The sequence below is a fragment of the Quercus robur genome, chromosome 9, assembly GCF_932294415.1.
Source record: "Quercus robur chromosome 9, dhQueRobu3.1, whole genome shotgun sequence".
NCBI classification, from domain to species: domain Eukaryota; kingdom Viridiplantae; phylum Streptophyta; class Magnoliopsida; order Fagales; family Fagaceae; genus Quercus; species Quercus robur.
In genome coordinates, this window is record NC_065542.1 from 50,377,424 (window position 1) to 50,449,512 (window position 72,089).

Below are 72,089 nucleotides of genomic sequence, written 5' to 3' on the forward strand. Positions count from 1 at the left end.
GTTAAGAACACAAAAAACATGCAATCCAATGGTTACATTTCCAAAGTATATAGCCATATTAGTTTTTTTAGTGGGAGTTGTTGCTATTAGCTACAAACATGTTTGTAGCTAAATTTTGTCCTAATCTTATTAATGCATTTTGTTGTATAAAGATAAAAGTCTAGATAATTCATTTTGATTCCGGTGAAAAATGTTGGGATTTCAATTGAAAAACCCAATTGATACATATGGGAGGTAAGTTTCCTATAGGCCTATAGGGTAGGTATAAATCTATATATTACTAAAAGCTGAAGCGTAACATTTAATGTTGTTGCTCTCATGTTGCGCCACATCAGCTGCTACATCATTTTTTTTTAAATAATAATTTTTCCTTCAATTTTAAAATGGTTTTTACAATTTTCATTCCTATAAATCCCAGCCCTATAAATGCAGCCACTACTTATTTATTTACTTCCACTATCACTTTATAATAAATTTGTATAATTAATCCAACTCACCTCTTATTTATTTAGTTCCACTATCAAGCCCAACCCAAAGCCTTTTTAGTTCAGCTTAAAGGAAAAGAAAAAAAAATGTGGAAGCCTTCAGGGTTTTGCGTGACCAAATAGAAACGTGAGGAGACAGAGAGTTTAAAAATTGTAACGTGGAGGGAAGCTTAAAGGGAGGGGGAAAAAAAAGGTTGAAGCCTTCTTGCGTGAGAAAACAGAGAGTTTGAAAGCTACCCACCTTCTTGATCTACCATTTCGCAGTAACGGCTACCTCTTTGATTTCCTTCCTTCCATTATTCATTTCCACATGATGTATAAATATTGACAGAAGTTTGTTTGCTTTGGTTGACGTATCTCTACATCTCAATTCTTTTTTTGGGGTGCAAAACTTTTATGCTTTGTTTATATTAATATGAGACCCTTTTTTTTTCTTTTGTTTGTGTTTGTGTTTATATTAGACGAGCATCCTTGGCATGCCATTGATGTGTTTGTGAGATTGCCTGAATGTCGTTTCAATAGTACTATAATTTTATAGCCAAAAAAACTATTTTATTTTACCTTGGTTTATTTGGAAATATCTCAAGTCTCATTTTTTTAATGTGTTATGGCTTATTGGAAGAATGTAAGACTCTGAAGTAATGAAGTATAAAGTGTTGGTGACACGTCTCAAATCACCTTCCAACGTATTTCAACATGTAAGACTCCATTTCTTGAATTGACCAGATTGTCCTTATTAATGTGTAGTTTTAGAATCAAAGCAAATTATTTTTGGTGTTTCAATTTTTGCGGTAAGATTTCTGCATAATTCTACATTATTTTACTGCATAATTCTTGGCAGCCAGAAAAACTATTTTATTTTACCATTGTATACTACATCATTTAGATTGATATCCACTTCCCACAATTGATATTAGATCGTACTTCATTTGTATAACATGGATTGGGTTTTAGAATCAAAGCAAATTGTTTTTGGTGTTTCAATTTTTGTGGAAAGTTTTCTGCATAATTCCGCATAATTTTACTGCATAATCCTTGGCATGCCATCAATGTGATTGTGAGATTGTCTGAGTGTCGTTTCAAAAATAGAAGGAGCTGTTTATGTTGCTCATAATTGCTACCGAAGGCCAATCTTCAAAACGTGGTTATATACATAATACTTTTCGAAGGTTGATAGGAACTCTTTTTATTATTAGTTTTTTTCAAAGATGACTACAGAGTAATCTAATGTGCCTGAATTTAACAGAAATATCCCCCTTGAAGATTTAAGGCTAGCGGGTACAGGTTTCTCTGGCATGCTACCAGATTCAATCGGTAACCTCAAATCCTTACATTCCTTCGATGTTGGAGGATGTAATTTCTCTAGACCAATGCCATTCTCATTTGGTAACCTGACGGAGATCACTTTTCTAGACCTTTCAAATACCAATTTCAACAGAAGGGACTCTTTCTTGGGTTGGTAAGCAAACCAAACTCACCTTTTTGAACTTATATGAGACCAATTTATATGGTGACATCCCATTCTCTCTTGGAAACCTAACCTACCTTAAAACTTTTGAGTCTTTCTTCAAATGAATTAACTGGTCCTATCCCATCTTGGTTAGAGCATCCTCATCAGGTCGTTATATTTTCCATCTATTTTACATGGAAAAACCTACTTTTTCTATTTTACACGTCCACTTTTACAAAACACCTACATCAGTTTATCTATTCTACACGTTTATTCAATAAAATATTCATTATTTTACAATTTTTTATTTTTCACTCCCTCACTACCCCTCTCTCTCTATCTCACACAGACCAACAGCTACCATCACCACCATCATCACCACCCAGCCACCGTCACCACCATCATCACTACTCAGCCAAATCATCACCCCCCAATCGGCGGCAAGATCATCAAAACCCACCAATGAACCAGAAAAGCCAAGCCAATCAAGATCAAAACCCACCAACCCACACCCACAATCAACCAAAAAACTAGAAAAAATGAATCAAAACCCACCTCCTCGCGACGGCCGTCGGCCTCAACCAAAGTGCCTCGCAGCACTGCCACCAGAAAAGCCAAGCCAATCAAGATCAAAACCCACCAACCCACACCCTCAATCAACCAAAAAACTAGAAAAAATGGATCAAAACCCACCTCCTCGCGAAGGCCGTCGGCCTCAACCAAAGTACCTCGCAGCACTGTCACCTCCTTGCGACGGCCGTCGGCTTCAAGCTCAACCAAAAATGGATCAAAACCCACGAGATTCTAGGCGACAGACCCGTCGGAGAACTCCGTTCGTGTTGTAGGCGACGGACTCGTCCGGCGACTCGGCTTGCTCGACCTCGTTCTCATCGGCGGCAATGGCGATCGGTGGAAGCTAGAGGAAGAAAAATGGATTAGATGAGAGAAAGTGAGAGCTGTGTTGTGCGGAAGTGAGGGGGAAGTGAGAGTTAGGCAGAGGAGAGAGAAAAAACTACTAAAAAATTATATACACATGCTACAGTACCCGTGTAAATTTACACGGGTACTGTAGCTCATGGCTGTAGCTCATGGAAAATTATAGACGATTTTACAAGATTTTAGATGGACTGATGGAGAAGGTTTTTTGGTGCAAAATGTGTAAAAGTTGTCAAAATGTGTATTTTACACATTTATAAAAGAGCTGGTGTGGATGCTCTTAGCAAACCTCACACAACTTATTGTACTGTGGCTTCAAAAAAATAAATTGCATGGTCCAATTCCAACGTCTGTTTACGAATCTTCAAATTCTAGATCTGTGTTTAAATCGCTTGAGTGGTACAGTGGAATTTGGCTTGTTTCGAGAACTTAGTAGTCTCTTTTACCTCCAACTATCCGATAACAATCTTTCATTGCTTATTGATCCTAGTACTAACATTTCTACTCTTCAAAAATTTAAGGTATTAGGATTGACTTCTTGTCACTTAAGTGAATTCCCAGAGATTCTCCGAAACCAAGATCAATTGCAAGTTTTACTACTTTCCTGGAACAAAATTCATGGCCAAATACCGAAATGGATCTCAAACTTGAGTAAAAACACTCGTGTTTTTAGATATGCCTGAAAACTTCCTTACAGGCTTTGATCAAGCCCCAAATTCTCTCCCTTGGACCAGCCTACTAATTTTGTACCTTTCAAATAACAAGCTTCAAGAGCCACTCCCAATTCCACCACCATCCACTGTCTATTATAAAGTCCATAGCAACATGTTGAGCGGAGAAATCACTCAAATGATTTGTAATCTGAGTTTTCTTTCTTATCTTGATTTGTCATACAACAACCTAAGTGGTTACCTTCCCCAATGTTTAGGCAACTTGAGTAACCTTTCAATTCTTAATCTACGACACAACAACTTTCATGGCCACATTCCTCAAATGTTCATAGAAGGATGCCAATTGAGTATGATCAATTTGAATCAAAATTATTTTCAAGGGGTTTTACCAAGGTCATTGGTTAATTGTACCATGCTGGAAATTCTTGATATTGGAAATAATCATATAAGTGATATTTTTCCCTCTTGGTTGGGCATTCTTCCAGAGCTTGGCGTTCTCATTTTGCGATCAAATGGCTTCCATGGTGCTATTGGAAAACCTGAAACAAATTCTACATTCCCAAAATTACATGTCATTGACCTCTCCAACAATTATATTACTGGTAAGTTGCCACTTGAATACTTCCAAATTTGGAAAGGCATGCAAAGTTATGATGCAAGTGGCTTAACATATATGCAAGCAAGAGTAAAAATCCATATGCCAAGTTGTGGATGGTTATACACCTACACTTACCAAATGACATCGACAAACAAAGGCATAAAGACAAAATATTGGAAAATCCAAGATTAGTTTGTGGCCATTGGTCTCTCAGGCAACAGGTTTGAAGGTGAAATTCCAAAAATTATAAGAAATTTAAAGGCACTTCGTATGCTCAACCTTTCCAATAATGTTCTTACTGGTTCTATTCCATCGTCATTGGTAAACTTAAAAAACCTAGAATCACTTGACCTTTCTCAAAATATGCCTGTTGGAGAGATTCCTCCACAATTGGTAGAGCTTACATTCCTTGCTTTTTTTAATCTATCTCACAATCATCTTACGGGAACTATACCACAAGGGAAACAATTTCTCACATTTGAAAACAGTTCATTCAATGGAAATGTAGGATTATGTGGAAGCCCATTGTCAAAACCATATGCCAATTTGAAGGACCCACCACCTCAACCTTCAATATTTGTAGAAAATCAAGATGCGGTGTCTCTATTTGAGTTTGACTGGAAAGTAGTTGCGATGGGGTACGAATGTGGATTTATATTTGGAGTTTTTGGTGGGAAAATAATTACCAAGAAGAAAAATGATTGGTTTATGAAGACTTTTGCAATTGGCCATCCACCATGAAGAAGGGTGAATTAGAGCGGACATCGAAAGGCAATATATATGTTTCCATAGTAAATAATTAAATCCATGCATATGTTGTCTTTATTTCTTTATTTTCCTTTGCTTTTACTTTTAAGGGTTTGGGAGGGGTTGTTAATAATATTACGGTATTTGATGGACATGTTTGCCTACACCAAATCAATTAATATTTTCTTTTCATTTTTCTTCTCCCACCCTTTTCTTTGGGAGATCTTGGTTTTGCCATGGAATAATGTGATGTAGTGTATGATAGCGTATTATGTTATTTTTAGGCTAAATGGTTGATAGTTTGTTAGTACTAAATGGATACTTATTTGGATTTTTTTTTCTTCTTATACTTCAGCCTCCCTAGTTTGAAATCCTAAGTCCGTCCCTAGATAGAGGTAATGTTGTAGGGAAGGATATTAGGATTTTGGAAAGAGAGTTTAAAGTAAAAGCTGATATTGATGGGAATGGTGATGGGGATGTGCTTGGTGGAAGCATAAATGGGAGATTTCACAGTGGTGGAGGTTGTGGAGATGGTGGTGATGACAATGGGGATGATAAAGAAGAAGATGAGTTTGGGCCAATTTTGAAGTTTGAAGAGGTGATGAAGGAGACAGAAGATAGTTCATTTTTTTTTTTTTTTTTTTACCCACTGCTTGTGTTTTTGGATTTATTACATTTTGGTTGATGGCATAATGCGATTGTTTACATGCCTTCGATTTAGATATTTGGAGTGATGATTGATGATTCCTTTGTGAGGTGCTATGTGGGTGATGAATTGATGATTCCTTGAGGTGCTTCGTTTGGGAGTTCATAAAGAAATGGAACGGAATGATCATAAGGGAATGGAAAGAAATGGAATGGAATGGAATGGAATGTATTTAAGTAAGAGAAAGGAATGAAAAAGAATGGAATGAAATGGAATTAAGTAACCTAAATAAAATGAATGAAATATAAGTAATCTTATTTGGGAATAACATTTGTAAATCACAGTCCAATGTAGCCTTTGTTATGGTTTCAAAAGAAGGAGGTAATAGTGATAGTGGTAGGGACAAACCCACAGGGGGGCCAAAGGGGCCCGGCCCCCCCCCCCCCCCCCCCCCCCCCCGGCACAAAGAAAAAAAAGGGAAAAAAATATTTGGGCCCTCTAGCCCAAAGAAAAAAAAAAAAGGAATTTTTTTAATGATTATATGTATATTTTTATTTCTAGAGTTGTGCCTAGCTCTTCCAAAAACTTAGACTCCCTCTCTTTTAATTAGCTTAGCCCAACTAGCAACTAACCAACTAAAAAACTTAACAAAAACAAAATTTTAAAATAAAAAAGCCTAGTCAACCTAATATTAGAGTACTAGCATTAGGTGTTCTAAATGGTAAATATTTAGTATTTATAACACCAAATACCAAAAACACTACTATTCGAGACATTTCAAATGCTATATTAAAGTAGCAAAAGTAAGTTTTAGTTTATGAAAATATATATTTTTTTTTTTGGCAACAGTTGATGCTCTTAAGAAACAATATTATTTTGTTTTTTTTTTTTTTTTTGGTCTTTGTTGGTAAATGATTGCATCTTAATGTATTAAGAAACAATAATTTTGTGTATTGATCTTGGTTGATAGTTTGTTAGTACCATATGGATACCTATTTGGATTTATTTTTTTCTTCTTATACTTCGCCCTCCCTAACTTGAAATCCTAAGTCTATCCCTGAATAGTGGTAATGTTGTAGGGAAGGATATTAGGATTTTGGAAAGAGAGTTTAAGTAAAAGCTGATATTTGTGGGAATGGAGATGGGGGATGTGCTTGGTGGAAGCGTAAATGGGAGATTTCACAGTGGTGGAGGAGGTGGTGATGACAATGGGGATGATTAAGAAGAAGATGAGTTTGGGCCAATTTTGAAGTTTGTAGAGGTGATGAAGGAGACAAAGGATAGTCCAATTTTTTTTTTTTTTTTTACCTCTTTGCTTATGTTTTTGGAATTATTACATTTTGGTACATGGCGTAATGTGATTGTTTACATGCTTTGGATTTAGGTATTTGGAGTGATGATTGATGATTCCTTCATGAGGTGCTATGTAGGTGATGAATTGATGATTCCTTGTGGTGCTTCATTTGGGAGTTCATAAAGGAAATGAATAGAATGGAATGATTATAAAGGAATAGAAAGAAATGGAATTGAATGGAATGTCTTTAAGTAAGGGAAAGGAATGGAATGGAATGAAATTAAGTAACCTTGATAAAATGAATGGAATGTAAGTAATCTTGTTTGGGAGTAACATAGAGGAAATGGAATGGAATCATTTTATGACAATATTATTATTAGACTCCTATTTTAAAATAAATGGTTGAATATAGGGATATTTTGGGAGTTTGAGTAAAAAATTCATTAAATCTAATTTCATTTCCTCACATTCCTCCCGAAATTGGGAGGAATGAAAATTTGAGGTTTTAAGAGAATATAGAGGAATGAATGCTCCCTCCTACTTATTCCATTCCCTCTCACTTAAACTTTTAAACAATGGAATTGATTTTTCATTCCCTCCATTAAAACTCCCAAACAAGGGAATGGAATAATATTCTAAAATTATTATTTTCATTTCTTTTCATTCCATTCTATTCCTTCCTCCCAAACAAGGGTTTAGGGTTTTGGTTTTGGAGATGCAAATTGGGTAATTTTGTTCCTTTTTTTAATTATAATGTTTTTTTTAAGTTTTTACTTCTAAAATCTAAAATGAAATAATAAAACCTAAATTGTAATAGCTAATGTGTCACTTCAGTTTTTTAATTTAGGCCATATGGCAATCCACATGGCAATTTATATGGCATAAAAATAATTTTTTTTCTTTAGCCTCGTCATCATTTTTCATCTATCACTTAACGGTAGTGGCTATTTTGACACAATACCAAAAGGTTAAGGATCAAATTAAAGCATTTAAAAGATTATGAACCAAATTGACATATTTAAAATATCAGGGACCAAATTGACATATAGTGTAAAGGTTTGGAACCAAATATGTGACTTACCCTAATGAATGTTATGTTAGTTAGTTAGTATTATTGAACAATCATGTCTTTTAGATAAGGCATATATATTCATGAAAGGATGTCTATCACCAAGAGGCATGAGAGAGTTTAAATATAAATTGTATTTATGTCAAGTGGCTCAATTTATGTATCTCTCACGATAGTTAATTTAAAAGTTTTGAGTGACACCACTGCGGATTCTTGGTATGATGACTCCACATGGTATGGACGACTGTGCTCTATTTGGACGATTGAATCTTTTATGGACGACTAGTGGGTCTTTGTTGAATGTTCATGACATGCACTTTACTTTTCCAAAGGGTATACTAGACATTGTTGACACTGGACGATCACTATGGACGAAATACACCTATTGATCACCATTATTTTTATGCATAATTTTAAACTACAAAAACTTGCAAGTTAAATCATTTGTTGATGACATAATTATTGATCTTTAATTTTCTCGAAGTCTTGTAAGTATAGAAGATATAGGAAGAAGATGTAATCTAATGGTGAATTTTTCTAAATTCACCTCCAATATTGAGTAAGGTTGTATTCTTAGACTACAATCAATTTTATAGTTAAACTTTGTCATTCTTTTTATATTTTTTACACACATGTCAAATTTGTGTCAATCAGATGTTATTTACTATTAAATCCATAAATTTATTGTCTAAGCATAATTTTAAACTACAAAAACTTGAAATTTTAAATATTTGATTGATAATATAGTTATTGATCTTTGATTTTCTAGAAATTTTGCAAGCATTAAAGATATAATAAGAAAATATTATCCAATGATGAATTTTTCAAAATTCACATCCATTGAAAAGATATTGAATGGAATTGTAGCCATTAGTTACAACCAAGTTTGTACCCAAACTTTGTCCTTATTTTATTAATCTCTTTTATCATGATTCTAAAAGGGAAAAAAATAATACTAGTTAATCAACTTGATCTTCTTATAACATTATCAATTTTAAATATAATTTATCAATTTTAATTTTTAACAATTTCTTTCTATAAAAACAAGCGTAATAAGTATTGCAAGCAATTATATAAGCTTATAACATTATCAATTTTAAATAGAATTTATTAATTTTAATTTTTAACAATTTATTTCCACAAAAACAACCGTAATAAGCATTGCGAGCAATTATATAAGCAATGGATGCATTTTGGAAAAAAAAATAAAAAATCTTTTTATATAATCCATAATTGCTATATTACTTAGAACATTATTACCCTAATGACCATTGTTATCTTTATGTTGTATCATTTTATTATCTTGTAATTTTTTTTATGAATTTTTTATTTATTTTTGATATTTCCATTTAAATTATGAATTATCTATTACATTTTTTATATTAATAATAAAAAATTAATCAAAAGACACACATATATAATATTTATCTATTACTTATATATGGAATATTTATAATTTTAATTTAATATATGATATTTTCTTACCTAAACAAAATATTTACATCAAATAAGTTTTTACATCTTTGCAAAAGAGAGAGAGAGAGAGTAAGTTTTTATATGTCTAAAAACATACAAGTCAATTTAATAAAAATAAAAATATAATTAAATTACGTATGATATACTTTAAATACAATTTTATTTAATGAATTATGTATGGCATAAGATTAATTAGAACAAATAAAAAATGCATTACACATCTTTTTAGCAAAAATCTAGGAAGGGCCATTATTGAAATTTATGTTTTATTTTATTTTATTTTTTTTTACCAAAAATACCAAAAGGGAGAGGATTTTTGAAAAGTCTACCCCCCCCCCCCCCCCAAAAAAAGAATTTATAACTAGATATTGTATAGTAGAATATTAATTCCTAAATATTGTCAAATAATTTAAAAGAAAAATTGATTGATTCTCATTTTTTAGATTGCCATGTGCAAGCATATTATGATACTTTAAATTACATATGTAGGTGCTTTGAAAATAAAGGCCCAAGTCCACTAAGAACGGTGATGCCTTGTCCTTCAAATCAAGCCCAACAATAAAATTTCTTTAGAGAGTGGGCAAATAATTAAAGTGCAATTCTCCTCTTAGTTTAACTTAGAGACCAAAGAGCCTAGGATAATAGAAAGGCATAACATAAGTTGATAATGAGGAAAAGAGTTCTCCTCGGGAAGGTCTAAGGATTAATTCTTATATATGAAGTTCGAATTATACACCAAATAAAGCACTGTTCATTTTCTCTTTTCTCTATTTTCTCACCCAAAATGTCCATCCCCTTTTTTTGGGAGCCCCCTCCTTTTATATCCCTCTTATTTGCATCCTAACCTTTCACCTGTATGCCTCCAAGCGTTCCTAAGGATACTTGTCCCATCAACACTCTGTTGAAAGTGGTAGAATGGGGCTAGTAGCTGTACCAAGGGAGTCAATTTCGTACTAGTGGTCGTTTCGGTTTGGCTAGTGGAACGAAATATTTCGATACAGGTTGATACCGATGTACCGTTTCAGGATTATCGCAATTTAAAAATTATATTTATATATTGATGAATTCAAATATATATATATATATATATATATATATATTATTTTCATGTAATATATATTATTTAATTCTTTGGTAAAAGTCCATATAATTTGTTACGGATTTTTACTTTTAATAATAATAAAAAAATACTCTTCCAAAAAAAAAATAATAATAATAAAATAAGGAAAAAATTTAATGAGAACATTAAATTTTAGATGGGGACGTGGGATTTTGGTGAAAGCATTAAATGGTTTGGTAAAAACTCCATTAAAGAATTTTAAAGCATTAACAATTTAACTTTTGAAAACTTAATCAGGTGATAAAACCAAAAATAAACCAACCAGTCTTTCACTTTTTTTCATGTGTTCCCAAGTTTCAACATACTTTTCTAGCTGTTCCATTCTCACACATTAAACTTATTTCAGTTATTTGGGTTTCACGCCTCCCTCCATCCTTCCTACGGATTATAGATCTCAGAAAACTCTCTCTCTCTCTCTCTTTTGCAAGCTTTCAGACTCTTCTCAAAATCTCAACAAAGCTCTGGTGCCATCGTTCACTGCATATCAAAAGTCAGAACGTAGGATGATCATGATGAGACAGAGGAAGGTCGACTGTCATAAGGAGGTGTTTTTGGTCACTGGTTAGTACCGGCCCGGTATCCACTAATTGGCCGAAATCCGGTATTTATCCTAGTACGGCTGAAACAACTTCGGTATGGCCAGAATTTAAACTGGTATGAAATCAAAGTGTTTCGCTACTGAACTAGCTACCGGAACGGTAAATTTCGGCAGTATCGGCTGGTATGGTATGAAATCATCTCCCTTGAACTGTATAGTTACTGTTCAGAGGTCACTTCCTCATTAATGCAGTTGATAAGGTTAGTGTAGAGCATTCAATGCGAAGGAGGAAATTGTTCCTTCCGGGAAACTTCCTCTTCTTTTCCTTGATCCGCCACTACCCCCTCTCCTCATCATAGAACATTACAAGAGGCCCATTACTTTGAATACACTTCCATAATCGGATGGGTGAAATCCTTGGAGTGCATTTATGTAAGGTTGAATTTATTCAACCATCTAATTGGCTTTATTCCATGCCAAATTTGCTTGTAATTCAGCATTTAGTAACCCTGTATTTAGGTGGGTTTGTTGTAAGGGTAGTGAGTGAGATAGAGTGAAGATTGCTCAAGAGTGTGCAAGAAAACAGAGATTCGCGGCTGGGACTCGCGGGTGACTCGCGGCTGCAAGCCGCCAGAAGCAGCACACGTGCCAAGCATGCTGGAAGATGAACAGTCATGCTAGCTGGAGCACTACAGGACAAAACAGGACAACTGGCCATACGGTTAACTCGCGACTGGATCTCGCAACTTAGTCAAGCCGCGAGGTCAAGCTGCGAGCCACCCCTGTTTTGTAAAACCTGACGTTTCACATTCCTCTCCCACTCCAGTATAAATACCCCTTTTACCCACGATTGAAAGAGAGCTTCCAGAGAGAATTTTGAGAGAGAAACCCTAAAGAAAAACAAGATTGTTTCACCCACAATCTATACCTTAGAGTCTCTTCAAATTCCTCTACTCTCTTCCTCTCCATTGTCAAATCCTTGAGAGGCATTATACCAAACCTGGTTCTCACCATCATCATCACTGTGAGACAGTTGTTTGGATTTCTGGGAAGCAGTTAGGAAGGAACCAATCTTCATTGGTTGATGCTACGGTCTAGTAGCGGAATCCGGGAAGCTAGAAAAGAAAAAGGTTCGGCGCAACCTCGTTGGAGCAAGAAGCTTGGAGGGCTTAGGTGCACTGGGTAGATTAGGCTTGGAGGGTCTATTGCTGTCCTTGTATCCCAACTGTATTTTCTAGTGGATTGTTTACCGCTTGGAGGGCGGCGGAGAGGTTTTTCGCCGAGGACTTCGGTTTCCTCTTCGATAACACATCGCGTGTTGTCTTTGTGTATACATCTTCCTTCCTCTCTATCTTTGCCTTTTTATTATCTGCTGTGGTTTTATTTTGTTATGGCTTAGATAGTCTTTAACCAATTTCGTATTATAGCATGTGTTAAGTTTCCGCACACTAGTTGTTTGACATATTGCTTGTATTGGTTAAGTTGTAATTTGGGGGTCTAAACGTTCAAAGGTGTTTTGTACACGTTTTTTAACTTTCAATTTATCACCTCGGATGTAGGTTAGGCAATCTAGTCTTTAATCCAATCCTCATCGGGCCTCGGACCCCTCACAACATAAAATAATAATATGTTAACATGTTAGCTATTAATTTTCAAGATGATTTGTAATTTTTTAATAATAAAAAATTTTCATGTCTCACGTTATAAAATGTCATGTCCTTGCTCCATTAACCACATAAACAAGGAAAGTAATGGAAGATGATAGACCCCACTCATTAATTAAACTCCAGTGATTAATAACGTTTTACTTAAAACTTCAAAAACCAGAAATGCTCGTTGTGCAAGCTTTAAACATCAACAATATATTTTTGGCTTTAATTTATATATATATATATATATATATATATTTATATATAATTTAATTTTTATACATATCCTATTTTTGTAATTTTATTATTTATATAAATAATATTATCATATTTCAAAACACTTATTTTCTCACTCTCTTTTATAGAACTCGCATGACTTGCCCTCACTTTTCTCTTGCACATATCTCATTATTATTGATTTGTTGAAACCATCTTATTAGAGATGACAAAATACCCCTAACTTGCTCCAACCCCAATCTACTCTACTCCCGCCTTGAAGAAAGAACAGGACGAGGACATGACTAGAAACCCCTCATCAATGGCAGTGTTAGGATTTTTGTAAGAGGGATAAAGATTAGAAAGAAAATTAATAATATTAATCAACATTTATAAAAAAATAAAAAAAAATTATATTATAATGTGATAGTCATACAAAATGTAAAGAAATTATAAACTATAATTCATATTTCGTATCTAGGTTAATTTACTTAGTTGCCCGTAACGCTTTTTTCATGTTATTATTATTTCTTAAAATAAGAATAACAATCATTTCAAGGGATTAACATAGATACATAAATTTTAAACATGTAATTTAATTATTCAAGAAAATATATATAAAAGTGTTAAAGTATAACAATATACTTAGAAAGTTGTATATTGCCTCATAGCCTTATTGCTATTAAAATAGCTAAAATTCAAATTTATTTTTATATTTTTCTGATTGTTTAAAATTTAAATCTATAGCAAAAAATCATATTTTAAAAGAGTGAAAGTATGAAGAGACTGATGAGAAAAAAAGATTAGTGGTGGAATAGAGGCATAAGAGATTTATTGTTGCGATTAGGTGCTGCTGTTAGTAAAGCAAGTCAGTAGAGCGAGGGACTCGGTTGATTAAAAGAAATTCCCTCTTATGGTACTGCCCTTGCTTTGTGTACAAAATTCCGATCAAGCAAAAGCAAAAGACTTCCTAATGTAATTTGAATGGAGGCTTTATATAATTATTTTAAGTTTAAAATGCAAAAAAGTCTTGTATCTTAACTAGTACTTCTTACTTTTGTTTAAATGAAGATATTTATAGTTCAAATTTTATTCTCAATTGTTTTATGAAATTATCCAAAAAGAAAAAAAGTTTGAAAATAGGAACCACAACGATGAATATACTTTTTTGGGATAAAAATAGCATATTTTATTTAATTGAAAAATATCTGTTACAATTAACCGTACGTATTGTATTCTTAGCCATGTGGCAACCAACTAGCACATGCTAAGTTTAATAAAACTTAGATATTACACTCATAAAATCTTTGACAGACTAGCTCCTAGCTAAAAAAATCTCAGCCATAGATGATAGATGACTTTGGTTATTAGAGCCATGCATGCGGAACACCTTAATTTGAAGGGCAAAATCTGTTACATATATAGTGTGTTACACACGCTGAGTGCAATAATCTGTGCCCCAAGCTAATACATAAGATTTAGAGCACATCTGGATCTTGCAAGCTAGCAGGGTTTCCTACCACTTTGGGCCTGTTTGGTACATGTATTTAAACACATGTTTTTAATTTTTAAATAACATTATATATATTTCTACACATTTTTTTACCCACGCTTACTTCCAAAAAAAACTAAAAACGGTTGTTTAAACACACATACCAAATGACCCTTTTATGTTCAGAGCTTTGGAAAGACTTAAGAATGCCAGCTTGAATGTGCCCCTGTTACAATCCACATGGAGAGAGCATCAGGAATGATTGGTGGGTCACAGAAAGACACCAACGTTGAGTCGCGGAGAGTTGAAAAAAGTGACACAGCTAATTTCTGTTTTCCCTTTTTTTTGGGGTTCTTGGACTAAAATGTTATACTGATGAGTGATGACCACCAAGCAAGCTCGAATTTGGATCATGGATTTGATCTGTTTCGTTATCTTAGCAAAAAACTCGTTAATTGGTAAGATCCCATAACATGCGGGGATGACTTCGACTGATCCCATGACATGCGGAGATGACTACTGCTAGAAGTCGTGATTTCTTGACATTTCGAGACTACTCCACATGTCATGGGATCTACTTACATTATTCACACTTGCACTGTGGCAAATGCCATATGGGACCACATCGTTACATTAACACCAAACTTATGAAACAAAAATACAATTCCAATTTCTTCATTACATAGATAGATGCCAGATTTTCTCCTCACCGGTCTGTCTTTGTTTCTATCTTACTAAGCCAAATTCTCACGCGGAAAAGTGACTGTAGTCTAACCGGCCAAGACTTTCATAGTTGAGAATGATACATTTATCGTTTAGTATGGATGGCAATTTCTTATGGAAAATGTTAGGGAGGACTGAATGGAATAATTGGATAAGAAATGAATGGTGTGTGCGGGTGACGTAGAGATTGGTTTAGAAAATCCCTATTCTCTTCTCTATTTATTTGCTACTCCAGCATACGTTACAGCAATACAAACTCCAATAGAACATTATGGGCTTATCACTTTCTTTCGTGATGTTCATGCAGTTTCTCTTTCTATTGTCACTGCTTTCTCTTGTTTCTGCTGCCTCTTTTTCTTCATTGCAGCCGGTATGTCATGATGAAGAGAGCTTTGCCTTGTTGCAATTCAAAGAAAGCCTTATCATCAATCAATCCACTTCCGCTTATTCAAAGATTTCGTCTTGGATGGCACAAAGTAGTGATTGCTGCACGTGGGATGGTATTCAATGTGATGAAATCACGGGTCATGTGACCAGCATTGACCTCAGTAACAGTGCTCTCTGTGGTTCTATCAACTCCAGTAGCAGCCTCTTTCAGCTTGTTCGCTTTCAAAAGCTAAGGGTCTGTTTAGTTGTTTGGTGAGTAAGTCTAAACTCACATTTTCACATTTTAAACAACATTACTCACATTTCCACCCACTTTTTCACTCACACGTATTTTAAAAAACTCCAAACAACAATTCTCAAACTACTCTATCAAACACCCCCTAATCTCTCCAACAACAACTTCAATCACTCTGAAATCCCCTTTGGAGTAAGGCGGCTTCAAAGCTTACTTACCTTAACCTCACTTATTTTGGATTTTCAAGTGAAATCCCAGCAGAAATTTTGCAACTCTCTAAGTTGGTTTCCCTGATTCTCTATTCAAATCCATTGAAGCTCCACAAGTCTGGTCTCAAAAGTATAGCTGAGAAGTTAACAAACTTGGAAGAACTAGTTTTGAGTGAGGTGGACATATCGTCTACTGTTCCCAGTATCTTGGCAAACTTATCTTCTTTAACAACTATTTTTCTTAAGAGATTGTGGTTTGCATGGAGAGTTTCCTACCGGAATTTTTCAGCTACCAAATCTCAAGTCTCTCAGTGTGCGCTTCAATCCAAAACTCACTGGTCATGTACCAGAATTTAATAGAAGTAGCCCCTTTGAAAATTTGAGACTTGCGGGCGCAAGTTTCTCTGGAAAGCTACCAGATTCAATGGGTAACCTCCAGTCCTTATATTACTTGGATGTTGATAGTTGCAATTTCTCTGGACCAATACCATTGTCATTTGCTAACCTTACGAAGCTCACGTATCTAGACCTTTCAAATAACAATTTCAACCGTGGGACTCTCTCTTGGGTTGGTAAGCAAACCAAACTCACCATGTTACTTCTAGGAAATATCAGTTTATATGGTGATAGCCCATTTTCTATTGGAAACCTGACTAAACTTACATCATTATCACTTGGTTGGAATGAATTAACCGGTCCTATCCCATCGTGGCTAACAAACCTCACCCAACTAAATACTCTGTGGCTGCCAAAAAATAAATTGTTTGGTCCAATTCCAACATCTATTTCCAGCATTTTGAATCTTCAAATTTTAGATTTGTATTCAAATAACTTGAGTGGCACAATAGAATTTGACTTGTTTCGAAAGCTCAATAACCTCTCCCACCTCGATTTATCTTATAACAATCTTTCATTGATTATTGATCCTAGTACCGATTCTACCTTTCAAAAATTTAAGGTATTAGGACTAGGTTCTTGTAACTTAAGTGACTTCCCAAAGTTCTTTTGAAACCAAGATCAGTTGGAAGCTTTGGAACTTTCTCAAAACAAAATTCATGGCCAAATACCAAAATGGATCTCTTAACTTGAGTATAGATACTCTCTTGGTTTTAACCATGTTAGGAAACTCACTAACAAGTTTTGATCAAACCCCAAATGCTTTACCTTGGCGTAGTCTACAAATTTTGTACCTTCCAAACAACAATCTTTTAGGGGCACTTCCAATTCCAGCTCCATCCATCATTTATTATTCTATCTCTAACAACATGCTTACTGGAGACATCTCTCAAATGATTTGTGAACTAAGTTCTCTTTCTTATCTTGATGTTTCACACAACAACTTAAGTGGCTTCCTTCCCCATTGTTTAGGAGACTTGAGAAACCTTTCCGGTCTTAATCTCCAAAACAACAACTTTCACGGCAGCATTCCTCAAATATTCATGGAATGATGCAAATTGGGGATGATCCAATTGAGTCAAAATCGTTTTGAGGGGCCTTTACCAAGGTCATTGGCTAATTGTACAATGCTGGTATTTCTTGATATTGGAAACAATCATATAATTGATATTTTCCCCTCTTGGTTGGGCATTCTTCTAGAGCTAAAGGTTCTCATTTTGCAATCAAATGGATTATATGGTTTTATTGGAAAACTGGAAACAATTCCAAGATTCCCAAAATTACAAGTAATTGATGTCTCAAACAATAATATTAGAGGTAAGTTGCCATATGAATACTTCCAAATTTGGAAATCCATGCAAAGCTTTGACATAGGTCACTTAATGTATATGCAAGCAAATATTCAGATGCAAAAATATCCAAGCAATGATTGGTTAATGCCGTCATATGCATACTCAATGACATTGACAAACAAAGGCATAAAGACAGAATATTCGAGAATCCAAGATTTCTTTGTGGCCATCGATCTATTGGGCAACAAGTTTGAAAGAGAAATTCCAAAAATTTGGAGGAATCTAAAAGCTCTTCACATGCTTAACCTTTCCAACAATATTCTTACTAGTTTTATCTCGTCGTCTTTGGCAACCTTAACAAACCTAGAATCATTGGATCTTTCTCAAAATATGCTAGTTGGAGAGATTCCTCCACAACTAGTGGAGCTCACCTTCCTTACTTTCTTGAATGTGGCTCATAATAATTTTACAGGACCTATACCACAAGGAAAACAATTTCTCACATTTCAAAACAATTCATTTGATGGAAATGTAGAATTGTGTGGAAGCCCATTGTCCAAAAGATGTGACAATTCAGAGCACCCACCAACCCAACTTCTAATTTTGAAGCAAAACAAGGCTCAGAGTTTCCATTTGAGTTTGACTGGAAGGTAGTTGTGATGGGATATGGATGTGGATTTATAGTTGGAGTGTCCGTTGGACAAATTATAATCAAAAGGAAGAGTAGTGTTTGGTTTATAAATTCTTTTGCAATTGGCCATCCAGCAGGAAGGGTGAAGTGGAGGAGACGTCAAAAATAAATGGGTAAGAATTTTCCCTTATAAATAAACCCATGCATATGGTGCTTCCATTACTAGTGTTTCCATTTTATTTCAAGAGTTTGGGAGGGGTATTTGATAATTTATCATACTAGATAATGTTTTTTTTTTTTTTTTTTGGTGAGAAGCTGTGTTTATTGTCTACTCAGTGTAATACGTTTTTGTGGTGCTTTTCTTACTGCAACTTTTCCTTTTGGTGATCTTGGTTTTGTCATAAAGGATAAAATGGTGTTGTATAACGTATTTTAGATTTAAAAACTTGAGGAAAAATATACAATCTTTCTAAATCTTTAAATATAAAGTTTCATGTATGACGGTTTTAGGCCTATTGATGATGAACTAAGCCTATTAATTCCAATCAAAGTAGATTGGGTGGATTGTGTGCCATGTTAATAAAATCAAGGTATTGACCCTGTTAGTGGCAGAACCAGAATTTTGCTTTGAGGGAGGAGGGGGGATGCCTTGACTACAACCAACACTTTTACTTGAGATCAACCACCTCTTTCTATTGCGTGACTTCAAAGCCTTATTAAAAATCTTGAATTTGATTATGCATTGGATATTTAGCTCCATCACATCACATATTTTACATATTCGGGAGTTGGAGTTTGATTTTAATGTGAGTTTGATTTTTTTTTTTTTTTTTTAATTGTAATTTTGTTGAGTTTTATTAATTTTGAGGATACGCTTTTTTGATGTTGTGTATTGTAGGGTGGGAAAAATTGGGTTTGAGAAAGTTTGTTTAAAACTTAGAGAATAATTTCCAAATTTTATATACTTTTTAATGATATTCAAATTGTTATAAATAATTGGGCAAATTACAACTTTACCCACCTTAGGTTTAACCGAAATTTAAGTTGCCTACATGTGGTTTGAAATCTCATGATGCAAGTGTTTCGCTAGATTTTTTTTTTTTTTTTTTTTTTTTTTTTTTTTTTTTATCTTATCCAATCTCGTATTTTTATGTTTTTTGTGTTTTGAAGGAAAGAGACATAAGAGTGGAGCAAAATTACATATCTAATCTTGTTTTTAACAAAGGTGGTTTACAGAAATTTAGCTGAACTAACCTTAGATGGGTACAGTGTCAAATTTCAAACCACAAGTAAGCAACTAAAATTTCGGCCAAATCATATATAGGTAAGTTGTAATTTGCCCTTAGTAATTTTTATTAAAAAATGAATATTTTCACAAACTTACCTTTTGAATTTTTTAGAAAAATTATACTATTTTCATTTTGGTACGATAGAAATTATATATGTGTATATATATATTTATTTATTTATTTAAGACTTTCCTTTGCAAAGTGCATGTTAGCAACTAATTTCTTACAGCAACTAGGGTTGTCCACGGGTTGGTCCGGGTCGGGTTTGTGCCCAACCCGCAACCGACCCGATCAGATCGAGTGGAGAATTTCCAGACCCGCCGCCGACCGCGAAAAGCCACCGGTCAAGTCGGATCGGACTCGGGTGGGCGGAGGTCGGAGTTGATTTCGACCAAAATAAATTGTAACAAACACTGAAGAGCCAAAATCAACAAAAATCAACAGAACAAAAATCAAACTTCAGTGGTTTGATTCCTGAAGAACAAAATCAACAGATCTACAAACCCAAAGAGAAGATCGACAAACCCAAAGAACAGATCCACAAATCCAAAGAACAAAAACCCAAAGAACAGATCCACAAATCCACAGATAACCGAACCTAAGAGATTAAATAGAAAGATTGAATCTGAGAGATGGAGGCGAAGACGAGCTGGGTCGTTGCGGACGAAGAGCACAAATCAACGACAAAGAGGCAGAGATTGACGATAGAGAGGCATATATCGACGACGACGATCGGTGAAGGGTAAACATCAGCGGTTGGATTGGTGAAGGGTAAGAACTGAGAGTGAGAGGATGACTTTGGAAAGTAAGGACTGGAATGAGACTGGTTAACAAACTTTAGACCTTTAAACCCATTTATATGGCGGTCAGGTCGGGTGGCTCGGGTATTGGAGGAAGAGACCCGCACCCGATCCGCCAGAATCGGTTTTGGAAAGTAAGGACCCCTCGCCGACCGCCGGAGGAGTCGGATCGGACGGCGAACGGTTCGGGTCCGGTCGGTTTGACCAGGTGGGTCGGATCTGCGGGTTGTTTGGATAGCCCTAACAGCAACAATGGAACTCATTCCGGTCTTGATTGTACATCCATGTAACTGTTCCCCAATTGAAACATACTTCTCACCTGAACTAATGCCAAACAATTGTTGCTAGAGAAATCTCATCCAAGACAATAGTCATTTGATTAAACCATTCCAAATCTTCTTCCTCTAACTCAAAATATGCAAGTCCATTGATTAAATAAGTCTATGAAACTGCATTGTGCTCTGTGAAGCTATCAACAAGACTAACAAGACTACTACCAACTAGAACATTGTAGGGGCCTTTTTTGTGTATGGTGTGTTAGGCTGGGCTGCCTCCTGCGGTGATGGGCCCGAATATTTCTGAGTAAGGGAGTTGGGGCCGGTCCAATTGTAACTCAACTTAGGCCGGTTTGTGCACAAACTTATGCCTTGTCTGCCAGGAGTAAACTTACGGCAAGCAGCACTGTTGTAGACGAGTTACGGCAGGCAGATATAATAATAATAACCAAAATAGAGTATCTGACTATTTAAATAAATGGCTATGTAATCCTTACTTATAAAGCATGATTACAGTCATAATAATGTCAATCACAGAGAAAGTAAAGAAAATAATACGAACTAATCAAATGGGCATAAGTCAAGTTTTAAGTTTAGTCTGCCGAAGCAAAGCCAAAGAGGGGAGAACGCCTCTTCTCAATGCAAATAATCTCCTAGGAAAGGATCCTACCGTGGGGATTAATGGCTTTGAGGGAGTCGGACCTGAATGGTTATTGCCCAAAAAAAGGAGTCATTGTTTACGTTTTGGAAGAGAGCAAGATTTGAAGGGGGAGAGAGGGAAACCGATCTACTGGTGCATGCCCACTATATTACCTCTCATTTTTCCTTAATTTTCTCTCTTTTCTTCTCTGTTTTTTTTCTTATCTTTTTTCTCTTCTTTTTTACTCTGTTTTTCTTTTCACTCCGTCAAATGCTCTGTTTTTCGATCCCCTTTTCAGGGCACGGCAAGGGCCCTTTTATAGTGCTTGCCGTGACCAATCTTTTACCATTTTGCCCCTTAATCGCCTCTGTCTGGTCTGGGCGTACTTGTCGACCACCAAGTCTGTGCGACATTCACCCTTGCCAGACAGAGGCAGGTTTGTTTCGTTCCTCAGTCTACCATAACACTTCCTTCCTGCCACGGTATAAATGCTTTCTCTCTCTACTCTCAAGGCATGCACCCAATGGTTCCCCCTCAAACTTGCCTCTTTTGGGTGGTCTACCATCCCAGCAAGATGTACCTCCCAAAAGGGCTTGAGCAGGAGCCGCAAAATAAATCTTTTCCCCTCTCCCCACCACCAAACCATACCCCCTTTGCCTCTTACCTCTGGCCCATGGCCCCACCACGTCCTATATTGGCTGGGTACAGGCTGGTGGTGCCTGGGCCTTGCACGTGCTTTCCTTTCAGATATGTCCAAGAGTCTGCCTGCTGCTCATGCGTCTGTCGTGACCTGGAGGCTCTCTGTCTGTGTTTTCTGACCTTTCATGTGGGCTTTTCTTTGGTTTCCCGCTCCATTCAGGGGCTGGGCTTTGTATGATGATGGGCCTTACATTTCTTTGGCCCATTCTTGATTTTCTTTATTTCCTGCGACGTTGAACTGTTATTCCTGCCGTAATAACTTAATCCTACTGGACCTCTTTTTGGGCTAGCCGTTTATCCCTTTCCTCAGTGGCCTGTCATGGGCACTATTTTGCTTTTACTCATGGGCTCCTATGTCCCTTTGGGCTTTCCTTTGGGCATCCACGGCCCGATTGCTTTCTTTGGGCTTCCTCGGCCCGTTTGCTAATTCCACACTCCCATGGGCTTTTTACTAACTTCATTGGGCTTCCCCGGCCCAATAACCTTATTCTTATCTTTGGGGTTCATGGGCCTGCCATAAACCCCTTACTCTCTTAGTTTGCATTGCCTTGGGCCTGTGGTGGCCCTTTCTCACTTTTCTACCTCGTACACTGCTCATGGGATGCTATTTCTTTCTTTCCTGGCTTTTTTGAGCCCGCTTGCCTCTTCAAGACCCATTTATTTATTTGTTGGGCTTGTGATCCATTATTCCTGCCACTTGGGCCTAATGAGTTTTTGCTATCTATTTTGTCAATTCTTTGTAGCCCTCATTATTGGGCTTTCTTTCTGTCTGCCTGGGCTTCCACAAATGGCCCTCAACAAACATCAAGAGTAGTTCGATTTGAACAATCCAATCATGCAAATTAATACCCCCATATATATATATATACACAAAACTATATTGTGTTCAATGGCATAGGTCATGGAATTCAGTCTAACACCTTGACTCCACATCTTAACAAAAGTATTAAGGCTCTAAACCCAAAATTCATGTTGAAAGAAGACCGATAACATTGTGTTCCAAGACACAGAGTCACGTTCAGACATCTAGTTGAACATTTCAAAAGTCATTCCCATCCAATACAATTTGGAGTATCCATAGATCATACTATTCCCAACAAAACGAATTTGGATTTGGAATCTTCAAATACACTATCCTAGCATAACTCACTTTTCCCAGCTTATGTTGTAACTAGAAAGTAAAGTTATGTAATCTTCTCTATCTTAGATTGAATCTAGGATCAAATCCTTGTAAAAAACTTTCCAACAAATAAGTGGGTCTACAGAAAGCGTCACAAGTAATTTTAGAAACAATCATCACTTTCTAATGAAACTTATTTCTATACTGTTAAAGGTAACTGAGCATTGAAATTACATAATTCCTTAGATGGTGACATGAACTAATATTTTGTAACATATAAATTATAATTAATAGAGATGGGTAGTCTAGACTCTAAAAAATAGAATTTTCAAGGAGGAAACTTATGGATTTTGAAATTATGAGTAGATGAAACCCATTCAATCAGCCTAAAGCCCATTATTATTAACTCACAAGCCATCCAAGCCTACAGTCCATAAGTACAGCCCACACACTTGAAATAGCCATCCAAAATTAATTCAAGATGGGTCCATAATAAGCCCCATGACATCAACTTCAAAGCCCATCCATACGGACAAGAAAGTTCAAAAGCCATTCCATGGAATCAACCAATTGAAGCCCACAATATTAGCAACAGCCTATGAAAGCCCACAGCTGTAACAAATAAGCTTAAGTACAAGAATTTCCCTCCATCACTGAGGAGAGAAACAGCCAAATAAGGGAAATAGAAGTGATAAGGGAAATAGAAGAGCAATGGGTTGAAGGGCAAAATGGCCTTTTCGTGTCAATTTGGGCCCACCCAAAATTTGACAAATGAGCTTGGAGCACTTGTAACCGTTGGGTCTATAGTTTGATGCCATATATAAGTAGAAGAACTCATTAAAGCAATAATGCATCTATTGTGTTAAAGATTTGTGTGTGTTTGGGAATAACTTAGTATTTTTATGAAATTTTTTTGTTAAAAGTGTGTTAAAATATACTTGTACTTTGAAAAAAATGAGAAAAATTAAGAAAAAGTGAGGTTTTGAAAAGCTTTATATATATATATATATATATATATATTTTTTTTTTTTGAGAAGCTGAAAAGCTTTATATTTTTTTTGAAAAGCTTTATATAAGATATAAAAATGAAAATAAAAGATAGCTAATAATCTAGTCTCAAACACACAAAGTTTCAGCCAATGTCATCTTTGCCTCCACAAAACAAGGGTCAATTATCATTAATGCAAAGCTGCTACAACCCTTGATTTCATCAAGTACGAATTGGGGTCTTCCCCTTAAGGAAGCAGTTTTTAGGGTAATTAGTTAGCCATGCTATTGTCCCTAAAAACAAGACATAAACAATGCCTCCTTTTAAGGAGGAGCACTACTTTGTTGAGAAATTATCCCAAATTCCTATTGTGACTTGGAAAGCTAATTGGATTTTCTTATTGAAGTAAGAAAAATAAAATTTGGTTATTTTCTTGAATTTCCTCAGTGTGGAAGGAAATATTATTTCTTGAAATTTAAGGAAAGTCTATTCCTTATCAAAGAAGTAATGCATTCCTTGTATATCAAGGAATTTGATTTGAAATCTTATAAATAGACAGTGTTGCAAAGAATGTGATACTTTTGATCCAATGGTCCTCCCCTATGAAAAGAGGAGAAAAATAATAGAATTGGGCATGAAACCAAAAGAGAAAAATGAGATTTTTGCCTAGGAGGTACCCCAAGAAGAGAAACAACAAGGTTTGAGTTTTCTCTACAAAGCTTTTGTAAAGCACACAAATCAAGGAAAAATTGTGAGGCTTTAATTCATGTTATGTGAAGTGAAGAATAGAAAAAAGGTGTTGCCGCAATGTGAGGATTGTGAAGAGCAAAATATCGAGTGAAAAGAAGTAGAAACCATAGTGACCAATTACTTCATTCTGTATTAATTGATTGTTCTGCAATCGCAAGCTCTGGGAACCAAATAGATTTCCAGTAGCTTAAACGTTTTTCTTTTCTTCTTTTGTGGGAGCTTGAACGTTTGGTATTGCTTTGCTCTTTTAAACAACAGTAAGTTTCAAAGCTAGGAATAAAATGCTCCATAACTCAAAATAGCATACACGCTATACAATGGCACAATGCTAATGAAATACTGTTGTACATTCTGTACAGAAGATCAATATAAATATTATATACAATACATCCATTTGGGGACTTCTAAAATAATTGATACAACTCACAACATCATCAATATAACAAGGCTGATAAAATAGGTGACATACAAGACCAAAGAAATAACTGGGTGGCCAGGACCATCTAGCATGCCTGGTTAAGTTGGGTGCCCCATCTAGAATTCCATGTTTCAAAGCAAGGCACGCAGATAAAAACAATTAAGTAGCTCTTTTTAACATCTCCATAATGGACTCTGGATCCCGGATTTCCTGGCTTTCTTGTGAATCCTCATTCCCCTGTGAAAAATCAACACTAGTGTAAGTCCGGATCCCCGGGCCATGTCCACTACAATCCCTCTCCCTTCCTTGCTGTGCTCGTCTTACTTCCTTTTGATGCTCAGTTAGTTCCAAACTTTTTCTTTTTAACCTTGGAGACAGCTTCTCCTTGTGCTGAAGTTGATTCACTGTATCCTCCACAAACTCTACTCTTTTGGAGCTCATGTTATGGGTTGCAGTCACCCTGTATCTTTGTAAAGCAGTGTTGACTCCTAGTCTAAAGCGACTTCTTTCAAGATATGGTAAGCTTCTCTTGCGGAGGTTTATTTTTCCATTTCTCGAGAGCTTGTCTAAGACATGAAGCAAGCTTTGAGGGTAATCCAACTTGATTTGCTCACCATAAGTGGAATTCCAGAAGGTGATGGTAGGCTCTGAAAAGGATGGATTTGGGTGTTCAAGAGTTTTTTCAAGAAGGGGTGCCTGCAATTTGAGGAGTACAGAATCAAAGATTATAGGTGGCTGACTACTTCGCAAACAATTAAGGATTTCAGTCCACAAGAGTTGAAGATGATATTTGGTGCTTTCATCCCATATCTCTATATGTGACACCCATTGGAGCAGTGGACAAGATATTATCTGCAAGTACATGAAAAGATCATATGCTAGTCAAACAGGATAGCAGTTTTCAAGAAATAGAATCTGTGTGTGAAAATATGAAACAAAAGAAGGAAACTTCAAGATCCTGATCACCAACTCCATTGGAAATGTTCTAAAGAAACTTTCAAGGAAGATGACTCCAAATGTTCACTCCACTTTCTTTTATGCAAACATGTTTTCCATACAGACACCCCCACCCCTTCCCCAAAAAAGAGAAGGAAAATTGAGAGAGAGAAAGTTAAAAGCAGGAGTAAGACTTTAAAAGCATACACCCTCAACATATGGTTCAACTTAAGGGAAAAAATAAATTAAAGAGCATGGTACATGCTTAATTTAGCCACCATTCATACGTAACTTCAATGAATTATTAGAGATCATGAGTTTCACTCTAGTAACAGTATATAAAATTGCTTCAGTTTTAACTGAAAGCATGATCTAATTATAAAGTTCATTGCAAAAACCTGGCCGGTGCACTACCTCAATGAACAAGAGGATATCTTGCTTCATGTGAAGACAACTGACAACGCATGCCAATGCAGAAAATAACCTGGGATTTCATGGCAAAGTTATATAGGCATAAGGAGATCACATATGTAATGACTCAAGCACAAAGGGCAAGAACCCAGCTATAAAGTTACCTTGATGTCACAAGAAGACCAGTTGGGGGCTCTGTTGCTAACTTTGTACATAACACCTTCAAATATCTGTATGAAGACACTTGGAAACATGAGCAATGGTAGATGGAAGAGACAAAACACTTGGATAGTGAGGGTTCTATTTTAGATTAAATCATTTACGTGATACTATAAAACTGAATTGAATTTCATTTGTAGAAAGTTCCAAAACTCCATCTATGCACAAATCACAATGAGATAATATGCAACTAAAGGAATAAGCCAAACAACTTTTAAAAAATCAAAACTCATTCCTATTATTTGGATAGTGAAGATTCAATTTTAAATTAGATAATTTACTTGATATTATAAAACTGAATTGAATTTCATTTGTAGGGTGTCCAAAACTCCATTTATAAACAAATCACAATGAGATTATATGAAATGATGGGATCCCATAAGAACCCAAGTCCAGAGTTGGCAGCCAGCCAACCTGCAATGAAAGAATGCCTTAACACCCTATCATGCCTTAACCCAACTCTAAGAAGCAATGTTTGCACCTACCTGGAAGCAAATCTCAAGCTAACATTCATGTTACTGGATATTTTAGAGTCACCAATATGTTTGTGTCTACTTTTGTCTGAACCTACTTCTGAAGTACAGTTCTCTTCCAAGAAACATATTACTACATTGCCATATAAAGAAAGGAGATCCAGATCCAGATCCTTATAACTTAAATCAAGATCATTGGCACCATCAAGCATTCTGGCATGTTCGTCAAGGCACCCATTTAACATTGAATACAAATCCTCAAGGAAACTGTTTGTAGCAGAACAGTACACATTCTGAGAAGTTTTAAGAGAACTATAAAGCGTCTTCCACACTTCAAAAACATGTTCAAAGTCAAGCTTCCTCTGTTGTGAAACATGAGGCTGTTGTGAGAATCCACTAACCAGTGAGGCTGAATTTTTCTGGGGGCAAGAGCATACTGAAAATGGATACAATAAGAGAGAGCATATGGCAAGAAAACCAGTGTTGTTGGACTCCATTCTCAATAATGAAAGTTCCTTGACATCATCTATGCAGTCTCTCAATCCTTTGGCTATTGCTATCCATATATTTAAGCAGTGGGGACCGACATAATTACATAGTAAACTGATCGTAGCAAGGAGAGTTTCCAGGGGATCATATGAAGAGAATAAAAATTTGAAATACTTGTGGATTCCCTGTAAAATTAACTCTGTTTTGGATGTCTTCATAGTTGACTGAAAGACCACACAGAGGTAGGCTACAAGTAAATAAACCACTGGTGAAACCATATTCATGTGAACGATAGAGCAGATATCCATAAATTTTGCATGTCTAATGTTATTAACTGATTGAACCTTGTCAATGTACTTGAGGTCCAATGAAACCTTGTACAGAGGGGATTCCAATGTAGCAGGTTGTAACTCCTTAGTGACAGCGTCTATAAACTGGAGACAAGTATGATGCAAATCACTACTATCACTGCCTTCTGAACTTACATCTTCACATATCTTCTTTATGAACCTTAATACTGTGCCCAAACACAACATAATATCATTATAATTGGTTGATGGCTTTTCCAACTCCAATCGAACTCCTTTCAGAACAGATAAAAATAACCTTAAAGCAGCATCACATGCGAAACTTTTGTATTCATGGTTGACAGTTGCAATTGATGCTTGACTGATGAGAATAAAAACTATGTTTAAATGGAAGTCCAACTGATAAATATCCCATGGCAACCATTTAACAGAGTATTGCTTCCATAAGAATTTGGTAGCTGATAAATGATGGCTTGCAGAGTTACTTGTGACATATTCCACATCTTTATATTTTGCTAAAATAAAATCATCAAGCAGATCTAGGCACAGATTCCATGAGCTCACACTTTTACTTTCAGGACCAATGCGAAAAATTGCTTCACAGATAGGCTCCAACACTAGCTTTATCACTGATGGATCATTGACAGAAGTATCAAGTTTATGCAGCAGATAACACCATGTGTTCAAGCATGATGAGTGGACAGATATATCACATTTACTTGATATGATTCCTGTCAGAGGAGTCATTACAAGCCTTATGCTTTTTAAAAACCCATTTGCCTGGATTTTATCACCGGTCTCTCTAGATTTTTGCAAATGTTGTACACCCTTCTCCTCCTTGGATGCATTTGTCTCACAAGCAACTATTGGAGGATGAATTAGAGCATCAATAAGACCTTCCCAAGCAAACTGCAAATTATGGTAAAAAGAATGACATCTAAAGCATTATAACGAAGGACTTATGAAATATTTTAATCCAAAAGGTTACCATAATTGATGGAAGAATGACATTCTAAGTGCTGTAATGGAGTGCTGGTATATTTAAATGCAGAAATTACCATAGAAGATAATTGAACAGGTAACTAGGCAGTGATTTAGCTTTTTCTATTTGCTTAGATTGCCATCAAAACTTGGTTAGACCCAGTCCTATGAGCTTACATGCAAGGACCAAAACAACTCAAAAAGTTGATAACTAGACACCCTTTTCTGACTTAAGCAAGGACCATTTAGTCTCTTGATTTGGATTACCGCAAATTCTTTATGCGCCATAATAAATTTGTATCCTTCAAAAGATGTCCACTTCTATGCTATCATTGAACTAAGGAAATGGATGAAAGCACCTTCTATTTTTGAGGTGCTATTTTATTGATAATAAATTCAACAAATAAAGAATTATTTTCTTGAATAATATTATCAGTGATTGGTGATAGTGACCAGGTTTCCAAAATGTCCAACTGTATTAATAATACCTGTGAAGCAATCTGAACTTGTGGGTTGAGATCTGAAAATGTATTTTCAGGAATTTTCAGCATTTCATTTGTTAATTGCCTGTTCTTCATAGCATAAGATCCTAGTAAGCGAATAAACCATCCCCATGCATGAATGGCTTGGACCTTCATACCCTGGTTTAGCAGCTCCTTCATCTTAGTGAGCAAAATTTGCTTCATATCTTTGACAAGAACCTGTTTAAAGATAGAATAAAGTACATTAGGGATCTTAGAATACACAACAAGATAGTACAATATTGGAATGATTTTAGGCAAACCTTAACCTTGATACCAGAATCAAAGTTAGACAGAAGGAACCTTTCTCATGGTTCTACCTTAGACATTCAGGCCTGATTATGTGAGATAGGCACACACTAATGCACATGAGAGAGAGAGAGAGAGAGAGGGTCATTGGTATTTGAAACTTTTGTGTCCTAGTCTTTATCATTGACTAAATTGCAATATAAAACTGTTAAGGTTAACTACCTATAATACTTTACAAATCTAATGAGGCACTCATTCATGATAGAAGTTAAGAAGTTTTGGAATTTCAAATTGAAAAATTTTCTACTCCATGATGCAGGGATATGGAATGAACCACCAGTCAGTGACTGGTCTTGATTTTGAGCTTCTAGACACCCATTGTGAATTTTATGAAAAACACTTATTCATATGAATTATGGAAGCTGGATTTAAACGACTGTGACCCAACCTCTTATTGATGGTTTGAAGGGTTTTATTTTTTTTTTTTGGATAAGTTTAAATATTTTTTTAAGATTTATTTTGACAATTAATGGAATTTTGTTTGGCCTAAACCTTTACAACATTTTGTCTTCACCCTCCACAAACACACACACACACACAAAGGGAAAAGAAAAGAGTGCTATTTCAATCTCTCAAAATGTCAAAATCATATATCCTACATTGTAAATGTAGTTACCACTACAGTTTGTATTTGAAAAGGAAATTTCCTGTGATGTTTCACTTTTGAAACCAGATACATAGTCATGGTAAAGAAGATATGGTAGAAATGGTAGCTACAGGGATATTGAATGAACCACCGGTAGAGCTGACTAGTCTTGATTTTTAGCTTCTGGACACACAATTGGGAATTTTATGATAAACATTTATTCATATTAACTATTGAAGCTGATTTAGATAACAGTCAAATAAATCAATAGATCCAAACAGTCTGTGACACATCCTCTTACTATTGGTTTGAACTATTTTTAAGGATGTAATTTGAATTTTACTGGCATTTTGTGCTAAACCTTCACAGCAGTTTGGCTTCACCCACCAAAATAAAAATTTTCTACTTCATCTCTTAAAACTTCAAAATCATCTATTTTACCACCACTCTAGTTTGTATTACAAAAGGAAATTTCCCGTGATGTTTCACTTTTAAAACCAGATTCAGTCACAGTAAAGAAACTGCTAGCTGTTTAGGCTCACAAATTTTCCTAAAACAAAAAGTTACACCTCAGATTCTGACAAGCACCAATAAGATATACAATGGGCAAAAATTAGTAATGATTTTTCAGATTCTGCAATGTTAGCATCAGCTAGTAAGATGTTTTATTTGAAATACTTCACATGCAAACACATTAAATCCATCTAAATTCTCAAACCTTTTAACAAAAATTTAGTGGAAAAAAATATGGTGTAAACAAATTTAGCTAGCTATATCATATTAGCATGTTTAAGCTTTCCATGTTTAAAATGTATATCTCAACTATGAATACACCTTGATAGATGCACTTGCAAAATATAAAGAACATAAGCACATTTGTACCTTGGAGAGAACTATTGGAGGAGGTAATATTATAGGCTTAATCTTCGATAGACACCTTTCTGACATATCCCTCTCCTTCTTGTCAAAGCTGAGAAGTCTTCTATATATTGGAGGAGCCCATAAATGAGATGATTCTCTCATTCTCTCACTTAAATTAGATGCTAACTTTATCAAGGCCTATTATAATAGCAAGAAGGGTTAGCAGGAGAGACAAGTTGACCATACTCATTTATTGATTCTTGTTTAACATAAGATGCTAAGTTCAGCTGCGATATATAAAATATAAATAACCAACTTGATTACGCAACAATGTAAAATTTAACACTGGAATCATTAGTTTAGGACAAAAGTTTGACACAATTTGCTTGTGTAGCATAATGTTCCGTCCAAGTTTGGAAGAAAAAAAATTCCACAATTAAGCAAATAAAACCACTTCACTGCCAATTCTCTCTCTTTCTTTCTCCAGGACAAGTTATGCACATTAAACACTTTACAGAAAAGACGATATTGAAATCTATTAGTGACTGACTTAGTCAGTTTATATGCATAGACTTCCACTTAAGAAGTATCACTAGAAGTGGTTGAGGAGCATAAAATATAAAGCTTGGAAGAATTACTTATACCTGAATAGCCTCAAAAGTTGTTGATAAAGAACCAATTGGGTTGTCAAGTGCATGAACAACCGCCTGCAACAGAGAGTTGTAGTGGGAATCCAGAAATGGTGCATTAAACTGTTGGATGGATATGCACCACACTCCTAAGTTACAAACTGACTGAAATTAAGAGGCAAACAAGTCAAATCCACAAATAAATAAATAAAAAGAGCACAGCAACCCTTGAAAACTATCATTATTTGACAATGTGACATTTACCTTCATTTTTGTTGTTGTAATGAGCCTAACTAAAGACTCCATAACCAAATTGGCATCATCCACTACAAAACCAACGTAGAGAAAATGCTGATTAAGTACTCATATCCAATTTTAAAGACAACTAAACAATACCAGTCAACTAGGAACATGGTTTAAGCCACTGTTTTGATAGGGTAAATTGCAAATTACACTTTTAAAGCTTGGAGGTGTTTGGATTCTACACCCTGAAGTTTCGAAATTTGGATTTTAGCCTTGAAGTTTGGAGGTTTTTAGATTTTACACCCTAAAGATTTAGAATTTGGATTTACCTCTTAAAGTTTGAGAGTGTTTGGATTTTATACCCCCAAATTCTGAAACTTCAGGATGTAATATCCAAACAATCCTAAACTTTAGGAAGTAAAAACCAAACATCCAGGTAAAATTCAAATTCTAACATGTCAAGGTGTGAAATCCAAACACCTCCAAACTTCAAGGAATAAAATTCAAATTCTGAAACTTCAAGATGTAAAATCCAAATACCCCCAAACTTTAGGAGTGTAATTTGTAATTTACCTTCTTCTTTTTTTATCTAAATTTTGAAAGGCAATAATTTACCAACACCCCATTACTAAAATGTTATACTAAACAATGGTATACCACTAGCACGACATACCTGCAATTACGGCAACAAGGGACGGATGATAAATCATGAAACCCAAACACTTCAAAGCCAGTGCAGCACTGTCATCAATTCAAAACCAATATTTATACATATATTCAATCACCCTCCATTTGAAAGCTACTTATATGGAAAGAGGAAACCCCCCCAAAAAAAAAAAAAAAAAACTATTTTCTTTTTAATCATCTATTTCAGTTCATAATTGTATTCCAAATTTCATTCATTTTCTTTTCCTACACATTTCCCAGCATCCAAACATATCATTTTGGTAAAATATGCGTTTGGCATTTTGATTTGAAACTTACATTTCTTCATCGTCGTCTGAGATATCGGCAACGATTAAAGATAGAAGAGTCTGAGAAATTCCAGCTAGGGCTTGAATTGAAGTAGGGTCGCCACTGGACTGTTCTTGGAAGTGTAAGAGGGTTGAGTAAGCGAGGCACTTTGAGCCAGAGGAAATTAGGGCTTTGATTTCCTCGAGCTGATCGGAGGAATTGGACATTGTTGAGGAAGAGCGTGAGACGAAGAAGCAGTGGCTCCGGATTAAACCCTAATTTGGAATTGGGATGCGTTTCTAATTTTCGCGCCAAATTCCGGTATTGAGTAATTTAGGGGTGTGCAGGGTTGAGGAATTCTTTTACCCAACCCACGGGTAAAAAAAAAATTCAATCCAACCTAATCCACCACATAAGTTTAAACCAACTTAATCTAACCTAACCGATATGGGTTGGGTTAGGTCAGGTTAAATCTATGGGTTGGACAATTTTTTTTATTAATTATTATTAAATTAATCAGAAAAAATATATTACACTTGTCACCTGAGTTGATAAATAAAATATATATTAATATATAAACTAATATTCCAACTTAGTTGTAAACAAAATATATTTAGGTATCCAACTGAGTTGATAAATAAAATATAAATAAACTAATATCATAATTCACTTATAAACAAAATATACATGAGTTCCTAACTCAGTTATAAACAAAATAAATCTAAATTTTTTTTAAAAAATTATTAATTATATGATATATTTAAATATATATTAAAAGAACTAATAAAATTTTATATTATATATGATAGTAGGAACCAAGGATATGATCTACAACTGGTTTTTTTTTTAAAAAAAATTATTAAATATATAATATATTTTAAATATATATTAAAATATAGATGGGTCGGGTCGGGTTTGGCGGGTTTGTAATTTTATGACCCAAACCTAACCCCACCCACTATAAAAAAAAAAATAAATAAAAAAAAAAAAATTGTAACCCAACCCAACCCTCCAAGCCCTAAAAGCCAACCCAACTCGGCGGGTTGGGTCGGGTTTGCTGGTTTGTGAGTTTTCTACACACCCCTAATTGAGTTTAAGCTACAATTGAATGACCTTGGGCTAGGTTTTGGGCTTTTGGCTCCACCAGTTGCTAGGACATAAAAATATCCCAAGGTCAACAACTATAGCCTATCACATAAAAATTAATGAACCTAATTTGACAATAAAAGCAAACAAAAAGCTCCTTTTTTTTTTTTAAGAGACTTTCAACCTATATAGTCCACTCATGAAGCAAACAATAAACTTAAGATCTTTTACATTTATAACATATTAAAAATTTATAACTTAGAAAAGAAAAAAAATTACTTTGGCTTAGATTAGTTCATTGGTGTCTATTTTTTTGTAATAAACAAAGCCAAAAAACCAAAACTATTCTAAGTCTGAACTAAAAGCAATCAAATCAAGTATCACATAGACCTAAAGTTTAGAAATGCAAATTTACTACTCACTTGAAAGAGTGACCAACAATAAAATTACTAAATTTTATTACTTTTTTTTTTTTAATAAAGAACTAAAGTGTACTTGGACTACACACCACATCATATTTGTCATGTCAGTTATAAGTGTGGAACTCCTCCCTTCAAGGAACAAATTGCAACACTAAACTCTTGAAGAGGCAAGATTTAAAATGGTTATACCCATGGTTGGCTCTTGCTATAAGTGAGTTAAGCAATCACCTAAGACCACCAAATGTAAAAAGGCCCCTAAATTTTACCAATAAGGATATATCTTTACCTATAAATAAATATAAAGTAACTTTTTTATCAAAGAAAAAACATGAAAAAAAACTCTTCGTTGGATATGTGTTATAGACGGTGATTTTATCTGTGTAGAACTCATACTCTCTCAAATCCATAGGTGGCATTTGGTATATAGTAATGTTTTAGGATTCTTAAGAATGTTAAAAAATTATCACATTTAATTGCAAATCACACAAGAAAATTAGATGACAAGAATATCTCAATACCCTTTTTGTGGGAATGTAGATTCCATTAAAATAAAAAAGATAGATATCTACGTTCTTATGCAAGATAAAGTTATATTTTATATAAACTAACAATTTTACCCATTCTTCTAACAGTTAACCAATAGAAATAACTTTTTTATTATATAAAAACTATTATTATAAATTAACAGTTTAACTAATTATTTTTTGTATTATATATGTAATTTAAAAAAGGGTATATATTATAGTTTCATTTTTTTTTTTTTTTATTATATATGTTAGATCTTAATTTGGTTATCACCTTAAGCCCAGATGAATAGATAATTAGTATTAACACTAGGCTCAAGGCCTTTTAACATAATGTAATGGGCTATATGCAAGGCCTCTTTTATCTCTTCATAAGAATTTCGAACCGTACTCTGCTCTGCCCTGCTGTGAAAACGGAGAGGGAAAGAAAATTCGGCCAAAAATGGCACCGCAGCTATTAAAGCTTCCCATTGCCAGTATCTCACGCATACTTCATACCACTCCAAGCTTGTCTTTTCTTTCTCTTTCCAAATCTCCAAAGCTTTCTGGTACCCTCTTTACTCTCTCTATGTTCTTGTTTAGTTCGTTGTTCATTGAATCTTAATAATTTTAACAAACCCATTTCGTTTTATGTGGATTTGTGGTCTAATTATTGCTTTTTTTCTTTTTGAAAATGATTTTAGTGAGATGGGTCAAAGCCCAAATTCACAGTCCCTTTAGAAGCTATGCTGTTGCAAGTTCTGGAAAGCTTCAAGCACCAAAGAAGTAAGCTTTTCTAGCTCCAATAGCAGTTTGTTAACTTGTTACTGTTATTCAGTATTTTAAAATGTGAAATGGGTGATGTGCACAGACGATTTACAATAAGAAGTGTGTAAGAATCAATGCCGATTTGTATATGGTGTATGAATCTACTACTTCTGTACTGTTTGTATGCTAGGAAAATTGAAGGGAGAAGAGATGAAAGTTGAGGATTTCTTATGTTTTGACTGGACTAAGAAAAAAGCCTAATCTTGATTGGTTCTAGCTTCTTATTCACTATGTTGCTTAGATTTTGTATCGATTACTCTCTAGGCATTGGATGGAAGTTCTAGACTTTTCTCAAGTATAAGATTAGGATCAAGTTAGACTTGGTAATTATTTGCGATGTTACACCATTTCATAAATTTTTATTAGATTGAATAATTCCACTGTTAAATCACATATTTTCTTTGTTCTTAATATGCACGCCGAATTTCCTGTTAATTGGATTTTATTTACTATATAATCGTTATTTTAAAGTTAAAAATACTTGAAATTTAACATTTTTTATGATTAGATGGTAATTAATCTCTGATCATCTTGATATTCTGCAAGCATGAGTATAACAAGGCAATGTAATCCTAACATTGTTGATGGAGTGGTGTAACATTGCAAAGAGTTACCCTAGGTCTATATATATAACCACACATACATTTTTTATTTTGATTGATTAGACACACACATACATACTTATATATTGGTGAATTATGATGCTCTACCTATGACCTCACCCTCCTCACCATACTTTGTGGGTAGTGGTTAAGCTAGTTGATGATATGTGATAAAATCGCCTTAGTTTTTCCAATTAGATGTCAATAGAGTGGAATGGAGAAACACTAAAACAATTGTAGGCTTAGTGGTAGCCCAAAGTGGGAGTTTTCAATTTTGTGCACTGGGTAAAGGCATAGTTTGTACAAATGGAGGCAGTGGTGGTATTAGTTGTACTAGAGGAAATGCTTGTGATATTTTCAGAAGGAGTGGTACATAAAGTTTGTTGAGGGTCCATAACCAACCTCAAAAAATATGGGACTAAGGCTTGGTTTTTTGTTGATGACACATATGGTGGTGTTGGTTGTTAATGGTTGCAATGACCGATGATGGTGGAGGTGATGTAGTTGATGCTTATATGGTCACTTCCTAGCATAATTTTTCATAGTAGTGGCAGTCTCATCAGATTCATGGAGTAGGTGGTGGTGATGTCATCAGCAAAAAATACTTTATTTGAGTAAAAGAAGCTTTTCCCCCTTCCAGTTGTGAGAAAGACCTTTACTATCCATGCTATAATATCCTTTCAAAGAAATTTATGATTTGAAATGCTATCTAAAGATTTAAAAGGCTGGCTTAGTTAACATTAACTAATAATCAAAAATTACAATAGCAATTAAGCAAACACAAAAATTTTATTGAATTTTAAAATTATGTAAACATAGTAAGCAAGCTCATCCAAGTCCTTTAGAAACAAAATTAGAGCTGCTAAGATGAACCATTTTCTGTTAAGAAAAATTCCAGTATTATTGATTAAATATTTGGAGTAGCCATTTATTACTGATAATAGTCTCAAGACTAATTCAGAGAAGAAGATAAAGAAACTGACCTTGTTGCAAATAAATATTGACTATGAATCTTGAAACCTTTTTATCATTTTTCATATATCATATTTCATTATGCCATTGACATTTTCAGGAAAAGGAGGCTGGATGAAATATGTCTTGAAAGATTTCAGCAATACAGCCGAACCTTTATTCAATCATGGATCCTACAAGGTAAGTGACATTTTTTAATATTATAACATATTGTGATGCACTTTAGTGAATGAATATGATTACATGTAGGTTTATGAATATTTTGTGTGTTTTTTTAATAATGTATGTCAATATCTGTGACATTTGGATTTAGGCAATTGCTTGTTTATGAACCTTAGGGGTGGCAAAAACAAATAGCAAATGTTATGGTGGGAAATTGGTTAAAGTGATACCCTAACAAGTTGCTCACTAACTAACTGTAACTATGCATGTTTATCTTCAATTAAAAACAAGGCCATGCAGGTGATTAGGCCTGCTAGTAGTCTTGTGAACCGTCTTCAACTGTCAGTAATGACTGTTGGATTGACAACCGCATCAAATAAATTGTCCAGTTTTTTTTCAGTTTTTGGATCATCATCTGAAACTAAGAGCAGTTCTCCCCCATTCGTGTCCACCCATACATCCTCCTGCCACCTAGGGTAATAACAAGTAGAGATAAATTCATATGGTGTTTCCTTAACACCCATAGTTCTAGATTTAATATGGCCTTACCAATATCAACTGGTTATGTAATCAAGAAAAAAATTGAAATAAGGTTTTTCCCCATATATTTCCAAAATAAAACTGGGTGTAGTTCTAACTTTTAAACCAATGTGCATTTCCCACATAATTTAGTATTGCTTGGACCCTATACTAGTTTTATTGTGTTTGTGGGTATCTATCTTGCAAATTTCTAAAGAACATGCTATTATCTTGGCTGAAAATTTTGATTATGGATTGCATTGTAAAGTGTAGACTACCCCCCCCGCCCCGCCGCGGCCCCCCCCCCCCCCCCCCCCCCCCCCCCCCCCCCACACACACACACACACACATCAAATATCCTTCCTCTCTCTAACATGTTTCTGGTGTAGGAAAAGTGTCCGTTGATGGAAAGATAGTGAACAAAGCTGGAACACCTGTCTCTGAGAAGGCTGTTGTGCAAATAATGGCTGAAATTCCAAAATATGTATGTAGGTGATTACTCTCCTAAACCAATGCATCATGCATGCCTAATACAAAAAAAATTATATTACTGGTAGATTTGGTGAGGATATATATTAATTTAAGGTTTTTTTTTTTTTTTTTTTGGATATAGAGCAGGATATAAGCTGGAAGCTGCCATTGAACAGCTAGGCGTCAATGTTGCTGGTAAAGTAGCTCTTGATTCAGGGTTATCCACTGGAGGATTTACTGACTGCTTGCTTCAATATGGAGCATCATTTGTTTATGGGGTTGATGTAGGCTATGGGCAGGTGATGTGAAGTTCTAATTCTTTCTCTTTGCTTAGCGAATTTGTGCTAGACAGCATCTGGACGTGAAGTCCCATTCCTTTTTAGTTTTGGATGGTAATACAAAAGAAAAAAAAAATGTAAATGGTTGTCTCTAATTGAAGATGTGATGGGAAATATTTGATGGCAATTCTATGCTTATTATGATGCTGAATCTTTCTTGCTGTCATATTTTAGGCCTTTCTAATTAGCACTCTTTAATTGATGATTTTCGTAAGTTAGTTTTTTATAATTCAAAATATCAGTAAAATTTCCAAAATTGAGATGCCCATGAGTTACTTCCACTTCTAGAGTATTATTATATATATTTGCATACTAATTTTGTGAAGCTTGGTAAGTAGTTTAAATAGTTAGTTAACTAAAAAAGAAATTGTAAAGAAGGAACATCCTTATCTTGCCAAAATCTACTTAAAATTAGTAGGATTTTTGAAGGTGTTGGATGTCCTCAGCATGCTATTAATTAGTCTTTTTGGGATCTGTGTATGACTGAATTACTATTATATGCAATATAAGTTCCTCATCGGTTTTAGACCTTTTGAATTTCAGTTTGTAATTCTTTTGGAGTGTTTTGATACATTTTATGTATATTGAAACTATCTTCTCTTTTTAATAAAGATTCTTTTACTTACGTTAGGAAAAAAATCATCATAGCCTTTGTACATGAATTATCCCTAGAGCTTGATTTTGAGGCTCCTTGTGGATCTTGAGACTTGGCTACCAAAAGTTGATATTTTATTATTAGCCTTAGAGCTTGACTTTCAGGGCTTTTTGGGTCTTAGAATGTAACACTAAAAGTATTTTGTCATTTCATTATTCTAGAAATGGTTTGTTGAGAAACACTTGCCCAATCAAAGTTTGTAAGAGGGACCAAAGGGTTGAATTTGTTTTTGGGACTAAAATGTTTGATTTTCACATAAGAATACTAAATTAGCATTTTAGTTTTCCATCAGCAATCACATCCTCTAAAGGAAAATTTATATAGCCTCTGGTCTTAAATAATATATTTTTTTAAATTGCTTATTGTAGAAATTGAATAGAACTTATACTTAATATGTTGTTAGAGCAGCTTCTATTTTATTTTCATTTTTGTGCCAGATTTTTTTATTAGTGTAGATGCAATTTTTTGACATTTACCCAAAAATGATTAATATGATGATCCTCCCATGTCCACTTTTCTATAAGAACTGTTGATCATTAATGGCTCTATCGGTAATCACTGCTGACTTCTTTAGGTGGCTGACAAAATTCGTCGAGATGAACGTGTTTGTGTGATAGAAAGGACAAATCTAAGATACCTTTCTGAACTCCCCCAAAAGGTTGATTTGGTGACTTTGGATCTTTCATTCATCTCAATTCTCTTGGTAAGGTTTCAAATAGTGGTAGAAAATGTAGTGTTCTTATGTTTTAAAGAATTTATTGGCTGGTTGCTTTCAATCCATCCTTTTGAAGTATTAAGTGGTTGTGTGGTTATGAGGTTTCTTTTTTTTATCTTTTTTTTTTTTTTTTTTTTTTCCAATAAATAGTTTTTTTGATTCCAAGGGGAGATTTGAACTAGTATCCGCTTCATGAGGTGTGGTTCCCAGCCAATTATGCTACCCCTTGGGTTGACTATGATTCTTCTCCTTTTCCTTTCTCGGACTTTTTTCAATTCAAAGATTTTGAACTTTAGAGGCCTATTTTATTTAGAGCGTGTTTTGTTGAGAGTGATATTAGGAAGGATGAAAAAGAGAGGAGAGAGAGGAAGAAAAAAAAGTATATTCTCTTGTTTGCTAGGAGAGAAAAGAGAGGATGGAAAATGGGATGGGGTTATTATCTCCCCTAGCCCACAATTTTAATCCATTCAAATTGAGAGGAATGATGAGAGGAAAATATCTGGCTAATGTTAAAAAACTGCTTTTTATATAATAGGGATTTAAAAGTAAATAGTTACAAATCACTATCTCTTTCCTCTCATTTTCCTTTCCTAACAAACAAAGAAAGATACCCTAATTTTCCATTCTCCCATTTTTCAATCCTTCCTATCCTTTCCACCCTTTCACTTCTTCATCCTCCCTACTAAACAGGCCCTTAGGCATCAGAGATGTTCCACTTCTATACTTATTTACATGTATCACCCCTTCTCTTGATGCTTTAAATTATTACTACTTTCTTATACCCTTTTCCATAAAATAGAATGATATTTGAAAGAGATTGTACTAGTTATATGTATCACATACTAGTTTTGTTTTCCACCACACACGCACACACTCTGTTGACAATTGCATTTCTAATATTTTGGTTCTTTATTCATTTTCTCCTTGAAATTTTTAGATCTTTATATGTTATTTATATTTTGAGCAGGTCATGCCTGCTGTAATCAATGTGATGAAGGAAGAGGCAATCTTAGTTACCTTGGTTAAGCCTCAATTTGAAGCTCGAAGATCACAAGTAAGAAACTCTTATTGTCGTGTATATTTTAATCTTTCTGGTGGTCCCCCTACACAGGTCTCTATTCCCTGCAGTGATATGAAGCTAATTCAGAATAATGGTTCACATGGACATAGTTTTTACCGTTTTTCTGTCCTGCATTAGCACCCCATTCTAGTATAAGTACCAGGAGCTGTGTCAAATTTGATGAAACAGATCTTGCTTTGTGTTCAAATTCTTTAACAAAGGCAAAGATCTCTTTTTAGTGTTTCAGCTTGAGACTTAGCTGATTCTTGACATGCTTAACCTAAAGTATGAATTAGTGAAGAATTGTGCAAGTTTACACACTTAATTTTGTAACTGGTTGAGGGTTGTGATTGTGGGGAAAGCACATGGACATCACATTGCTAAATAGAATGCTATTCAGCATCAACATTGATTGTTTTTCCTTTTCCGTGAGTAAATTAATTGCAAGACGCCAAGCTGATGTTACCTGGCACAATAGTATGTGAGAGAAGTGTTCCGAGGAAAATTTTTTCTTTTAGGTAAAAATTACACAAACCTCCCTTGCGGTTTGAGGAAATGACACTCCACCTCAAACCTTAAGGGAAATCTCTGGCGGTTTGAGGAAATCAACACATTAGTCCTTCCCTTAATAACAGTAACAGAATATTCTAAAATTTGAAAAGATTCCCTTGACCAAACCCTAACCACAGTTTGGTGACAAGGAACAATATCTAACCAAATAGAATTTCAATGACCATGGTTAGGGTTTGGTCGAGGTAATCTTTTCACCATTTGGAATATTATTTTATTGTTTGTAACGGAAGGACTAATGTGCTTAATTTCCTCAAATCTCAAGAAAGGGGAGTGTCATTTCTATTAAGGTTTGGGGCGGAATGTCATTCCCTTAAACCTCATGGGAGGTATGTGTAATTTACACTTTCTTTTTATTAGTATGGTTTGAACTATATGAGGTAGAGTTACTGGAGATGATTTAGTCAAGTTCAGAGGAGAATGATTTTTGCATTGGTGAGAAAGAATGAGTTTATTCAAGTTGAGGAAAAAAAAATATTAGTGGAAGACCAAAAATAACATTAGCAGAAGTAGTAAAAAGGACATGTCAATTAATGAAGTAATAGAGAGTTTGACTTTGGATTGAATAGAATGGCATAAAAGAATACAAGTGGCTAACCTTGAATAATTTGTTGAGGATCAATAGCTTACCCTGAAAATTTGGGACTAAGGGTTGGTTATTGTGTTGATCATTTGAACTGAAGAGGAGATCTAATGGCTACCCGCTCTATTCCCACCTAAGCCATGGCCCAATGGCACCAAAAGCTCTAAATGTAATGAATTGGAAAAAATTTCTAAGAAGAGACATGAGAATCGAAAGTGAATCCAATTCACTCTCTGTACAGGAAGTAGTCCAGAACATAAACAGATTGATTAACGATCACAAACAGAGCATTACACTCATTCAGGAGTTGGACTATTGCATTTCATCATCACACCTCAAAACAATTAGAGGACAGCTGTCTCCTATTGTAGTAATAGGTTGTCCCACAATTGTATCTGTTTTGAACAAAGATACACTAAAAAGATATTTACATAGGCATATTGTAATCGATTAAAGAGAATTTATCCAAAAAAAGAATGTATCCATATATATATATAATGATTCGATAGTTGCAATAGGGGAAAGGAGATTTGAATCTTGGATCTTATATGTTTGTTTCTTTTAATGTTTTATATGGGTAGCATTTAATTGATAAAAGCAATGAAGTGTAATGTTTGATGCTAAGAAATCCCATTTATTTATGAATTTAAAATTTGAATTTCTTTGCAGGTAGGAAGTGGTGGGATCGTGAGAGATCCTATGGTTCATCAAGAGGTATGCATGTGTCCCTGTTTTGGTTGATAATTGACTTTCAGATTTTCTGATTTAGTCCTATGTCCAAAGAAAGGCTTTAATTTATCCTTAAAAAAAAAAAAAAAAAAAAAAAAAAAAAAAAAAAAAAAAAAACCTAAGGTTACCTTCTAGAGCCAAGCCAACTACTTGAATTGCTATGCATTAACACCTCAAGAGAGTCATCAAGACAAGTCCTGCAGCAAATTTTCTCTCAAGCATGAATTTGATAAGACTGATTTGTACCAGGATGAAACTTGATTTTGTGCAATATTTTAGATTCTTAATTTTATCAACCTTCCATACTTTTGTTGGTGGGAATTCCTTAAAGTTTTGTTAATTTCCCTTTATTTTTCTTGTACCTTAAGGTGCCATTTATTTGCTAAGAAATGAGATATAATAGGACTACTTTGGAACCTTTCTTATATTTTTATGTACAGAGTTTCCTTTCCTTTCTTTGTTCTTTTATTAGTAGTAAAACATAATTGGCATTAACTCTGAAAAACTTTTCTTTTTTTAAAAAAGCTAAGTTACTGATTGAGTTTGTTTATGCAGGTTCTTGAAAAAATTATAAAGGGTGTAGAGAATTTTGGATTCTGTAGCAATGGGTGGATAGAGTCACCATTGAAGGGTGCTGAGGGTAATACAGAATTTCTGGTTTACTTTAGCCGAACAGCTGAGAGAAACGCAAACTGATTTTGTATCTACAATCTCATGGTAATACAAATTTGTCCTTAAAAAGTATTTGCCCCATAAATTTCATGATCTGGCAATTTGGGTGACATGTTTCGATCACATTTCTCAAGTGATTGGACATGTGTTGTTTATTTATTTTAATTTGCGTTCCCAAGAGCTATCTAAAAAAGATTCTCAACTTTCATGTTTATTTTTCAGTTCCAAAGAATCATTGTGGAAGTAGTGCGGAGTTTCTCAGATTACTTAGGAAAGTTATCAAGATTGGCTCAATATAGTTAGGGTTAAGGCATTAACTTTAGAGGACATTTTTTTATAGGATGAAATGTATTTTTGGTCTCTCAAATTTGGGGTCTATTCGATTTTGGCCCCTCTCTTTAAGAGGGGGAAAAAAGAGAGTAATATATATGAGATGGGTTCAAGTTATACTTATAGAGTTACACTTTTTAAGTTGTAGATTCCTATAAGATCTAACGGTTAAAAGAAAACCTCGTTATTCATATCATCATTAAAGACTTACCTAATTAATAACATTCTCATTTTCACTCTCCCTTATTAATTATTCCTAACTTTTAGTACAAGAGAGAAAACAAACCCCTAAAACTATGCCTATCCCATCTTCTTTTGATGGCAATGACAGAGTTGAACCAAGTCATGCAATTTTACACCGTCACCTTACAAAAACCATCAAGTTTCTCCTCTGGATCTACCCTCTATGTTTTAATTTTCTCCAATCCATTTTTATGTCATTAATTATGTCAAAAACCCAAAACAATATTGGGAGAAAAGATTATGCAATCGACCAAAAAATTCTAAGAAAATCCAAAAACCTTTTAAAACCAGATGTATATATCCACCCACTCTTGTAATAGTAAAACAGAGTATTTCACGCTTGAAAAAAGATAAATAAATTGGAATAGTTCAACTACAATTCAAACTTAAATGAATATCTCTTATTCCATGACAAACTTCAAGAAAATATGAACTCAAATAGAACTCTTTCTTATATATATATATATATATATATATATATATATATATATATATTATCTCTTTCTTGGATTTGGTAAACCTATTGTAGATTTTCTCCAAATCAACTTTCGGTTCCTGAAACCTAGGTTTGGATGTACTGGCTTCCTTAACTAGGGTTTTGTGGAACTCACTAAGTCTCTGAGCTTTCTTGATTGGGTCTTGGATTTGTTCTATGAGATCTAAGAGCAGTTCTTCTTGCTTAGAAAGAACATTGATAGCCTTGTTTCTACAACAACTATCTTGGCATGCTATGACTTCATCTGGACCACTAGAGGTGCTAGTTGAAACTCTAGGAGAGGATGGGGGCTGGTAGACATGACATATTTCTCGATTGATAGAACTACTGGGGGACTCACTTTCTGTGTGGCCAAGTTCTAAAATCTTAGAGACATCTTCACTAATTAAGGAGTTGGTGGGGGATTTGCCCGGACATTCTTTCTTGAAATGTCCTTTCTTTCCACATTTAAAGCATTTTCCTTTTGCTCTAGGTTTGAGGTTTTCTATGGATTTGGGGTTCCCTTTTTTATAGAAATCATCATTCTTGAACTTTTGCTTTCTATATTGTTTGAAAACTGTTTTCTTCCTGTGGAAATCTTTAGAGGTTTCTTTTCCTCTGTATTTGGATATCCTTTTCTTAGGAGGGATTGGGGGTGTATCTCCAAGCTGGTCATCTAGCTGCTGTTTCTTCTTTTCATCTTCTGAGGAGGGTGTATGAGAACTGCTAGAGGATACGTGGGCTTCTAAGACATTTACCATAGGTGAAGGAGAGGCAGGTTTCTTTGCTTCGTGTGATGGATTCCTAACATTTGTTGGTTGGTTAGGTTTATCTGGAAGTTTGGTTTTGACACAAGACTTTTTATGCCATTTGAAATGTTTCTCAAAGTATTCAAAGAAAGGATAATCACTGGATACCTCTTTCATGAATAACTTCCATTTCTCCAAAACTTCTAGTTTCTGTTCTCTGGTATGGTTGGCTCTATAGGCTTCTCTCTTAACTCTGTTTCTTTCAGAATTAAAATCATTTTCAAGAGCGTCCATATCAGGGGTGAACTCTTTTGTTAACATTAAGAGCTGATAGTCATATTCAGTTTCCTGCTGAATAGGATTTCTCATATCAGTTCTTGATGGTGAAGGAGGCTTAAGACTGTCCTGACTAGTGCTGTCTTCTTCTTGATCAACAACTGAGTCTTGTTTGGCTGTGTAACAAGGGGTACTAACTTATGAGTGGTCTTTAACACCTTGAAACTGTGGACCTAAGTCTCTTCTAGATGTGGGAAAGGGAGTTCGTGTTCTAGACGAACTACATTGAGATGCAGGTCTATCTCTAAGGTGGATAGTTGGCTGCCTAAAGGGTTGGCGTAGATCTATGGATCTAAACCTTGGTTCCTGGTACAGATCTACTGAAGACCTGGGCCTAGGTTCATCATATTCTAAGGGTGACCTAAACCTAGATTGGTTAAAGTTTAGTCTAACCGTTCCATCGGCTAACTGCTGGATAAAATCTAGATCTGGATTTCTTACTGGGTTTTGGACTTGCAGAGGATAATTTTCATTCTCTATAGTCCAATGTGCAGGGAATGTGACTTCAGACCATTTCAGGGTTCTGGGTACCTGAACTGTGGATCTAACATCTGGAGTTTGGATAAGGGTGGTTTCACCGGCCTTTCTCTTATCCACTGCTTGGATGGACATGTTTGTCCTCATGCACTTATAATACACTCTGTATATAAGAGCAAGCTGTCTGGTGCCATGTAACACAAGGGTTCCATAGGTTTTGATGTTAAGGGTGAGGACCTTCAAGATGTGAGGGTCGTCAAGTGCAATAGTGAGGTTAGGGAAATAGTTAAAGTGAACTGGTCCGTTACTCAAACTGGATTCAATGGTGCCTAGAAGACTGTCATTAAATCTAATAAGACGAGTGTCTCTAAGGGCCATAAGGATTGAGTTGTTCAACCCTTCTCTGATCAATGGTTTTACTCCTACTTGGACAAGTCCTATGTGGAGGAATTTATGATCTTTTTCCCTGTGAGCTTTCACGGCTGTAGGGGATAACAAGTATCATGTTTCATACTCCTTGTTGATGTTATAGATTTGCTCTATAGTCCTAACATGGTAGTCTGTGGCCGATAGTAAGTGTTGTAAGTTACTGTAATTATTTTGAAAATAAATCAAGTTGGCCGGTTCAACCGCCATAGTTATCCATTATTTTGTGGTTATACATTACTTTGAAGTATGTTATCTCTAACAAACATTATTTTGTTTTACATCTATTTCTTGATAGCACTACCACTCCTATATGTTGCATTCTTCATCTACTATTTCATCTTAGTCAGTGTTTACTGTTCTTTCTTTTGGTGGTAGGCTGAGCCTCCTATTCATTATTTCTGTTTATTATCCTGTGATTAATTGTTCAAGCTAATCCTTTGCTTCCCAGTTATCTTCTTTTTCCTGTCTTTGTTTCTTACCAAAGATTTGTTGCAGATGTGTACTATTAAGAAGAGTCAGTCCGGTTTTGTGTCTACCTGTTGCCCAGTAGGTCTAAATACCAAAGTTGAGTTTTGAACCTGAGCCAAACAGTAATTCCCGTCAAGCTAGGAGAGCGCTAGGGTATGAGCGGAAAGGTTCGTATACATCAACATAGGGATGAGCGGCAGTGAGTAGTAACAGTATTCACAGAAGGCATCAGTATCTTTGTACAACTTGTTTCAGATCTAAGGTTAGATCCAGAAATTGGAAGATAAAGGTAGTCTAGGTTGTAATTGATTTCTTAAGCTTTTAATCCAGAATGATAAATAGGATGTTTAGAAGGAGTGACTCATCCACCAGCATTAGATCTAACAGTACATCTCTCCCTGAGATTCCATAAGAAGATGGAACAATCAACTCGGAGTCGTACCAGCTTTCAGATCTAGATCAGAAGTTAGGAGATTGGAACATACTCAAAGTTCCCACAACCTAGGTCTATAAGTCATCATCATGGTCCTTGAAAAAGTCTTTCAGAACAGACTACCATGTTAGGACTATAGAGCAAATCTACAGCATCAACAAGGAGTATGAAACATGCTACTTGTTATCCCCTGCAGCCGTGAAAGCTCACAGGGAAAGAGATCCTAAATTCCTCCACATAGGACTTGTCCAAGTAGGAGTAAAACCATTGATCAGAGAAGGGTTGAACAACTCAATCCTTATGGCCCTTAGAGACACTCGTCTTATTAGATTTAATGACAGTCTTCTAGGCACCATTGAATCCAGTTTGAGTAACGGACCAATTCACTTTGACTATTTCCCCAACCTTACTGTTGCACTTGACGACCCTCACATCTTAAAGGTCCTCACCCTTAACATCAAAACCCATGGAACCCTTGTGTTACATGGCACCAGATAGCTTGCTCTTATATATAGAGTGTATTATAAGTGCATGAGGACAAACATGTCCATCCAAGTAGTGGATAAGAGAAAGGCCGGTGAAACCACCCTTATCCAAACTCCAGATGTTAGATCCACAGTTCAGGTACCCAGAACCCTGAAATGGTTTGAAGTCACATTCCCTGCACATTGGACTATAGAGAATGAAAATTATCCTCTGCAAGTCCAAAACCCAGTAAGAAATCCAGATCTAGATTTTGTCCAGCAGTTAGCCGATAGAATGGTTAGACTAAGCTTTGACCAATCTAGGTTTAGGTCACCCTTAGAATATGATGAACCCAGGCCCAGGTCTTCAATAGATCTGTACCAGGAACCAAAGTCTAGATCCATAGATCTACGCCAACCCTTTAGGCAGCCAACTATCCACCTTAGTGATAGACCTGCATCTCAGTGTAGTTCGTCTAGAACACGAACTCCCTTTCCCACATCTAGAAGAGACTTAGGTCCACAGTTTCAAGGTGTTAAAGACCACTCACAGGTTAGTACCCCTTGTTACACAGCCAAACAAGACTCAGTTGTTGATCAAGAAGAAGACAACACTAATCAGGACATTCTTAAGCCTCCTTCACTATCAGGAACTGATATGAGAAATCCTATTCAGCAGGAAACTGAATATGACTATTAGCTCTTAATGTTAACAAAAGAGTTCACCCCTGATATGGACGCTCTTGAAAAGGATTTTAATTCTGAAAGAAATAGAGTTAAGAGAGAAGCCTATAGAGCCAACCATACTAGAGAACAGAAACTAGAAGTTTTGGAGAAATGAAAGTTATTCATGAAAGAGATATCCAATGATTATCCTTTCTTCGAATACTTTGAGAAAACAGGAATTTGGACTCCCACTTAGCTCAACTATAGTACTATTAAAAAAGAAATTTTATTTATAGTACTATGCATTTCAAAATTTCAAAGTGATCTTTTGAATCAAAAGTTTTTGATACGAATTGATTGTAAATCTGCAAAACATGTTTTAGAAAAAGATGTTCAAAACATTGCATCAAAACAGATTTTTGCACGTTGGCAAGCCATTCTTTCAGTTTTTGATTTTGACATAGAATTCATAGCCGGAACTCAGAATAGTATCCCTGACTTCCTAACCAGTGAATTTTTGCAGAATCCAGGTCAAAATGTCCGGGAAGAAACCCGTACAACCCCAACCCCCCAAGTTGCCTAAACAGCAAACCACTAGGAGTACCAGTCAGGCACAAAACCCTGGCCCTTTAGTACCCTTTTCTAGTTCACCAAAAACTTTACCTGTGTCACCATCCATTGTTGCCAATCGTTATTTGGTCTCCACAATCCCGAAACCAAATTACTAAAGGCCCCAAGGACAACACAGTTATAGTTCTGCTTTAGCCACACTATCTTCCAAAGCAACTTCTCCATATACAGTTGAAGAGCCCTTTGGCCCAATTGTGCCTAAGCAACCTTCTTTTACCCTTCCTCCTAGAACAGGAAGAGCCTCTTACATCAAGAAACCTTTTGTCCAACACATTTCTTATATTGAGCCACATTTAGCTCATATAACAGAACCGTTGGCATTAGCAATGGAAGTATTGCCCCATGAATGGCATTTCCTTCCCAAAAGCCTAGAGAAGAACATCAAATTCTATAAAGGCATTCTCATTCAAGAAAAGTTTGCCAAAATAGAAGACATCAGAGACCGGAATAACCCTTCAAAGGTTTTGTATCATAAGTTCATAATTTAGAGTTTTGTAAGCTGCAAAGATTGGGGACATCCCTCCTCACTCAGAACACTTACCGTACTCAAGGGATCAGAACTCCTGTATAATTATTATGACTATATGGATGCTTTTGAAAATGTGTTATTCTTCCAGAATGAGAACTATGATCACTCATGGTTCATCCAGTTTGATAGGAAATTCAAAGGCCAGATACCCTTGTGGTTTCTCAAGTGGTGGGAAATGTTTGGATCAATCCCTCAGAACTTTCCAGAACCTCAACAGGATGCACTGAGGTATTTCGGCTCCAGATTTCAGGTAGAAAAGCATTCTTCTCAATTTCCAGCCATCTTGCATATGACAGTACAATACAAGATCCATTGGATTAGCATGTGGAATTATGCTATCAATCAAAATCTGCTCGATAGGGAATTCTTTGTAAAATGGTGGGATAAATTCAGGCCTACTGACATTATCTCCAAGTTACATAATGACTTTCCTCTTCCAGTACAGAAACCTATAGCTCATTGCACAAGATCACAGTCAAGTCTAGACTCCGTCCAGATCTCCAGAAAATCTAGTAAAGAACTCAAAGATCTTGCCCAACAGCTACTCCTCCAATCACAACAGTTAGAGTTAGAAGAAAAGAACTGTCCTGCCTCTTCAGAAGCCTCATGCAGTCGTGCTCCAATTAACCCATTCCAGGACTCTTAGGATCCTTATGATGGTTATAACTTGGACAGCGATTAAGGCATTTCCAGAAAGAAGCTCCCGGACGCTCCAGAACAGCTCCAGAAGCCCCAAAATAGCTCAAGAACCACCTTTGCAAATCCGGTTACTATTCCAGGAACAGTACCCGCACTAGCAAAGTTGCTGACAGAATACTATTCACTGCACAGTCCAGAACACTATGCAGAGTTACTGCTTAAGAAAAGTAAGGGGACAAAACATTGTTCATAAACAGTGACCAGTTACTGTTCACTCTACAGTGCCCTGACAGAATCATTGAAGTTACTATTTACTTTCGGCTGAAAAGATATTCACCTAAAGGTAAAAGCATTTCACCTTCCATGATTTCTGTAGTCTCCTGATCTGATCCAAGGCTCCCTCCAGCTATAAAAGGAACCCTTCGCTTCAGTCTTCAGCAGGCTTAATACTCCTCACGAGGTTCAGTTTGTAGGCTTAGTTCCACTCTACCTTAGAGCTTCAGTCTTACTTTGTATCTAGAAATACTTTGTAAACCTAAATGGCTCTCTTCTCTTCTCCCCTAGTTTACACTTGTATTCGAACTACATTTGTAACCTATTTATCCTTCCGCCATTTGGTATCAAGTTGGCCGGTTCAACCGCCATAGTTATCCATTATTTTGTGGTTATACATTACTTTGAAATATGTTATCTCTAACAAACATTATTTTGTTTTACATCTATTTCTTGATAGCACTACCACTCCCATATGTTGCATTCTTCATCTTCTATTTCATCTTAGTCAGTGTTTACTGTTCTTTCTTTTGGTGGTAGGCTAAGCCTCCCGTTCATTCTTTCTGTTTATTATCCTATGATTAATTGTTCAAGCTAATCCTTTGCTTCCCAATTATCTTCTTTTTCCTGTCTTTGTTTCTTACCAAAGATTTGTTGCAGATGTGTACTATTGAGAAGAGTCAGTCCGGTTCTGTGTCTACTTGTTGCCCAGTAGGTCTAAATACTAGAGTTGAGTTTTGAACCTGAGCCAAACAGTAATTCCCGTCATATATATATATATTTTGGACCGTCTCACTCCTTTCGCTACAAAAAGGTAACACAGTGCAACCCTCTTTGTCCTCTAAGACTCTAACTATAGATATAAAGCTAGAAGAACTACATATATTGTATGTACTGTGCTGTGTCCCAAAGCCTCGTATCTAGATTATTGTTACCAGCCAAGTAGTTTCAGTGGATCTGCTAAGAAGATTGCTTCCAAGAGTTTATTTCAATAAAGGACTCCTTCAGAAATTAGATTGCTTTTCTATCTTTTGTTATTGGATTTTTTTTATTATCATTTAGAAGGATAGGTGTTATAGTTATCTAATTTAGCCAATGTTTATGCTAAGGGAGAATAGCTGGGTTGTTATTTTATTTATTTATTTTTGAAAATGAACTGCGTTGTTTCTTGGAATGTATTTAAAGTGAGTAATGAGAAATAAGAGGGAGCAAAGAAATATTACATAGGATATTCGATCTCTAGCACCTCTTGTTACTGAAGCAGTGCCATCCATTCTACAAGGTTGAGCACTAGCATCCGAGGATGCAAAAAAAAAAACCTATCATCCGAGGATGCAAAAAAAAAAAAACCTATTTTGCATTCTCAAACACTACTTTATTTATTTTACAAACTTATTTTATAACTTGCCCTACATCTCAGTTTTTATTTTTACATACAACCCAATAAAATAATATAAACTACCTAATAAAATAATAAAAAATATTATTATCTCTCTCTTTCCTCCCACTATCTTTTTCTCTTCACACACAACCACAAGATTAAATATTATTTTTTCTCCAAAAAAAAAAAGATTAAATATTATTTTTTTTATTACAACCTATGAATAGTAAGGTTGCATATTCATAGGTTGCAAATTTTTTTAGGTATACAAACCCGGATGGAGTGAGTTTTTACTCTCTTGGGTTGTAAAATAGCAATTGGGGGGCAGTGGCGACTCCAGGAATTTTGCCCAGCATGTTCCTATTTCAGTTTGAAAAAATTTCAGGTCATTTCGGTCTATTTCAAGTGTTTTGGGATGTTTCGGTAAATACCGGCCGAAATTTAAGATTTGGCTGGCATGAAGCTTGTGCTTAAAAAAAAAAAAGTTCTTAAAACCAAAACAAATTTGCATTCTGTACACCGAAAAACCTCAAAAGGAAAAAAAAAATGAAAAGAAAAGAAATGAACAAATGTAACCGTACAATAAACTATAAGTTCATTTGAAATATTAATAAAATTATTAATTATTGTTGTTTAGTTGTTTCATTAATTTGTTTATCTTTTATAAACTATAATTATAAAATTTGTTGTTTCATGAATTATAAAATTATTAATTGTTATTTAGCCTAACATAATTTAATTTATTTGTCTTTTATAATGTATTGGTTAATTTAATTATACAACTTTAATTATTGTTGTTTAGCGTAACAATAAATTATATTGCTTTAATTTGTTTGTCATTAATTATACTGCTTTAATTTGTTATATTGTTTAGTCTCTTGTACACATTACACATTTCATGTGTAGCACAATAATTAAAGTAGTGTAATGTGCAGCACATTACACTGTTTTAATTATTGTTTACCCAGCCCCAACCCATTAGCCCATCTACTCCTCCCACTCAACAAACAAGCACAAGCCTAATGCCCCAATCACAATAACCTGCCAATCAGAAAATTTCACAATCACAATACACAGTACATATTTCTCAAAAAAAAAAAAAAAAAAAAACAATACACAGTAGACATTATACTAAGAGACAACCAATATTTCACCAACAACAGCACCAAAACCAACACCAACAGATAAAATACAGCCAAATTCAAAAAAACAAAAAACAGATAAAAAGCAAAATATAAATAGAGGTAATTCGGCCAGCCAATCAGAGAATTCAAAAGAGAGAGAGATACTAAGTAAAGTTAGATATTAAAGAATAAAGAGAGAGAACCATTCAATGAGAACCATTCATTACTTTCATTTCATTTTTTCATTTTAGTGAGATAAAGAGAGAGAGAGAGACTGAGAGACTGAGAGAGATTCAGAGAGAAATACCTTGAGGGAAGGAGCACTGAGCGGCGAGCGACGAGCACCGAGTTGCGAGCGGCGAGCTGCGAGCACCGAGCACCGAAGCAGAGCGATCTGCGATCTGCGATGAGGGGCGAGCGAGCGACGGCGACGACGAGCGATCTACGGCTACGGCGACGTGACCTGTGATCGATCTACGGTGATGGCGTCAATGTGACCGTGGGTTTGGTTTTGGACCTTTGGTTTGCTCTGTATTGGGGTTTTTTTTTTTTTTTTTTTTTTTGATAAACACTAAAACATCTCCTCTGTATTGGAGTTTGTTTTGCTTCTGCTCTTTATAGACTGACTGTATTGGGGCTTGGTTTTCTCTGCCAGCGACGTGACCGTGGGTAAGGGTTTAATTTCTGATTCTCTGCATTGGTTTTTTTTTTTTTTTTTTTGAGAATCCATGGGTGGGTTTGCTACCTCTGTAATCTATTGGGCTTGCCGTGGGCTTGGCTCGGTTACAAATTTTTTTTTTTTTTTTTTCCAGATTTTAGTTCAATTTTTTTTGGGTTTTTTTTTTTTTTTTTTTTTTTTGCTTGAAAGTAGAACAGATAAATTTTTTTTTTTATTAATTTGAGGACGTTTCTAATTTTGTGACTGAGGGTGTTCCTAATTTTGTGATCAGGGTGTTCCTAATACAGTTTAAATATAAATTTTTTTTTTTAATAATTTTTTTTAGTTCAGGGTGTTCCTGGGAACACCCTAAGTTGTACGTGGCGCCGCCACTGTTGGGGGGTGTAAACACCCCCCAATGCTAGTGCTCTTAAGGAGCTAGATTTGCTGCCAATGGGGAGGGTCAGGTACTAGATCGAGAGAGAGAGAGAGTCACATGATAAAAAGAGTAAGAGAGAGAAAGAGAGAGCATTTATTGAGCCTATTGGCAAATACAAGGTAAAACATTAATGATTTTTAGAATATTAATGATATGATAATAGTTTTTTTTTTTTCTAACCATTAGATTTGTAAGGAGTCTACTTTTATATAGAGTTATACAAGTTCTAACTTGAACCCATCTCTATATGTGTGTGTGTATATATATATATTTAATTTGATGTCCATAGTATTTTCTATAAGAAATATTTACAAATAGAATAAAATATTATCTATGATATAATGTAATTAAAAAATAAATAAAATAAACAATTTTTTGATAAATTTTAAAACGTAGATTTCGTTCTAGTTACAAAACTAGTACATTGAGGTTATTAGCAACAAAATAGAGTACAAAGGGAAAGATACCAAAACACGGGACAGGATAACTGGATAACCTCCCAGTTATTAGTTATTATTACACTCAAACTAAGCTTACAGAGAAGCTAAACAAAGCAAGCCAAAGCATCACAGGCAGCGCAACTGTAAACAAACCGCACACCCCTCCCATCAAAGTTTATTACAAAGTAAACTAAACAGCCAAGCAATCAAAAGCAAACCAAAGTAGTGCATGGCACTAAGAAGTAAGAAGTTTATTTCAGGATGCCATTTAGATCAGATGGAATCATTCTGGTCAGTGAGGCTAATCTCATTAATTGGTAATTTTCGTGTCAGGGGTATGCCGTTAAGACCTTGACAATGACCGCCACTGCAAGGCTAGCCAAATTTGGTCAAACACTCGCTAAAACAACGAATGAGTGTCAAGAAGAGGATCAGGAGAGTAACCACTTTGAAAGCCAGCAGCCACTTGCTGTCACTGTAACAAAAAAAAAAGTATATATGTCAATTATTATTAAATAAAACATAAATAATTGAACTGTGGCCATTTTTACCCATTAAAAAAAAAAAAAAAAAAATTGTAAGAACCAGGAGGAGGCTGTGGGGGTGGGGGTGGGGGTGGAGGATTAGTAAAAGTGTGAGGCATGGTGATGATTTTCTAGGAATAAAGCTTTCGTTTCTTGATCATGGGTAGTGGAGCTTTCTACTTATAAACTAACTAGCTAGGTGTCAAGTATGAAGGAGCCAAGAAGGTTCGTGCAGGGAAATTAAGTTTTGGAGCAGTGTTACCCCTTTTCGGGAATTCCCAAGAATTGCACTTGTTTTTTCAGGGGAATGAGCTGAGAAGATTCGAGGTGGATATAACTATTTTTTGAGAGATGACTTTGTTTTGTTTTGCGGCCATTCTTCATTCTTGTGGTTGGTCGAAGGAAAGTGGAAACAAATTTAAACGAAGACCAATGACCTTGTACAGTCAGAAAATCATAACCACAAAAAGATTTCTTTGCTGGATTTAAAATGTTAAAATAAATTACTACACAGAGAGTTTAATTACTTACTACCCACGTCAAACAAATGGGGAAAATGTCAATTTATATTACCAGATCATCTAATTTGTATATGTCAGTGGATTTAGTTGTAACTCGTGCAGTGCACGTGAGTAATTAATCAGTTGTAATGATCCTGTAGGTTAGCTTATCTAACTATATTATTAGTTCAACAACACAAACTACATTGATTGATGAATCTCATCCTTTGTATTTGCAGTTGCACCATGAAGAAAGCCTAAGTGCTGTGTTGGTGTCACAGACTCTCATAGGAGAGGATTACCCAACTTGGGCACCTTTGCGAAAATCATGTGAGGGTTTGTTGATGACACTCTGTCTCTCACTGCATCAATTGTGAAATCCCCTTCTAATTCTAAGGTGCAAGCTTGGACACTCTGCAACAGTATATTTGCTTTCTAGATTCACAATTCAGTTTCACCAAAGATTGCTACAAGTTTGATCTGTTGCAATAGCGCGTTAGAGGTTTGAAATGATCCCAAAATGAGATTTTCCCAAGGAAATGGATCAATGGAATTCCAATTGTAGAATGATCTTGCAAGCATTTCTAACTGTGAACTTTCTATTACTACTGATTACTTTACTCAGGTTCTGTTGGGATGAAATTCAGAATTTTGAAGCTTTCCCTTGTTCTTGTACATGTGATATCAATGAGAAATTGACTAAGCATCAACTTCAAGAATTTGTTATGCAATTCTTGATGGGGTTAAATAAGTCTTATGCCCAAATTTGAGGTCAAGTATGTTAATGGATCCTCTCCCACATATTATTAAAGTTTATTCTTTGCTGATTGTGAAAGATTGCATCCCAACCCATTTATTCAAGTTGGGCAAAGCCTGCATGAATGAGTGGAGTCACATTGATGCCTCTCAAAATGACAGTTCAACTGATTATATTTGTCACCTTAGATAGAGGGTTTATAATTACAATTAAGTCGTCATTTATTTAAATATTGGAAAAATAAGAAAACCATAATAAAATAATATAATTTTAATGAATAATTTAAATATTGCATCAATTAGAAAATTACATGGTCTTGGTGTTGATCGTATTTGTCCACCCTTGATTTGCGAGTAAAATTCCAATTTAAGCCTATAATTTTGACCCTAGGATCAAGGGAATACTAAATTTAATGCAAATTGTGCCCATTGGATGCTGGAATCACCAATTTATGTGTCAAGAGTTGAAATGACCAAAAATACCCTTTGTTGATCAAACTTTGATCAAGTTAACCAATGGGCATATGAAGTCAAAAAATCATCTAAACTCCAAAATCCATTGTTTTACATTAAAATTATAATTTTTAATCACTTTTCCCATGTTTAACCAAGTTTAATCGTGGTCAACCTGAATTTGACATTTATTTGATGAAAAATTCAACCATTCGATTGAGATAAATTCTAGCCCATATCAAAGATAACATAATTCCCTTTTAAATGACTTATCACATGTCTATATCAAACTTATAATAAGCAAGATAATTACAAAAATAATAAAATTGTGCTTAACACTTGGCCAATTTTTAGAGTAAGTATACAAAACTTGATCTAGACTGAATTGTAATCAAATAACCATCAATTCCCAATATAAAGAGGTGTTGGAAATATCTTATTACAAACTTCAAATAGTTATGGTTGGATTGCAAACTTCCACTTAAATCAAAATAAATTTACAAAGCGAATACTTTAGAAAGTAAACATAATGATCTTTCCATCGACGCCTCATTTGAATCAAATGGAGGTTGGAAAGGCCAGAAAGCAATGTAATAATGTTGCAAAAATATGAAAAATCTTACGAGACTCACAAGAATCAAGCTGAGGTGCCCTCTTTACACTCAGATCAAAAATTTTGATACGTAATTAAAGAGGAAGTGATTATCGATCTACATCCCATAGAAAATAAAATCTCAAGACCACTTTCGAATTGTGAGATATCGCATGTACAAAATATACAAGAATCAACTTCGGAGCCTCTTTCCATTTGGACTAGCCTACTTTTGGGGCCAATAGCTTTTTACAAAGTACACCAAATGAAATAAAGTTGGATCTCTTTTGGAAAGTACATTGTAAGAGCTTTCCAATAATAGCAAGAACATCGCAAACGGAGTTCGATAAGGCCTCTAACTGAGTGCACAAAGTTTAGTATCTTGAAACTATGAAAACTGGGTAGGGATATGTGAGAGACCGTGCCCCCAACCCAAACCTTTCAAATAAAGGTTTTTGGCACTTGTCCCATGAGAATGGGATGGAGTCGTGTTGGTTGTCTCTCAAGAGATAGTGGGGGATCCTATTGTTATTATCATCCCTCCTAGATCAAGGGTTGTACGTTGGAGTTGCCACTTATTTTAATAAAGAAAATAAGAAATTAAGAGAATTGAAAAGATACATCATTTAGTGATGATTTGAAATTGAAATTATACATCTCTTTGATAACAACTAAAAATTACATTACTTTGGTCCCAGATACAATCTACAATAAAGGTAAAACGCTTTGAATCCTAGCTACAATTTAAAAAGAGAAGATTAAAAGGGTAAGTCTAATCTACTAACCATCGATCTAAGTTCGGAGCTTAGGTTATAGCCTTACAAGATTGAGAAGTCGTTAGACACCCAACTTGCCTAGTAAAACTAGTTTTCTAGACTGTGGTAGCCATTAATTATATCACATCATTCAAACAATTTATATCATCAAAAACATGTGATTGCAGAGATTGAAACAAACATTGATAAGGATGGTGGAAATATGTGTGGTGTGTGACAAACCCTAATCTAAGAACATATGAACATGTTATTTAGATTGACAAACTCTAATTCTAAGAGCATGTGAACATGTTATTGAAATTGGCAAACACTAATTCTAAGTGCATGTGAACATGTTATTGAAATTGAAAAACCCTAATTTTAAGATCATCACCATCCTAGATCTAACATGCTAACAAACAAGAACATGTAAAAAACCTAGAAACTAAATATGCTTCAATCTAAAAGGCTAAGGCATAAAAGTAAAAAGGAGGTTTAGAAATCTTACCTACATGCATAACATTCCAAGCACTCCAAACTAAGCAGTACCTCAAGAGAGAGGAATAAATCTAAAATTTCCGAAGATTTTGAGAGACTCGTTATGTTTTTTTCCCTTTCTTTTGAACTGATGGTGGAGGGGTATTTATACTAGGAGTGGGGGAGCTAGTGTGATGTCTCTAGGTAATGTGGGACTCAGAAAAATTAGATTTTCTAAGCAAAAAATGTAGGAATCAAGAATCAATGTCAACTTGTGTGGGGAGCAAGCTGAACTGAAAAGGGAAGAAAAGATGGAGGTTCTGACCCAAGTGTAGATTAGCACTTGGTTCTAGATCCTCCATATCTTTTATTTTATTTTATTTTGTCTTTTTTTTGTTTTCAATTTCGACTTGCTCTCCTCAATTTTTGACTTCTTTTATGATTTTTTTTTTTTGTCCTCAAGGCCAACAAATTAATTTCAAATAAGTTTAATAAATTAATTAATTGTCTAATTAATCAATTTCTGACTATTTTGTTAGGAATCAGTAAATGCTTTGAGTTTGGATTAAATTAGATGCATGCAACCTTACCACAAATCATATCCTTAGCTAATAGAAATATGACACATCATTTAACTTAAATTGGACTAAAAATAGCCAATTAGAATTAAGAGATTATAATCCCCTATGGTTGGGACCGGTTTCATGCAGGTGCACTTTGTCGTTGAAACTTGTTTATTTGATATCTTTTAATCCAGTGGTCCGATTAATACTCATGAACTATCATTTTGATCTTTATGACCTCAAGATTTGTTTTATGAAAAGTATTTGGAGATCAAGCGGTCAAAATTATAGTCTTGCATTGGAGATTTGCTTTGATGATGTGTAATGCAATGCAAATGAGGTTAAATGGAAGGAGCAAAATCGGGTGTCTATAGGATGGCACGAGAAGTTGCCAAAAAGTGGGGAAACAAGTTTGTGAGGGATGGTCATAATAAGGTCTACAAGTCATTTTCGGATGTAATTGAAACCAAAGAGGGAAGATTTTATGTGATTGTGCTTGGCAAACAGGTGGATTATTTGGGTCACTCTGTCATTTCGTGGGTTCCTCCCTTTCATTACATCAATGTGGATTGCCTCGCAAAATAGCAATAGAAATTTTCAAGCTATTTTGTAATATGTGGTCTAAGTAGACAACATGATGCTTCGAACTAGAAACCAAGAATATCTAAAGAACTATAAATAAAAGCATGTTTTAATCTAAAAAACAAGGGCATAAATAAAGAGAAAGGTCTAGAAACCTTACCTACATGCAGCAACACTCCTAAGCACTCTAAGCAGGAAAGCTTCTCTAGAGTGAGTACATAGGAGGTTGATAGCTTGAGACTAGGAGGTCCAAACTATCCCTTCTAGTGAATTGAGATAGTGATGTCCAAGATACCTTCCAACTACTAACTTGAGAGAGAGAGAGAGAGAGAGAGAGAGAGAGAGAGAGAGAGAGAGAGAGAGAGAGAGAGAGAGAGAGAGAGAGAGAGAGACTTAAGGAAAAATAGGTTTTTTGAAAGGAAAAATAGGTTTTTTGAAAGAAAAATCGTAGGATCAAAGTCAAGTTGAGTGGGGAGAAAGCTGGAGAAAAAATGGAAGATTTTTGAAGATTATGGTCCAAGTGCAGATTGGCACTTAGTCCAGATTCTCTATATTCTTTTCATTTGTCGGTTCCATATGTTTCTGTTTCAATTGTGATCTGAATCCTTCCAAATTTTGACTATTTTTTAAGACTTTCTTGATCCCTAAGTTCAGCAAATCAATTCCAAATATGCCTAATTAATTGATTATTTAATTAATCAATTTTTACCAATTTTACAATAAATCAATAAATGTTTTGTCTTCGAATTAAATCGAGTACATGCAACCTTACCATAAACTTTATCCTTAACTAATAGTGTTATGACACATTATTTAATTTAAATTGAATTAAAATTAGACCAATCAGAATTACGAGTTCATAATCATGTGTGGTCGGGATTTAATTCATGCAAGTGCACATTACAGTTAAAACTTGCTTTCTTGATATCTTTTAATAAGGTTGTCTGATTGAGACCCATGAAATGTCGTTTTAATGGTTATGACCTTTGGAGTTTTTTCATGAAATGTATTTGGAGATCAAGCAGCCAAAAGTACAATTTTGCCCTTGTGACATGATACAGTGATGGCATGCAATGCAAGTGAGATGCAAAGAAATGCAAATGTAGTTAAATGAGAGTTGTAAAATAAGGTGTCTACATCTATACAAATATTTTTAAAATTTTTAAATATAAATGGGGCGCATTAGGGTGGAAAAGGTTAACCTCGTCTGTACCCCATTTGTTTGCGGGCGGGTTTAAATTGCCATCCCTAACTCTAATACCTAAGTTTACTTTTACCTAGACCTAAAAAACAAATCTAATATCAACATCTAATCACTTTTTATTCTTTTTATTATATATATATATATATATATATATATATATAAAAGTGGGTAAATTATGTGTTTGGTTCTTGACATTTATGTTGTGTGTTAATTTGGTCTATGACATTTCAAATGTGTCAATTTGGTCTATAACTTTATGGTATTTTTTTTTATTATAAAAAATATATATATCAAAAGGTTAGGGACCAACATATTTTGGTATTGTGTCAAAATAATTCATGCTTTTAAGCGATGGATGAAAAATGCTAACGTGACTAATGATAAAAATAAAATATCATTTGCATGCCACATAGACTATCACATGTATTGCCATATGGCCTTAAATTAAAAACTTAAGTGACAAGTTAGTTATTTCAAAACCTAAACCTAAATTTGAACGTCAAATTTAATTTTTATTATTTAATTTTTAAAAAAATTTAGGTTTTAGTTTTAAAACCTAGATTTCTTTATACATGATTTGTATTGTTGTGGAGTTTGGATTTTGGATAGTGTGTGCATTATGTGGATTCCTTAATAAGACGCTACGTGGCAATTTAGGTTTTAAAATGGCTGTGTCACTTTAGTTTTTAATTTTAGGCCATATATGGCCGTACATGTATCATGGAAATAATATTTTATTTTGGCCACTAAATACATTAGTATTTTCTATTCATCATTTAATGACAGAGACTATTTTAACATAATATCAAAAAATTAAAAACTAAACTGGTATGTTTGAAGATTCTCAAAAAAAAAAAAATTGATATATTTAAAAGATTAGTGACTAAATTAACACAAATAATTTAGACAAAAAATAAAATTTTTTTGAGTAAATAACAAAACTTATTAGAACACACAAGAAAGTGATAATAATATTTTAAACCGAATTTATAATATCTTATATAATCAAAGTACAATTATAGAAGGACCAAACTTTTGTAGTTATAGATTAAGATTATAAACAGTAAAATATTGACACAGTAATTACCCAAATTTTTTTCTTTTAAGAGAATCGAATATTGTTTTGGATTGGTCTTCTCATATTTCCGTTGGAGAAGAATGAGTACATGTTTCATAAAATAAAAAAAAGTAAATGAGGACGGGCACACAGATCGATGACGTGGGAAATCGATTAGTTTAAAACAACGGTTCAAATTAAAAAGAATTGCAACTCCTGTCTCCAGCTGCCTCGTGCCTCTGCTTGCTCAGAAAAACTTCCTTCCGTCGCTGGTAAAGGCTTTCGCGTCAGGGATGGTGCTGTCACTTGAAGCCAGTTGTAACCGTTACTGAGATTTGCAAAACCGGTTGTTAGCTACGGCATTAGGGTTTTTGTGTCTCTCTATTTCTTTGAGTCTTAGATGTTTATTCTCATCCGCATTATTTGATTTTTTTCAACAGGAACTATATGCTTTTTGATTTGATTGTTACAATATAATTCTCTCTCTTGCCTTTTTCAAGATTGACAAGATGATGATTTTTGGGTATAGGCAAGTGTGCCCCTTTTCTTATACAGCTTTCTAAATGCAAAAATTGATTGTTTTGTCGGTGCAGGTATTGTTTGACTCTTCTAGATATTTGTTTGTCATTTGAAAACTACTCAAGATGTATGCCATTTATATTGACTTTGCTGTTAATATAGAATATGTTGACACATTCAAGGGTTTTTGGTATAATTTTATATTCAGCAAACGCACTGTCACAATTTGGTTCATTGAGTGCCTGGACATTGCTATACCATGATTCTTTGTCTTTTAAAATAGTGCATGACTAATTAGTAACTAGTTTCTTCATAAAGTTAAAGTTCTCCTGAAAAAGATAGTAGGATAGTGGATTGTCTGGATACCTACATTTTGAGGTGCATTATGTCAGTTTTTCTGTGTGTGTGTGTGTGTGTGTGTGTTTGTGAATTACAATGAAAATGAAAATTTGCCCTTATTACAGAACATCATTTTATTGGTATGTGATTCTCTCTCTGGCCAGTCTTGTCTATTTATGTTAGCAATTTATCTTTTCAATGACTTGGCGACTTCTGATCCATGACCCAAATCCCTTCAGATTAAATCTGAGGATAGCTTTTCAGCGACAATTTGGCTCAGGCCGTTGAGTTATTAATAGATCTCAGCATATTGAATGAGTTTAATGGGGGGTTTTCAATTGGATGTAACAAAATTGTCTGGTTTTAGGGTTGTTATTGAATGGTTTAGTTTTTGAAGCTATTGTTGCAGCTAGATGGATTATCAGAGAAGGATGAGATTTTGTGTTATGAAGATGGGAATAACATTTGGGAGGAACATGTATAATCATTCCAGCTGGATTTGATGGGGTAGCTGGGCTGCATTTCCATAAGTCTAAGTTTATGTTTCTTCAACAAGTGATGGGTCTCGCCTTATCTTCTTTTACTTGTAAGAGAATAGGAGAAGCTAGTTATCACTTGTCAGTATTGTCTAAAACACTGTAATATTTATCTAATACTATTCTAAACCAAAGTTAAGTGAGGATTTTAAAGTATTTTATAAAGAGTTATGTGTATCCGTTTTTGTTAGTTTTTTTCCTTTTCAGTTTTCACATGTTCTCCACAACAACACAAATACTCCGGTATATGTTTATATCCCAAATTTCGGTTCTTTAACCTGCCATCTGGGGCTCTACAACTGTTATTCTTTTTTGACGGAGTCCAACAACAATGCACTTTTGAGTTTTTGACAATTGTTTCATTGTTATGAACTTTATTATGTGTGTTTAAAGAGGTTGATCCTGTTTTTTAATTCCTAGGTGATATAGTCTAAAAATTCATCATATATACCTAGTTCTTCTTTTTCAGTCTCCCTTATTATTATCACTCCCAAAATCTAACCTTCATGTATTTCTCCTCTCTAACTTATTTGTATATATTTTCCTCCCACTTTTGTTTCAAAAATCTGCAAGCAAAATTTTTCATATAAATGTTATGGTTGTCAAATGTTCTTTGCTCTCATGCTTTTATACATTGTGGTTCATAGGAATGGTAGATGAGAATACCATGCTTGTCAAGTAATTTTCAGATCTGGTGTGATTCAAGTTTATAATTCTTTTATTAGTTTAACATATATTCTTTTATTTGCTCTCATATATAAAATTGTTTCTGTGTAGCATTTTTAAGGTTCTTGCTTGGAGCAGATTACTAAATGCTTTAAAAAATAACTTAAAATGTTCGTGAGGACATGGAAACTCTTATAGTTTGTATGTGTTAGCATATGGACCCTCTCTGATAATGGTTTTGGATGCCATAATAAAGATTGAAAATTTGCAACTTTCAATGAAACATTTTAATAAAATTTGCAACTTTATTTAAAATAAAAGTCGATATATCATGATCATTGTGTTTGCATGATGCAGTTGTTATCATTATCATAAGATGCTCAGTTATTATAAGTAGCATGTATGCATATCATTTTTAATCATCAGTTGTGTGAAGTTTGTTTATTAGAATGTTTTTTGATGCAATTATATTTATTAGAATGTTGTGGGCTATAGTTTTCTAATGCTTTTTGTAGTACCCAAAAGAGAAAAAAAAAAGGCACCAAGGGGGGGGGGATCATCAATGGTGAAATCATGGTTTTAAAAACCGAACCGGTCAAAGAACCGTTTTTTTTTTAATTTCCGGTTCAACCCCGGTTTTTGACCGGTTTTTGGCCGGTTTTCCGGTTTTTGACCGGTTATTGACCTTTTAACCGGACCAGATTGGCCTCCGGTTCCCGGTTGAACCGGTCGGACCGGCCGGTCCGGTCCGGTTTTTAAAACAGTGGGTGAAATTGGGCTTCATCTACACAACTAATAAGAGGAGATCTCTTTGATTTCAACTTTTTATATGTTCCATATTACGCTCACACCAATTATGATACCTCAAATTATATATTTTCCCCCTACTTTCTATTTCATAAATAACCATTTTCTCCCTTTACGCTTTTCGTTGTCAAATGTTCTAGTCCCATGGTTTGATTGTTGTGGTTCCTAAGAATGTCAGAAAATGAAAATATCAAAAACAAAAGAAAATGAAATGAAGTTTGTGTAATTAACTGTGAGACTGTTTGGTTATTGAGGTAAAAGATAAGATAAGAAAAGCATCTTACTATGATGATGACAGTAATTATCATTTTTGGATTTCATCATTTTAGTTCTAAGAAAACTCAAAATCATTCTCAACTATTACTTGTGAAATTATTTGTTAGAAATTTTTACAAGAAGCCATCATGTTCACATCTTCTCTATTGTTTTCTTTTTGTTAGCTTGAGAAAAAAGAAGCATAAAGGATGGCTAAACCTCTTCTTGAACGTGAAAGAGGCTACAGAGAATCATCTGTTGATATGTGTGAATGCTTATCAGAGGGAGACGCTGTAAGAAAGAGAGAGGGATAAAGTAAAGGGACAAACAGATTGAGTGATGGGTCAGTGGAGAGAGGGGAAAAAGAGATGAAAGAGAAGAGAAAAGAAAAAAGGAGTGAGTGTGTGATTAATAATTTAACATGAAATGAAAAGAGATAGGAAAAGGAAAGGGTAAACTACGTATTTGGTCCCTATTTTTTACACCATATTTTAATTTGGTCCCTAATATTTCAATTGTGTTAATTTGGTCCCTAACCTTTTAGAAAAGCATCTGTTGATATGTGTGAATACTTATCAGAGGGAGAGAGTTTACAAGTCTCTAGATGGCTGGTAGGTTTTGCAGCTTGGCTTGGTCTGAACAAGCAGTTGAAGAAACCACTACAAATCAGGTAAAATCTATAAAATATGCCCTTGGAAAGTTATCTAGCTATGATCATTGGTGATAGAACACAAATCCGTCAGTGAGTGAGCAGATGGAATCACTCGTGGGATGTGAAGGTTTGCTCGACGAGGGACACCGGTGTGGCGCCTGCCACAAAGTCTCCGATGCCAAAGTTAGGATCACAATTAAACACAATAAAGGAGTCAAAGATAGTTTCAGAGTATTTTTGCATATCTCACCTTCCGCTGATTGTATGGGAGCTTTATACCTGGGACCTTAGGGGATAGCCGTTGAGGCTGTTAATGCTCTTAGGAGTAACGCCCATGGTCCAGTAATGAGACTTTTAAGAAGCTCCCAACGGTCTGCTTGGTTGATTTAGTAACTGCTCAGGTCATTGATTGGCTGCATTGAATGGCCTCCTGTCTTCGTCAGTGATGAAGGTTTTCTTCGTTATTTCTGATGACCTCGTCATGGATGATTCCTTCGTCACTACTATTAACTTCGTCAGTAGAAGGTAGAATCGTCATTCCCATCAGTTGCCCCCCAAGTTCTGGGGTTGTCGATGACGCGTCATGACGATCACAGAAGATGAAAAGTTTTTCTTGTGACTCTTGGGGTTCTGTTCCGCTTTTAATGCTTAGTGGCGGCGCTACACGCAGTCATGGCCACGTGGCGCGTGATGATCTGTGGAATTAATGGCATGACCCTTGGGTTTCCCGCTGGTTTTTCAATTGTTTTTTGGCCCACATTTAAAACTTCTCCTTTTCAATTTTTCGTCTACTTCTCAGAGAGCAAAAACAAACCAAATTTTTTAGTGATATTCTGAGCATTTTGAGACTTCCTTTCTTCTCCGATTTGCCTTGCGCTGTGCTTTTGCCGTTCCGCCATTGGAGGTACGTTTTTCTTTCCTTTTTCTTTCTTCTTTTTCTTCTTTTACTGTAGCATAATTTCTGATTTGCTATTCCCTTTCGCTTCTATTCTGGTGTTGGTTTTTGTTTTTCTTTTGGGGTTTCAGTTTCGTACCTTGTTTTTCTGCCTTTCGATTTCTGTATTTTCCATGGTTGATAGCTTAGAGGTTAGGATAGCTTGCCCGTCGATCTCCTTCCTTTTTGCGCGTCTAGGGGGGTCTTTGGGTACTTACCCTTTTTTAGAAAATTTTGTGTACGAAGGCAATAGTCTGAGCGTCGTTTTGAGTGAATTGTTGCCCTTGCTCCGTCAATCGCTAAATTGGTTTGAGGGTTTAGGAGGGAGAGGATTAATGTCTGAGGTTAGGTCTAGTGACCTCGAGACTGGGCTATCATCCAGTGGTGGCCCGGCTGAAGGAGATACAGCCGTCTCTGGTTCTCGAGAGGTTAGGGTTTTTTATGCCCTTAGGGAGATTTGTGGTCTGGATGACGAGACCGTGAACAGATTTAAGGATAGGTTTCAATTTCCGTCTAGGGTTCGTGTTCGTCGACCCAGGGAAGAAGATAGGGCTTGTCACTTCTTTCCAGGCGAAATATGCTTTTACGAGTCAACCTTCACCTGTGGGCTTAGGTTCCCCGTCCACCCGTTCCTGATGGAACTTTTAGATCATTTTGGTATAGCTCCTGGGCAGCTCATGCCTAACTCATGGAGGATCGTCATCAACTGTATGCAAATATGGTTGGCCTCCAATGGGGATATGATCAGGATAGGCGAGCTCACCTACCTGTATCGTTTGAAAGAGTCTAAGGAGTGGGGGTATTATGAATTAGTCCCTTGGGAGAGAAAGACTAGGATCGTCAAGGGATTGCCCTCGTCATTCAGGTATTGGAAGTCGCGCTTTTTCTTTGTGTCTGGGGACGACTTCAAGACTCAATCCAGCAGTGATTGGGGTGATATCCCGAGGTTGCTCCGTCGGTGGGGAACCCCGACCTTAGGTGCGTCAGTATTTCTTCCTGTTGCTTCAATCTTGCCAATTTTGAGGTTCTGGTCTTGCTGACTTCTTTGTTTCTTTGTTTGGTATAGTTAATAGACGGCCTGGACTGAAGAGACGGTATAAGGAACGCATAGAGACCGCCATCGGGTACGCTGAGACGATTGAGAGCTGGGACGAACTGGTTGACCCCCGGTCTCTTGCATTTTACAACCTTGGTCCTGACCCATCTCCTTTCGTTCTTCGTCAGCTTGGCATTGAAGGCAAAAAGAGTAAGTTTTAACTTCGTCAATGCTGATTCTTCTTATGTATACTTAAGCAATTTTTTTGACACACTTTCTTCTTGCAGAGATGACGACAAAATTCAACAAGGACATGTATGCGAAGATGAGATCAAAGAAGGACGAACCCCTGTCCAATCTGGGAAAGAAGACGGTGCGAGTCACCGGGAAGGGTTCTGCCTCCATCCCGCTCAGCATCGTTCCTTCCATAGCTTCCGAAACGACGAGGACTGCCTCCCCGGCCGTTTCAATAGAAGAGATTCCTACTCCCGGCTCCAAAAGGCCGCGTGTGTCTGGCAAAGGGAAGGAGAAGACTGATGCTCGTTCATCCACAATATGGGATGACGAGTCATTGGCCGTAGAAAGAGCTCACGAGGTCGTTACTTCAGCGGATTTGAAGGCTCTGTCTGACTTGTCCTTAAACGATGTGGCCTCTCGTCACGTCCACAAACTTGTCCAGGTGTGAGGTTCTTCCCTCTTTATCATTATTTATTTTTTTTTTTATAGACGACCTCATAATTCCCTCCAGGTGCTGGGAGAGAGTCTCCATATCACCGCTGAGTACCTCACTCAAGGGGCCAAGGTGGCGTCTTTGGGAACCCGGATGGAGGCTTTGGAGAAGCAGAACTCTGACCTGAGGACGAACCTGATCACTTCCATGGACGAGGCAACGACATTGAAGGAGAAGGTCAAGGTGCTGGAGGACGACCTCAGAGTTGAACGCGGGTTGACTCTCGAGAAGGACGAGCAGCTTCTGGCAGCCAAGGAGAAACTGGTGACCATCGCTGCTCGATCCGTGGAGGCTTTCCAGACCACTGACGAGTACAATACCGTGCTCTTCAGTTGGTACTTCAAAGGTTTTGAGCTTCTCCGGAGGTACATGATCAAGCATCCTTCTGGAGTCAACCTGGAGAGCCTGGATTTGGAGGAAGTTGACAAGGAAATGGCTCTGGAGGAGGCGGCTTCATCCTCTGCCCTTGGTGATGATGCTCTTGAGCCTGTTGCTGACGTACCGGCCAGTGAAGGCACAGCTGATGCTTGACTCTTAATACTTAGAAATTTTTTTTTTTTTTTTTTTTTGTTTTATGGTGGGTGCCCGTCTTGTTTTGGGCCTTTCTTTTTGTAAATCAAATTTCAAAACAGTTAACTTTATTTTGAAAACAATGATATTGGCCCAGTGGTTATGGGCTGGAATGAATCGTACTTACTTTTCTTCTTGATGTTCTGGCTGATTTACATCCGTCCACAATTTTTGTGCTTTGTTAATTAGTTGTTGATTTAATGCACTGCGCTCTTTTCTCCGACAACTGACTTTTGCCATTTGTGACTTTAGGGAGTGCTGCATGGGCGACTTATGTCCGTCCAGGCGAACTCTTGTCAATTGATCTTTTAACCCTGCTATTATGGTCGTCAGTAACTTACATCCGTCAAGGCAGAATCTTGTTACTTAGTCTTTCAACCATACTATTATGGTCGTCGGTAACTTACATCCGTCAAGGCGGAATCTTGTTACTTAGTCTTTTAACCATACTATTATGGTCGTCAGTAACTTACATCCGTCAAGGCGGAATCTTGTTACTTAGTCTTCTAACCATACTATTATGGCCGTCAGTAACTTACATCCGTCAAGGCGGAATCTTGTTACTTAGTTTTTTTTTTTTTTTTTTTTTTTTTTTTTTTTTTTTTTTAACCATACTATTATGGTCGTCAGTAACTTACATCCGTCAAGGCGGAATCTTGTTACTTAGTCTTCTAACCATACTATTATGGCCGTCAGTAACTTACATCCATCAAGGCGGAATCTTGTTACTTAGTCTTTTTACCATCTTATGATATTCTTCAATAACTTACATCCGTCAATGCGGAATCTTGTTACTTAGTGATTTATAGGCCTCATGGTTGACCTGTACTGCCTGCGCAAAAACATCAACGGAATAATACTTTTATTAACTTCAAATAACGAATGCATTCGTGTATTACATTTACTCATGGTATTTCTTTAAATGCTCAATGTTCCAAGGACGAGGGAGCTTTTGTCCGTCCATAGTTTCCAGATGGTAACTTCCTTGCCTAGAATAGTGAACGACGCGATATGGCCCTTCCCATGTTGGGCCCAGCTTCCCTTGAGTAGGGTCTTTAGTTGCCATAGCGACTTTGCGAAGGACGAGGTCCCCTATGGCCAGACGCCTGAGTTTGACCCTCTTGTTGTAATACTCGGCCATTTTCTTTTGATACTTCGTCATTTTGTTGGAGGCATTGTCTCTTACTTCATCCAAGCAATCCAGGTTGAACCGCAGTTCCTCGTCATTGAGTCCATCTCTGAAAGTTCCTCGCCTGATGCTTGTTACTCCAACTTCTACTGGGATTACTGCCTCTGTGCCATAGGTAAGCCTGAAGGGTGTCTCTCCTGTTGGGGTTCTGGCTGTAGTCCTATATGCCCACAGGACACTAGGTAGTTCTTCCGGCTAGGCGCCTTTTGCTTCGTCCAGCTTGGTTTTGATTATCTTGAGCAGCGTCCTGTTCGTTACTTCCGTCTGTCCGTTTGCCTGGGGGTGTCCTGGGGATGAGAACTGATTCTTGATCCCGAGGTCCGAGCAGAAGTCTCTGAAGCCTTGGCTGTCGAACTGCCTCCCATTATCAGATATGATCGTCAAAGGAATCCCGAACCTGCAGATTATGTTTTTCCACACGAAGCTCCAGATCCGAGCCTCAGTGATGGTTGCTAGGGCCTCTGCTTCAACCCATTTTGTGAAATAGTCAATAACAACTAGAAGGAATTTTACCTGACCTTTACCTTGGGGCAGAGGACCGACGATGTCGATTCCCCATTGTGTGAATGGCTATGGGGAGGATATGGTCGTCATCTTCTCTGCTGGAAGCCGTTGTACATTCCCGTACCGCTGGCATCTGTCGCATCTTCTGACGATGTCAGCAGCATCCCCCTGCATGGTTGGCCAAAAGTACCCTGCTCTTATCACCTTGTTGACTAGGGATCTGGAGCCGGCATGGTCGCCACAGACTCCTCCGTGTACTTCTTCTAGGATGTATTTGGCCTCATCCTCGTCGACGCACTTTAGGTAAGGCATAGAGAAGCCTCTCTTGTACAAGACGTCATTTAGGATCGTGAACCTGGCCGCTCTCTTTTTGACCTTTCTGGCTTCGTCAGCGTTCTGAGGTAAGTGCCCGTCTCGGAGGAAGGATATTAAGGGCGTCATCCAGGTGTCGATGCTCTGGGTGGTGAGCATCGCCACCTCTTCAATACTTGGGTATTTCTGAATTTCTATTGCCACGTCTGTGCTCGTCCCTCCTGCTTCTGACGACGCTAGTTTCGACACTTCGTCAGCTCCAATATTCTGGTTTCTTGGTATCTGGACGAAATCCACTGTGTCGAACTCCTGAGTTAGTTTTCTCGTCAGTTTAAGGTATTTCTGCAT

The 72,089-nt window shown here is 35.7% G+C and overlaps 3 protein-coding genes across 8 annotated transcripts; 2 read left to right on the top strand and 1 right to left on the bottom strand.

Annotated features, from left to right (window-relative positions):
- The first annotated feature begins 3,534 nt into the window (after window positions 1-3,534).
- Window positions 3,535-18,283, top strand: LOC126701161 (receptor like protein 22-like). The gene is made up of 2 exons (XM_050399283.1): window positions 3,535-4,144; window positions 17,655-18,283. Exons 1-2 carry the CDS (start codon window positions 3,547-3,549, stop codon window positions 18,281-18,283), a joined length of 1,227 nt encoding a protein of 408 aa, XP_050255240.1. The 5' UTR covers window positions 3,535-3,546.
- Window positions 18,284-25,110: 6,827 nt separating this feature from the next.
- LOC126698916 (uncharacterized) lies at window positions 25,111-33,531 on the bottom strand. 4 transcript variants are annotated; one of them, XM_050396427.1, is made up of 10 exons: window positions 33,190-33,527; window positions 32,879-32,946; window positions 32,227-32,288; window positions 31,978-32,127; window positions 31,355-31,531; window positions 29,545-29,757; window positions 27,291-28,984; window positions 26,751-26,816; window positions 26,590-26,659; window positions 25,111-26,091 (listed from the first exon to the last, which is right to left on the bottom strand). In XM_050396427.1, exons 1-10 carry the CDS (start codon window positions 33,384-33,386, stop codon window positions 25,399-25,401), a joined length of 3,390 nt encoding a protein of 1,129 aa, XP_050252384.1. In that variant the 5' UTR covers window positions 33,387-33,527; the 3' UTR covers window positions 25,111-25,398. The 4 variants fall into 4 exon arrangements, with proteins under 4 accessions (XP_050252384.1, XP_050252385.1, XP_050252387.1 ...); XM_050396429.1 differs by having other exon boundaries at window positions 25,873-26,091; window positions 26,574-26,659; window positions 33,190-33,531; XM_050396428.1 differs by lacking the exon at window positions 32,879-32,946 and having other exon boundaries at window positions 33,190-33,329.
- A 2,022-nt stretch (window positions 33,532-35,553) lies between these two features.
- On the top strand, window positions 35,554-57,080 carry LOC126698918 (uncharacterized). 3 transcript variants are annotated; one of them, XM_050396434.1, is made up of 10 exons: window positions 35,554-35,739; window positions 35,875-35,956; window positions 37,673-37,752; window positions 38,643-38,745; window positions 38,867-39,023; window positions 40,292-40,420; window positions 41,400-41,486; window positions 43,315-43,359; window positions 43,930-44,091; window positions 56,493-57,080. In XM_050396434.1, exons 1-9 carry the CDS (start codon window positions 35,634-35,636, stop codon window positions 44,068-44,070), a joined length of 930 nt encoding a protein of 309 aa, XP_050252391.1. In that variant the 5' UTR covers window positions 35,554-35,633; the 3' UTR covers window positions 44,071-44,091; window positions 56,493-57,080. The 3 variants fall into 3 exon arrangements, with proteins under 3 accessions (XP_050252391.1, XP_050252389.1, XP_050252388.1); XM_050396432.1 differs by lacking the exon at window positions 56,493-57,080 and adding an exon at window positions 44,269-44,626; XM_050396431.1 differs by lacking the exon at window positions 56,493-57,080 and having other exon boundaries at window positions 35,555-35,739; window positions 43,930-44,260.
- Window positions 57,081-72,089: the final 15,009 nt, after the last annotated feature.

What these genes read in the sequence shown, in the direction of transcription:
- LOC126698916 (XM_050396427.1), bottom strand. Translation starts at nt 33,386, where the DNA reads ATGTCCAATTCCTCCGATCAGCTCGAGGAAATCAAAGCCCTAATTTCC. An exon ending in TCAGACGACGATGAAGAAAT is followed by an intron (nt 32,947 to 33,189) that starts GTAAGTTTCAAA and finishes AATTGATGACAG; the next exon opens with TGCTGCACTGGCTTTGAAGT. An exon ending in ATATCCTCTTGTTCATTGAG is followed by an intron (nt 26,092 to 26,589) that starts GTAGTGCACCGG and finishes ATGTACTTGCAG; the next exon opens with ATAATATCTTGTCCACTGCT.
- LOC126698918 (XM_050396434.1), top strand. Translation starts at nt 35,634, where the DNA reads ATGGCACCGCAGCTATTAAAGCTTCCCATTGCCAGTATCTCACGCATA. An exon ending in AAGCTTCAAGCACCAAAGAA is followed by an intron (nt 35,957 to 37,672) that starts GTAAGCTTTTCT and finishes TGACATTTTCAG; the next exon opens with GAAAAGGAGGCTGGATGAAA. An exon ending in ATCCTATGGTTCATCAAGAG is followed by an intron (nt 43,360 to 43,929) that starts GTATGCATGTGT and finishes TTGTTTATGCAG; the next exon opens with GTTCTTGAAAAAATTATAAA.
- LOC126701161 (XM_050399283.1), top strand. Translation starts at nt 3,547, where the DNA reads ATGCCTGAAAACTTCCTTACAGGCTTTGATCAAGCCCCAAATTCTCTC. An exon ending in CTCCAACAATTATATTACTG is followed by an intron (nt 4,145 to 17,654) that starts GTAAGTTGCCAC and finishes ATAATATTAGAG; the next exon opens with GTAAGTTGCCATATGAATAC.